This window comes from Microtus pennsylvanicus, chromosome 8 (genome assembly GCF_037038515.1).
Source record: "Microtus pennsylvanicus isolate mMicPen1 chromosome 8, mMicPen1.hap1, whole genome shotgun sequence".
In the NCBI taxonomy this organism is placed as follows: Eukaryota; Metazoa; Chordata; class Mammalia; order Rodentia; family Cricetidae; genus Microtus; species Microtus pennsylvanicus.
In genome coordinates this window covers 104,910,330-104,972,798 of record NC_134586.1, presented here as the reverse complement: position 1 = coordinate 104,972,798, position 62,469 = coordinate 104,910,330, and the positions used below count along the sequence as shown (strand labels likewise).

Here is a 62,469-nt window from a genome sequence, read left to right as displayed (position 1 = left end):
CTTGACCACAGGTGAGAACAGAACTAGTTCAGAATGCCGCAGGTCCAGGGCAGAGGGCTGGCAGGGACTGTTTTAGTCTCTCAGATGGTCTCTGTGAGATGGAGATGTTCCAGATCCACTGAAACTTATTGTCAATAGTATCACACAGTTCAACAACTTGTACCAGCATTCCAGCCTTCAATATCCCTTAGCTCCTTCAGCCTTTGTGGAAACACGAGCTAAATTACTTGGACCTCTGCCTCATCTTCTCTTGTGCTTCAGCCTGCACATACGTTTCTTCCTCCACTTTGTTCTCATGGCTCAGGAGTATAAAGGAAGGTGGAAATAAGGCAGAGAGTCATTGGGAATGGGCATGTCTTTTGAAACTCAAAGCCTACCTTCAGTGCCACACCTCTTAATTCTTCCTAAGCAGTTCCCACGAGCTGGAGACCAAGTAGTCAAATGGGTATTCTTATTCAAACCACCATAATCTTTAGGGGAGGGGTGTAACAAAAACATCCCACGTAGAACTGAGGGGTCCAAGGCTCTTATTTTTTGCACACTCTCTAGTTATGGGTATCTATGTTAATTACCATCTTCTCCTATGAGAGTTGAGCTATGGGTATAGCTGATTTATGGGTATAGCAATATGTCTTATGCTATGTTCATTTATCAGAATAATGGTAGTAGGTTTTCACCTACAGCCTATGACCTATCTAGTATCAGGTTCTTGGCCTTATTAACGGTTTTAAGTAAGAGCTCCATCTCATGAAGCATGACTTAAATCCAACCAAAAACTGGTTGGTTACTCCTATAACATTCATGCTACTACTGTACCAGTAGACACATCTTGTTGGCAGGGCACTATTGTGGCTCAAAGGGTCTAGAGCCGGGTGAGACGAAAAATTACTTTCCTCTTTAGTAGCATAAATGCTTCTTCCAGCACTATGAATACTAGCCAGTGGGGTGAAGCTTCTGGGTGAGTAGCAGCTTTATTTCTTCATGTTCCTTGACATAGTATGTGATGTCTTTAGCAATAAGGTCTTATCAGGTTGTGGAGGGTAACCAGTAGCACTAGCAATAGCCTGTACTATTTAGAGATCTGTTTATTGTTCTAAAAACAGTGGAACCTGAGAGAAAGGAGCCTAAAAATGAGTCAAACTAAAGTCCATGCAATAGCCAGCTTTATTCAGATCATCGGACAATTTATACGGTCACGTGAGCAAAGTTCTCATGTTTCTAGCTATGTATAATCACAAGGACAAGCTGCACATGGCAAACACACGTTTTCCATAGAATCATTTAAACAAATAATAACAGCCAATTGTAGTGAATAATCTTAAGTAAACTTCACTCCTTTTTGCTACACCTGGGAGGGACACAAAAACAATTCCAATAACAATTCTGTGTTTTTCAAGAAACTAAGGTCACAAGACTCTTGTTTTTTAGAGTTTTCTCACAAGCACGTAGAATTGGTTTCATCCTTGGACCATGTTCCAACAGGGTCTATGGGTCCTCTTTGGCAAATGGCTCAAAAAGATGTAACTCATTCTTAGTCCTGGGGTTTTATTTGGTAGACTATGATGTCACGTTGGGACATTGTCTTTACGTGATAACTGCATTTAAGTACCTCTTATATATTTATATATTTTAGGAAGCATCTATAATAGTAGTTTCGATTTGGCTTTTCAAAAGATCTTCAGTGTTAGTGTTCCCTTCCCATATTTGATCCGTTTCTCTGCCTCCTCACCTCATCTTAGCTTCTAATTCTAATTTCCTTTTTATCCCTTTATAACATTATTTGAATATCCTCCCCCCCCCCCGTAGCGAGCAGCATAGAGCCATACCTGATGGAGATGTATAATCAACTCCTATGGCTAAAGTCTGACTTATGCCTGATCACGCAATGATCATCAGCTGCTTGCATATGCGTGGGCCTATGGGCAGTGCCCACCTGGCAATCCGGGATTGGCAGCCCATGCCTACTTAAGGGCTGGGAGAGGTTTGCCCCAGGGGGAGAGAGGGGAAGAGAGAGAGAGAAAGTGAATAAGGTCCTGGAATAAACTGCAGTGAGAAGAGCTCCTGTGGTCGCGTCATCCTTGCTGGACGAGGTGGGGCGTGACAGTCTCCCCCCCTCAGAAATCCCTTCCTAGCTATAGATTATAAATTAAAGGAACTGCTTTCAAACACAGAACAGGAGACCAGTAACAGTCCTGGTTGTCCTAGAACTCACTTTGTAGACCAGGTTGACCTCAAATTTACTGAGATCCTCCTGCCTCTACCTCCTAAATGCTGGGTTTAAAGGCGTGCACCACCACCGCCCATTCTTTTTTTTTAAATGAATCTCTTTTTTATTATTTATTGTTTTTCATGCATGTATGTCTGTGTGAGAATGCCAGATCCCTGGAACTAGAGTTACAGACAGGTGTAAGCTACCTGTCTGTGAAGGTGCTGGGGATTGACCCCGAGTCCTCTGGAAGAACAGCCAGTGCTCTAACCACTGAACCACCCCTCCAGCCCTAGGAGACCATAATTCTATGACTCAGACAAACTTCCTATCCCTTAATTCGGCATTTCTCCTTAAATTTTTATTTTATTAAAAAAACAAACAAATCGAAAAGGTTATTATTTTGTGTGACTGCGTATGATACATGTGTGCATGCATGTTATAGCATGTGTGTGGAGGTCAGATCCTGGCTCTCTCCTTCCACCTCCATGTGTGTGTCAGGGATGAAACTCAAGTCATCAGGCTTCAAGCCAAGATTTTTTTTTAAATAAAATTTACTTAGAAAGCCCAGAGCTAGAATTTTTTTCTAATTTTTATTTTATGTGCATTGGTGTTTCGTCTGTGTTTGACCCCTTGGAACTGTAGTTACAGGCAGCTGTGAGCTTTGGAAGAGCAGCCAGTGATCTTAACTGCTGAGCCACCTCTCCAGCCCCATTTGTTTGTTTGTTTGTTTAAGACAGGTTTCTAGCCCTGGCTGTCCTGGAACTCCCTCTATAGACCAGGCTGGTCTTGATCTCAGAGATTCAGCTGCCTCTGCCTCCTGAGAGCTGTGTTTAAAGACCTGGGCCACTAAACCCAGTGTCAGTTGGGTTGTTTGTTTTCATTTCTGTTTCTGGTCTTCTTTTCAATGACTGGACTCACAAAGGAAAACCTTCTGGGTAGATGGACAAACAATCAATTGTAGGATATATGCCACGATATTATGACATAATATATGGAGACATATCTGCACAGAGAAACATTAGGTCCTTCCAGACCATTACAGAAAAAAAAAGAAAAGAAAGAAAGAAAAACTTATATAGCAAACTCCCTCCAGACAGTGTAGAGCATCTTCAGGCACCCCAATCTCTCCTGGTTTCTCTGATTCCTGAAGCATCAGTAAAGCTCGCCAAACTCTCCAAGGTGTTGAAGGCTTCCATTGCATCCATGAGCCTGAAACAATAAAACAAAACAAAATAAATCTACAGTGCTCAACTGCACAGAGTTGTTAGAACAGAAAGAAATGGCGTCTCTGTCTCCATTTTCTGGCAGCAGGGATGGATCACACCCCACAGTCTCTGCCTCAGTAAACAGAAAAAGATGGAATTAAAATCTACGATGCCAGCGGCTTGGGTAGAAGGGTATTTTGCATCTTCTGCTTCTCCTTGCTGAGAACCGAAGCTACAAACAGGCATTTCTCTTCATCTCTCTTATCCTGGAATGTGTTTACGAAAACTTTTACTCCCCATTCCTCGCTCCATCATGCCCCGCAGCTGCACACGCTGGACAATCAAATGTGTAGCTCGACTCAGGCTGTGGATGCTTTCTCCTGGTTTCCTGCGTCTGCCTCTGTGTGGGGCCCCTGTCATAGCCTTTTGGACCAGCCTGCTTGGGTGACCAGTGCTCTTCACGCCTGCCACCTGCAGGCGCCTGAGGCCCTGTCCCAACTCCAGGCCAGACAGAGGCCTCAGTATCATTGAGCAGGACCGGAAGTGGCTTAGGGCAGCAGCTTGTGGTTAGCATTTGCAGGAGGTACCTCCCGCGTCGAGTGATTTCTAGACTCTTTGTGGTTAGAGCCTGAGCCATTAGTTCTGGATAGGCCAATTAAGGAGACAAGTAATAGTGAAAAGCAGAAAAAAGAGATTTTTTTTTTCTCCCCAGCATGACTTTGGCCAGAGAATAAGGATTGGAGACTGAAACATCAATATTATTACAAAAAAGAATCCGGTTGGGAGAGAAAAGAGTGAAATCCTTTCCTCCACCTAGGCAACATACAAAACAATGGAGCATGTACAGGCCAGCGTGCAGAGAAAGACTGTGTCCTAATTAACATTATCAGCTCATCACAGACTAGGGTTATCTGAGATGACAGCCCCAACTGATCATCCAGGTCAGATTTGCCAGTAGATAGATAGACTTGGGGTCTTGATTATTAATTTATAGAGGAGGGACCAGTCCATATGTCATAGGCTGTATAAAGTCAAGCAGTGGCGGTTCATGCCTTTAATCTCGACACTCAGGAGGACCTCTGTGTGTGTGTGGGGGGCAGATCTCCAGACAGTAAAACAGTGAACAAAAGCATTGCAGACAAATGCTCAGAGAAAGAGGAAGGGAAAATTCTGCCCATGAGAAGACATGAATCCTTTACAGGAAGTGGGCAAAGTTACCTGGCTTTGCCTCATGGACCACATACATGGTCCATGATATGTCCATATACTTGACTAGAGCAAAAGAAAGGGGTCTACTCTATGGAGGACCAAAAATGTGGGCCCATTTTCACCTTGTCTGATGGTCAGAGAGTGAGAAGTTGCTCAAATAATCAACAGGCATAGTTTCACATCCCAACTCAGGATGTGAATGTTTGGTTCTTTGAACACTAAAATAGCTCATTTGAGAAGGTCCATGCCATCCTGACAGGTGGTCAGTGTAGTGGGAGCTGCAGGCCTGCTTTTCTTCCCACCTGGCTCCCGCATGGCTAGCTTTACCCGAAATAACAACACACAAATTGTATTCTTTTAAACACTGCTTGGCCCATTAGCTCTAGCTCTTACTGGCTAATTCTGATATCCCGATCAACCCATCTCTAATAAACTGTGTAGCACCGGTCTTACCAGGAAAGATTCAGCATGTCTGACCTGGCGGCTTGCTTCATCACGTGCGTCTGCCTCAGAGAGCAGAGCTCTCGCGTCTGCCCGGGAGAGGGGAGCATGGCGTCTCTGAGCTCACTTCCTCTTCCTCCCAGCATTCTGTTCTATTTACTCCACCCACCTATGTTCTAACCAATAAAATGGGCCAAGGCAGTTTCTTTATTTTTTAACCAATGACCTTCCTCCATCAGGTCAGGATATGCAAATGTACTTCTGCTCCTTCTTTTTGTAACTGTGAGGTCATCTAGGGAAGGGCAGCCTTCAGGATACATGATCTAGAGCAGCTTCACTACCTAGACAACAGAATGCTAATGATTTGATGTCTCAGAGTGATAAAGAGATTTATTGTTTAAGTTATCTTTTGAATCATGTTAATAAAGTCTTTTGTTATTGTCTCCCCTCTCCCCCCATCTACATTTGGCATAAAAGCTGTGAAAAATAAATGCAGCAATTTCAGTAATCACTGGAATGTCCTCCCAGTATTATTCTATAATTTCTGTCTTATTATTTTTCATGCATCTTCATATTCTTTACTAATATTTCAGGATTCCCATGCCCCTACCATGGTAAGAGGTATTTTTGTCAAGGCTGGTCCATGACACTACTCTCCTGGGGGAGTAAATTTACAATGACACTTGTCCACCCTGAGTATTTGAACTAAGGTAAAAGCCTTAGGAGTTAGGCACTAATTACTTATTTAAGATATAGTTGGGCCATGGAGGCTCACACCTTTAATTCCAGCACTTCAGAGCAAAGACAAGCAGATCTCTGTGAGTTGAAGCCAGCCTGGTCTGCAGAACAAGTTCTGGGACAGCCAGGGCTACACAGAGAAATTCTGTCTTGAAACAAGCAAATAAAACCCAAGTTATCACAACCCACTGGACCAGCTTCTGAGTCCTTAGGGCTTGTCTGCTATTAGGGGGGAAATTTTGCTTCTTGGTTTGGCCTTTTTTATGTTGACCTTTTTGTCCCTACACACATGTCTGTGTGTAGAACAGGAGTGGGAAGCAGGGACACAGGAAACTGGTGCAGATGTGACTGAAGGGGTGGCTACTGGGGAGGTGGCATTTTCTGGGTGATGTTTTGATTTGAAATGCACAGTTTCTGTGAAGGCCCTGCTTAGGGAAAGCCTTCAACAGTGTGAGTCTTGTGGAGAAAAGGTTTGTGTAGTCCCAAGGTTAGGGCAGAATGTTCAAAGAAAACCCTTACCCCAAACCAGGGCTACTTGACAGGCCCAAGTTCTCAAAAAATGTACTGCCCATGTAGTTCCTGGAAATCAGCTAGCCCCTAAGATGTTCCTGGAGCCTGGCTGCTGTGGGAGGTCCTTCTGTCTATGTGTTGCTTTTATTAGTTAATGAATAAAGAACTGCTTTGAGCCTATGGCAAGAGCAGAACAGAACTAGGTGGGAAATGCTAGGCTGTATGCTGGGAGAAAAAGGGCGGAGTCAGAGAGAAGCCATGGAATTGATGGAGACAAACACTGGGAAGCTGGGAATTTTACCCGGCAAGCCATGTGGCCATATACAGATTAATAGAAATGGGTTAAATTAATATAAGAGTTAGCCAATAAGAAGCTAGAGCTAATGAGCCAAGCAGTGATTTAATCAATACAGTTTCTGTGTGATTATTTTGTGTCTAGGCTAGCTAGGTGGCCGGGAGCCAACAAGCGGCCCTTCTCCAACACCTGGCAATTCAAAAACCCCCCGAAATCTGGTTTATCTCTCACTTTGCAGTTTAAAAAAATAAGAAGTAGTTTCTGTGTCAGGTGAAGCCAGGCCCTCCCCCTCTCTACTCTCCATATACACTGACTCTCAAGGTCAACTAGCTCACTCTCCTGTACCCCAGGACACTAAGCTCCAGGGTTTGGAGGGGGCATTTGTAACAGGGCCCCAGACTTTAGTAGGCCTCCAGATCTTAGCACAACTGACTCCATGATGGAAGTGCCATCCACCTGTAAAACTCAGCACATAAACAGCACCACTAGCCAAAAGAAAAACAAAGACCTAATTCATGGAAACCCACAGTTCTGGGAAAACCTTTACAGGAGTCAGAGAAACTGGGGGAAAGCCAGGCCCACTTCAGTCCTTGGGGTGTAGTTTAGGTTGGCACATGGGTATGTCAGCCAGAAAGACTCTAACAGCTACTGAGAGATGCTGAGAAAACCTATCAATGACTGCTTTAGTACATGAACAGGCACCTCAGTTAGCCTTTTGTTCTGGGTTTGATACCTAATAAGGATTCTTGTTTTTATTTGAGGCCAGTTTTTTACTATAAATTCCACTTTTTCCCTGACTTGAATAATTGTCATCACTTGCTTGTGTGTTTTTGAGTTATTGATTGAATATGGGATTGAGAAAGCCCTGGGCACCTTACTCATTTTAAATTCTGAGGTGAGAAAATACCAGTGTAATAATAATCAGCAAATGAAAATGAATAATAAGCTAGAAACAGCAAGAGCAGACTGCCCCTCACCCCCACCCCAAGACAGGCTTTCTCTGTGTAGCCCTGGCTGTCCTGGATCTCAGTCTGTAAAACAGGTTGGCCTGGAATAGAGAATGTCCTGCCTCCAGAGTGCTGCCACTGCCCAGGTGAGAGTAGACTTTTATTAGCCTGAGAAACTGAGACCTCCAAACCTGAACACACTGTGCAGGGGCTGAGAATTAATTTTTGCAATAGAGGTGTGGGGGAGGGGCGTCCTGGCTTCAAGAGGCTCAGAAACTGGTTTTCTGGGCAAGCTGATTTTTTTTTTCTTTCTTTCTTTCTCTCTCTCTCTCTCTCTCTCTCTCTCTCTCTCTCTCTCTCTCTCTCTCTCTCTCTCTTTCTTTCTTTCTTTCTTTCTTTCTTTCTTTCTTTCTTGTTTCTCCCTGTTAATCGCAGGGTGAAAGGTAAACCAGATTGCCGGTTTTTGTAAATTCCATGGATGGAAGGCTTGCTGCAGTCTTGGGCAGGTTGGTGGTGGGGTTGTGAGGTGATGGGGGCAGGGCATTTCCTTTAATGAGGCCCGCCCTCCTTCTGCAGCAGGACCAGCCTATTCAAGGCGGCCCTTTGACTTGTCTCCATGGTCACCGAGTCTGGAATTCTTTAAACTCTTGCTGTCACAGCACTCTGAGGGGGAAGAAGTAGGAATTGTTCTGAGCAAGTGGAGGCCAGGACAAATTATGCTTAAATAATAGGAATTATTTCCCCCAGACAGGGATAAAAAGCTAGGGCCTAGAAAAAGCTTGTGTCTCCTGTCACTAGAGTTCCAGGACCTGAAGCAAGAACTCATTGGCCTGTCAGAAAATTATTGGAGTGCATGAACTGGCCAATGAGGAGTGTGTTTCTTAGGTGCGGGAAGCTGCCTGACCAAGGTCCGTTAGTTTCCTCGCCCATCCCCCAGCCCCCTCACCTCACATTAGGCACTTGTGTATTCTTTGTAAGCAAATCCTAGATCCCAGGCCTATATATCAAAGTCGTCTTCACTGACAGGAGCGGGAGGAGACACCAGAACACTCTGTGACTGGAAATGGTAAGTTTGGCCTGCATCTTGGATGTAGGGAAGATGGATACTGCATACAGAAACCTCAAGGAGACCCGGCCTTCCAAAGCAGCTGAGTCTGCAACTTTGGACTCCGCTGGGCCGCGCTGCCCGGGTCCCTCTGGGTGGAGCTGGGTGATCAGGTAGAGTTGCGGTCCTGTCCCTTGTTGAGCACTCAGTGCTGCTGCGTCTCGGGTAAACTGGGCACCCACAAGGCAAAGAGTCCTGGGGAACCGTGGGATTTGGACTGGGGCTCATGTGTAGGGTGTGTGTGTGTGTGTGTGTGTGTGTGTGTGTGTGTGTGTGTGTGTGTGTGTGTAGGGGGTGGAGGACCTGCGTGGATGGTGAAGATTAGGACACTGGATCTGCTGCGCTCTTCGAAAAACCTCGCCACACTCCTTGCAGTGAGTCTCAGGGCGCAGATACCCAGAGCGCCTGTGACTCTCGGTGTGAAAAAAATGAGGCAGACACGATCTCCATGGACTGGGACCGATTTATTGGAAAAGCGAGAAACCTTTCTAGTAGGAAGCTTGAGTGCCCGAGGGTCTGAGGGACGTGTATACACATAGGTAGCCACCAGGAAGTTACACCTATTTTTGTGATTTGTCTGTGTGTTTGGGGGAGGGTGTTTTTGATACGCGGACAATATTGTTTCTACACGTGAAGCACACGCACTCTTCAGGGGCTTATTTATTCTCAAGCAATTTAACTGATACGTTAGAGACTTAAGCCCCGTTTTGCTTTTTAAAAGAAAGAAAAGAAAAGAAATGGAAAGGAAAGAAAAGAACAAACCAGGCACTTAGGAATTTTGCTGATGGAATTCTCTTTGACAGTAGCTCACTGATTCTCAACCTTCCCAATGCTGTGACCCTTTAATACAGTTCCTCGTGCTGTGGTGACCTCCCAAGCATAAAATTATTTTCGATGCTACTTCAGAACTATAATTTTGCTACTGTTATGAACGTAATGTAAATATCTGATATTCAGGATATCTGCTATTCAACCCCCGTGAAAGGGCCGTTCAATCCCCAAAAGATTAAGATCACAGGTTGAGAAACACTGGAGTAGTTCACGCATCCCAGACACGGAACATTTCAAGACTATGCACATTTCAGAATGGTTCTGAGGAGGGTAATAGTTCCCGTTTTTCTTTCTGAATCTGCTAAACAAGCTTTCTTTAATGCTTCGGGCTTCCTTCCTATTATTTTGGCTTCCCCATTCTTTCTCTAAAGCCTCCATGTCAGCTATGTAACTGACTGCCCACCATGTGGGGGACCTCCTTGGCAGTTTAGAATGGTGGTATGGCCTTCTTCCTTCTCTCCTCCATTCTATTCCTCTGTGCTGTACTGATGGTTTACAGCTTGCTTGCCCTGCAGGTTTTCATTTAAACATTAATAAAAATTGTCCTTGAGCTTTAAAAGCAAGCAAACAAAACCCTTTTTCTTTTGACTTGGAAGGCGACAAAAGCACATAGCATTTAGTGTCTCTGTCATGTTCATGTTGTGGTTTCTTCCTTCTGGGAAGTTGAAAGCACAGAGTCCATGTGCTAAATCTCTCACTGCCTTGAAATGTAGGGGTGGTGGAGCCTCACAGAACCACCCAGACAGAATTTTTCTGGGGATACTCAATCCAGTGCACATCTACTCACCTTAGTAAGGAGCCCAGAATAGTCCCAAATATTACTGAACCAGAGTCCAGTTGGTGAGCCAATGTGTGTTTATTTTGGGGCTACTAACAGAATTATGGAGGGGCCTTGCAAACAGCAGAGACAACTCAAAAGCAGGTGCTTCAGCAGAAAGCCCGTCCCAGCCTGGGGGAAGACACCCCTCCCCCTCCCCCCACACACCCTTAATCTCTTCAGTTCCTCTCAGCTTCCAGGGGGCCACAGGTCCAACATCTCTTGCAGCAGTTTGGCTGGACAGAGGTTCCACCCCAGGGTTTTTTAGTTTCTTTTATACAGCTGATTGGGATGCTCCACAGCCTTCCAAGTTTCTGTTCTTTCTGGATTTGTGACCTTTTGTTTACCTGCTTGGGGATAACATTTCAGTTTGAAGGAACACACCACACAAGAGCTAGTTTGTTGTTTGCTTATTTATTTTAATATTATTATTATTTTTTAATTTATTTGGTTTTTTTGAGACAGGGTTTCTCTGTAGCTTTGGAGCCTGTCCTGGAGCTAGCTCTTGTAGACCAGGCTGACCTCGAACTCACAGAGATCTGCTTGCCTCTTCTTCCTAAGTGCTGGGATTTGGAGTCCAGACCAATACAACTCCCAGGCCTCGGGGCTGGGGGGCTACACTCCTAACTTAACAGAAACCATATCAGTTCCTAACATCCCAAGATATTTCATTTTTGTATCTCCCAAGATGGTCACATTTGTTATGGTTTAGATAAAATGCTGCAGTTCCGGTTCCCTGAGGGGTGCAGCGGCAGGCCACGAGGGCCAGAAGGTCCCTGGCAGGGAGCCACATAGCAGGGGAGAGACAGAGACAGATAGGCACGCCATGCAGAGTGAGGTTGGATATTTATTTAGTGGGTTATGGACAGGAAAGGGAAAGGGGGAAGGGGAGAAGAAGAGGGAGGAGAGAGAGAGAGAGAAGCAAGAGAGAAAGGGGAGAGTGGCGGGGAGAGGAGAGGAGACATTACCTCTTTAGGAGAGGAATGAAAAAGAAGGGGCTCAAAGGAAGACCACTTGCCTCTGTGGAGGAGGGGGAGAGGGAGTGGGTGGGGCTTGTCTCTTAAAGGGACAGGACCATTACAACACTGAGTTTAAAAATTCATGTTTTCTAAGCCTGGAGAGATAATGAGCATTTTGGAGCTCATACTGCTCTTTCAGAGGTCCCAGGTTCTTTTTGCAGCACACATATCTAGTAACTCAAAATTGCTGAAACTCTGGGCCCAGGGAGATTGGACACTCTTTCCTGGCCTCTGAGAACATGTGAGGGCCTGACTTTGCAATCTTGATTTTAAAGAAAGGGCTTCATCTTAAGCCATATAATGAACGGGAGCTGATCCCAGCTCCAGAAATGTGCTGTGATAGCGAAATTTGAACAGATATCCTGAAAATAGCCAATTAAGGAGTTAGGGAGCAGGGTTATAAAATTTAAAGAGGTCCAGATGTTCCTAGAAGGCATCTTGTACTCGAAGATACCTTGTCAGTTATTAATGTCCCTTTATTAGGGTTTTCTTGCCAAAAATACCCAATGGTTTCAGAAACTACCTTACCCTATGCCCTCCTTACCCAATTCCAAGACGAAAAGACATGAACGCCCCTGGTTATGGTGTTTCTCCTTTAAAGTTCCCCCCTTCCCCAGGCTTGCCATTGCACTTTTCTCAACCATGCATTGGTGCGCACTTCATTAGTGTGCACTGCCTTAGTGTGCACTGCATTGGTGTGTACTGCATTGGTGTGCACTGCCTTGGTGTGCACTGCATTGGTGTGTACTGCATTGGTGTGTACTGCCTTGGTGTGCTCTGCATTGGTGTGCTCTGCATTGGTGTGTACTGCATTGGTGTGCACTGCCTTGGTGTGCTCTGCATTGGTGTGTACTGCATTGGTGTGTACTGCCTTGGTGTGCTCTGCATTGGTGTGCACTGCATTGGTGTGTACTGCATTGGTGTGCACTGCCTTGGTGTGCTCTGCATTGGTGTGCACTGCATAGGTGTGCTTTACATCAGAATCTGGTTCTGTGGAGTTTCTTTGTGGGGATCAGTAACTTGGGCATAACAAACACTGCACTCTCACGCATACACACACACACACACACACGAAATAAAACTAAAGTCTTGTAAAAAAGAAAAAGAAAATAACACTATATGCACCTTGTCAATGCTGTTTCTTCAATTAGCCTATCATAATGACTTTACATTGCAAAGTAGAAGGATTTTGGGCTAATTTCAGAGTTGTAATTTATGCGAGGACTCACTAGTCTTTGTCTAGCTATTTTGAATTACAATTATTATTTTTTAAATATGTAAGCAATGTTAGAGATCTTGGGGTTCCTGGAGGTAATGAGTTAGAGGCCACACAATGTAGGTGTTGAGATTCGAACTGAGGTCCTCTGCAAAGGCAGGAAATGCTATTGAACCATCTCTTCAGCTGAGACTCACTCATCTTACAAATGGATTTGGTACTGTGTTTACAATATAAAGATATGAACACAAGTGGACAATATTTATGTACTTTGAGATAACTCTCAAAGTTTTTATGGCTTTTACTTGGAGTATGATTTATCAGTTTTTATGCTAGCCTGTTAACTGATTATTATTTATTGTCTTAATGAGTCTTAATCTGAGTTGAGTCCAGTTAAGGGCATGAATTTAAATAGGAACAATGCAGAAAACTAAGATGCAAGGACATGGATACTACCCTGACCCCTAAAAGCTTGGAGCAACAATTTGGTTTTGGCTTTATTTATTTTGTTATTCTTTTGTTTTTGTTCTTTGAGAACTGTAACTGTTCTGACTGTCCTGAAACTTGCTTTGTAGACCAGGCTGGCCTCAAACTTACAGAGATCCATCTGCCTCTGGTCCCCGAGGGCTGGGATTAATGTGCCACCACCACCTGGCTTTTTTATTTTTAAAGGTACTATTTTTTATTTATTCTTTTAGAATTGTATACATGTAGACAATGCATTTGAACATATTCACACAAACCTCACTCTTTCTCCTAACTTCTCCATCCCACCATACTCCACTAAACATTTTATCTTTTTATTTATTTATTTTTAATCTACTGCTAAAATCTATTGTTCGGTTTCTGTTGGTCTTTTATGCATGCTTGCAAGGCCATGCACTAGAGCATAGTTGATTTACAGAGGGCCATACCTTTAAAGCAAACTGACTCTCCCCTGCTAGCAGCCTTTAATTGACGATAGCTCCTCAAATAATGCTGGAATGTTGACTTGCTTGATCTTGTGCAGACAAACCCAGGTGCTGTTATTTTAAAGTGTAGTCCAGTCATGCCCAGTAGGCACAGTTTTACAGTCATTCTGCCCCTTCCTCTTCAATGTTCCCTGAGCCTGAGGGACCGGGATGGGGATAGAGGTGTGTTGCAGATACCTGTTCTTGCCTGAGCACGCCACACACACACACACACACACACACACACACACAGTCATTCAGTTCACATTGACCAGTTGTGGGTTCCTGCGGTAAGCCATGTCCACTGCACACAGAAACATCTCTCATGAGACTAAGATAGTTATTTTGGAAGTGTTAGCACAGAGTAAAATAGTAGATTTACTTCTCAGGTCTATGACCTCTTCAGTTCTTGGTCAGATTTACAGGTCCAGATTTGGTTTTCCTCTTGCGGAGTGGGGCTTATATCCATGCAGAATGTGATCTGTTACCCGTTAGTTGATGACCTGTGGCTTCCAGGAGTGAGCATAGTGCCCTGTGGAGGGAACTGGTTTTAGACATTTATTACAGGCATTCAGTGCAGTTAATGGCTTTGGTAAACATTTTACTTTGAGTGTGTTTTAGAAATTTTAGAGGTGAGATGTTGGTGAACTAGACCTTTGTCTAAGAATATATGCCATATTTTGATGGTTTCATTATCCAGCGACTTTCTCAAGACAACAACAAAACACAAAGTAACAGAGTGATGGGCTAGTAAGACTGAACACTTGAGAAGAGGAATCTCAGCTGCGGAATTGGCTCCACCAATTTGACCTGTGCACACGTCTTCAGGGCCTTTCCTTGGTTGTTAATTGATGTAGGAGGGCCTGCTCCAATGTGGGTGTTGCCATCCCAGATCAATGGGGCCTGACTTGTACAGGGAGGAATGCCCAGCAAGCCAGTGAGCAGTGTTCATCTTTGCTTTCTGTCTCAGTTCTTGCCTGCATGCTGCTTACTTGAGCCTTCTGCCTTGGCTGATGGTGAACTGTAATGCATATAATCACTTTCCTGCCCAAGTTGCATTTGGTCATGGTAATACAGCAACAGCAAGTAAAATAGGACACTAATAAAAGGAATTAGTTGTCAGGGGGCCTATTTGGTGTTTGACTAAGGAAAAACCAAGGAACCCAGATACATACTTTGTAATACTGGCCTTTAGTGCAACCACAGAACAAGTATTCAGGTTTCTAACCAGTTGTAAGAAGAAGTTTAACCACCTAAGCAGGGAAAGGCACTTGCTATGCAACCCTGGTGGGCAGAAGTCAATCTCTAGAACCCTTGCTAAGCTAGGAAGAGAAAACCAAGTCCCACAAGTTGTTGTTGATCTTCACTAGAGCACTGTGGCATGCTCACACTCGCTCGCTGTGCTCATGCTCTCCACACACAATACACCAGATCAAGGTTTTAGAAAGATGTACACATACTGTCTTCTGGGTCTAGAGAGATAGCTTAGGGGTTAAGAGTTCTGACTGCCTTTCCAGAAGTCCTGGGTTCAATTCCTGGCAACCACATGGTGGCTCACAACCATATGTAATGAGATCTGGTGCCCTCTTCTTACCTGCAGGCATACATGTATGCAGAATGCTCTCTACATGATAAATTTTAAAAAATCTTATAAACAAAAAACAAATACTGTCTACCAAACGAGGTAATGCAGAGTCATAATCTAAAGACTATACTGGGTTCTAACCAGATTGCAATCCTCTGATTACCATGCGAAATTATTGCTAAGATTCCTAGGGAGAACAGGTATTGATATTTTTAACTTGGGGTATAGTTGTCATTAACTATATGAGAAATCTATCTTACTCTTTGCAGGTATGGGGTGAAGGAATCACTCTAGATCTCCTTTCTGAGATACCAGAAGAACTGCTGTGTTCAGCATTTTTCTAAGCACTTTTTTTTTTTTTTAAGGACAGCTGGTGAGTAGTAGACAATCAGATTTTGTGGTGAGAGTAGTTAGGAAGATGAGATGCCGAAAGAGAAACTAACAAAATTATCTGCACAGAGCTCGTGCTGTCCTGATGTTTCTTTCCCAGAAAGCTCCCGTTTACTTGTAGCTTTGTGTTTGGGGAATCTCAGTCTGTGTGAGCAGTGCAGTGTGATGATCGAGACAACATGAACACTTGTGGAACACAGTGTCATGTCAACTTCTTATTAATCCTGTGTGCATCTCCAGGACCATGGGGCTGACTGTCCTGGAAATATATGTGTGTGCTTTTAGGAGCCTGTGACCTTTGAGGATGTGACCGTGAAGTTCACCCGGGAGGAGTGGGCTCTGCTGGATCCATCCCAGAAGAAGCTGTACAAAGATGTGATGCGGGAAACCTTGAGGAACCTGGCTTCTATAGGTACCTGAGCATTGCCTTTTCTAGTCCACCACAGGACGAGTGTTTCTAGTTTATCCGTGCTGATGTATGAATTGGATTATGGAAGGGGGATGGAGGGTACTATGTCACCTAAATCATGACTGTAGCTGGCATCCAATATTTTATCTATAATTAATAGTTGGTAATTTTCTCTGGGTCTGCATTTTAGGAAAGAAGTTGGGAAAACAGAAGGTTGTAAAAGAGTATGAAACTCTCTGGAGAAAACTAAGGTAATTTGTTTCCAAAGAGATAGCCATATTTCAGAGTGCTGGTACAATAGAACAATTTACTAAGACGTAAAAGATGTATATGGTATCCAGCATCAGATCAATTTCATCTCAAAAGAATTTCTCTCAAAATTTGTGTCTTAAACATCAGCACTAGAAGTTGTCAAATATTGCAATATTGAAAATGGTACAATGTTGATTTTTTTCTCATAGTTCATATATACAAACTTTATGCCATACCGAGTGTCTTTGTTTGGCTTTGTATTGCTGTGCTGAAGACCATGAGCCAAAGCAACATGGGGAGGAAAGGGTTAACTACACCTTGTAGTCCACAGTCCATGATCAAGAGAAGTCAGGGCATGACCTCAAGCAGGAACCTCTAGGTGTGAACTGAAGTCAGGGATTTTATTTACTGTCTTGTTCTTCTTGACTTGCTCAGTTTGGTGTCTTGTATATCATGTGGCCATTAACCCCAGACTGATTCTCTAGGCTGGTGGCTTCCACATCAGTCATCCATTATGAAGAGCTGCACAGACTTCCTTACATGCCAAATCTGGAGGGGGCACTTTTCTCAATTGAAGCTCACTCAGATTTCTCTACATTTCAGCAAGCTCGCAAAATATTGACCAGTACAATTGACCCCTTGTCAGCTTGACACACAAGTGAAGCCCTGTTTTGAAACACACACACACACAAAATCATGATTTTGATTGACACTACTGCACATCCAAACATCCAAAATGTGCATAAGATTTGGACTGAAATTTGTGTTGAAATGTTACATAAATATTTGATGTTTTCAAAGAGACATACCCCATCAAACATGAATAGCATTGTTTCTATTGTAGCTGCCCTTGATAGTCTTGGAAATCATGCAGTGCAAACATGTTACAGACTTTTCCCAGCACGAAACCAACATTTCCTTTGTTCAGTCATTAGTGAACCAAGTCTTAGTCCTGTGCTCTCCACCTGTTTTGCAGCAGCCAACTGGAAGAGAAATATTTTAAGTATAAAGAAACTCGCCAGTCTGAAAAGATCCTCAGCTGTATTCCAGAACCTTCTGTGAACCTGAAATCTTGTCCAGGACTTGCCACACGTAAAAAGCATGTGTGTGAAGAAGAAAGTATTGGCCGTTCATCTCTAGGTGTGCCCCTGAACCATCAGGAAGGACAGAAACCTCGTGAAGACCAGAACTATGGACAGAAGTTGTATAAACATAAGGGGTTTGAAGGCAGCTCCAGTTCTCCTCTGTCCCTTCAGACACATAAAAGTGCTCACACTGGAGGGAAGCCTTTAAAAAATAAGAACCACAAAGGTCTTCCTTGTCCACTATCTGGCCAAAGGAATGAAGAATATGACCATGCGAAAAACTCTCATGTTTGCAAGCAATGTGGGAAAGGCTTCTCCCATCCCCGTACTTTACAAAGGCATGAGAAGATTCACAGTGTTAAGAAGCCCTACATGTGTGAACAGTGTGGGAAAGGCTTTGCTCGGTTAGGTAACCTTCTAAGACATAAGATGAATCCGAATTGTGAGAAGGCTTTGCTGTGTAATCATTGTGGGAAAACTTTTTCTCGTTCTGCTTGCCTTCGAAGACATGCAAGAATTCACAGTGGTGAGAAACCCTATGAGTGTGAGCAGTGTGGGAAAACTTTTCTTCATTCTGTTTACTTTCAAATTCATAGACGTATTCACACTGGAGAGAAACCCTATGTATGTAAGCAATGTGGGAAAGCCTTCACTGCTTCTCGTTACCTTAATATACATGAACAAAATCACACTGGGGAAAAGCGTTATATATGTAAAGAGTGTGGGAATGCCTTCTCATTTTGGAATCAATTTCAAAAACATAAAGTAACTCACAGTGGTGTGAATCCCTATGTCTGTAAGCAATGTGGCAAAAACTTCACTTGTTCCGGTTCTTTAAAAACACATGAGAGAATCCACACTGGTGAGAAGCCCTATGTGTGTAAGCACTGTGGAAAAACTTTTGCTCATTTTGGTAACCATAAAAGGCATGAAAAAATCCACACTTGATAGAGATCCTACACATGGAAGCCATGTGCGAAGATTTTAAATGAGTACAGTTCCTTTGAATTCCATAATAAAATGCATACAGGAGAGAAAACCTGCAAGTGTAAGTCATCTGAGAAGGCTTTTGCTTCTTTCTTCATTTTGAAGCCATGGAAGGAATCACTATGGGAAGAAACCCTGTGTGTGTTTGAAACATGCGAAAGCTTTCAGTTCTGAGAGTTCTCAATAACTCTTAGTGCAGCAAAATCCTATGAACGTAAGCAGCGTGGGAAAGCCTACAGTTGTTTATTTGAGGCTCCAGAATGTGAGCGAAACCACAGCAGCCAAAGACTCTACGAATGTAAGACATTCGGGAGAGGTTATTTGAAGACATCTCATTTGGCACTAACTTGTAGTAGAATTAATAAGTAATACGAGAATGCCTTCTCTTTGTTAGCTCTCACAGAAATTAAACCACAAGAGAGTGCTTATGCTAACATATGGGGAAATGTCAAGTCTTAATAGAAGTTGTTCTTTTGAGTCAATATAGCTTTTAGTACTAGAAGATCCCTTCAAATACATGGAAGCAGACACACTGGAGAAAAGTCCTTCAGATACATGGAAGCAGACACTGGAGAAAAGTCCTTCAAATACATGGAAGCAGACACTGGAGAAAAGCCCCTTAAACACATGAAAGCAGACACACTGGAGAAAAGCCCTTTGGAGAAAAGCTACAAGTAACATGATAAAGTCTGTGTTCTTTTCATTTTGGAGAAGATGGGAAATAGCTCACACTGGAGAGAAACCTTATGCGTGCAGTGTGGAAAGCCTTTAGATCTTAGGGGGCTCTCAAAAGACATTGTAGTAGTCATTTTGAAGATAAGGCCTTAATTTATAAGGAATTTTAGAAATCTTTGTTATACCAAGGTTTTTATAGACATGAACGAACTCATCAAAGGAAGCCTAAAGCACAAAATTTGTAAAGTCTTCATTTTCACACTGGTAGCACTGAATGTATTGAAAGAATTCCTGACATTGGAAAGTGTGTGGGAACATTTCTTAACTTAACTCAAAAATTAAGAGATATCAAGGTTTGTGAAACAAGTTTCATTAAAAGAGATATTGGGGGGGGGGCTGGAGAGATGGCTCAGTGGTTAAGAGCATTGCCTGCTCTTCCAAAGGTCCTGAGTTCAATTCCCAGCAACCACATGGTGGCTCACAACCGTCTGTAAAGAGGTCTGGTGCCCTTTTCTGGCCAACAGACATAAACACAGACAGAATATTGTATACATAATAAATAAATATTAAAAAAGAGATATTTGGCTGGGTGGTGGTGGTGCATGCCTTTAATTCCAGCACTTGGGAGGCAGAGACAGGCAGATCTCTGTGAGTTCGAGATCTCAGCCTGGTCTACAGATGGAGCTCAAGGACAGGCTCCAAAGCTATAGAGAAACTCTGTCTTCAAAAAACAAAAAACAAAAACAGAGAGTGGGGGTTTGATTTAATCAGACAATGTCACCCACTGAGTCCGTGTGCCCTTTCTCCTTTCTTTCTGGGGGTGTTCAGATTGATGCCTGCTGAGACCAGAAGAGGAGTTACAGATCTCTGGAGTTACAGATGGTTTTGAGCCTTCATGTTGGGGTGCCAGGAATTAAGCCCAGGTTCTCTAAACTGCAGCCTTTGTTCCTAACTTCAAGCAATCTCTCCAGCATCTCCTTCTGTTTCTTCGAAGCATTCTCTGGCTAGGAAACCATTGCTAGCTACCTTGATACTTATCATGTAGCCCAGGGTGGGCTTAAGCTCACTACAACCCTCCTGTCTTCTTCTATCATGACATGTTTAAGTAGTATTTTAACAGGAAATATATAGTACTTGTTAAAAGGAATATACAGAAAAAAATGTGTTGTTCTTCACTTGCACATTTCTTCATTTTAAACAAATACTTTTTCTCTTTATCCTTGTCTAGTCTACTCAGGAAAACATGTAAATGCAATCACTTGTTGCTCCACTCTAATATTATATTTAGAATTTTTTAATTTTTGATGTTTTTTTGATAATAAATTTTTTCATACATTATATTCTGATCATGTTTTCCTCTCCTCTTCTCTTCCTAGATCATCTCTTTATCCAGCATCTCACCTTCCCTCTCTCTCTGTTTAGAAAACAAGCAACTGAAAAAAACAGAATATAACAAAACAAACAAAAAAGTAAAGAAATGCATACAAGTAGACACACACAGACCCAAACAATATGCATCAAAACCTACAATTTGAAGACATACAATAAAAGCAAAAGACCAGTAAAATAAAAATTATCCTAAATGCCAAGTGGTGGTGGTGCATGCCTTTAATCCCAGCGCTCGGGAGGCAGAGGCAGGTGGGATCTCTGTGAGTTCGAGGCCAGCCTGGTCTACAGAGCGAGTTCCAGGACAGGCTCCAGAGCTACAGGTGAAACACTGTGTGTGGGGGGATAAGTGGGGCTCATGTACTGTGAGGACCTGACGTTGCAAACTCCATTTTAAAGAAGGGGCTTCATCTTAAGCCATATAATGAGCTGGGGGGTGGGCGATCTCAACTCCAGAAGTGTGCTGCCATAGCAGAAATTTGAGCAGATACCCTAAAAATGGCCAATAAAGAAGATAGGGAGCAGGGCCATAAAAGTTAACAAGGTCCAGATGTTCTTGGGAGGCATCCTGTCCTTGAAGATAACTTGTCAGTTATTAACAGTTCTTTGTTAGGTTATTGTGCTCAAAAACTGACCAGTGGTTTCAGAAACCACCTTACCCTATGCCCTTCTTACCCAATCCCAAGACCACGGGATATGGACTCACCTGATTACAGCCACTGGCTGGCCTGCACCTATGTAGGTAGAGGAGGCTGGCATTGAACTCACAGGGCTGCCTGCCTGGCTCTTCCTCCCAAGTGCTGGGGTGAAGGATGTGCACAGCCACACCTGCCCTTTTATCCCAGTTTGAATCACTAACACTAACCAGCAGATCACACATTGGCATTTCACACAGTGACAGACAGCTCAGGTCACAGAAAGGCTAGGAAATGGATAAGAGGCTGCAGGGACCAGAGTCTGTGCTGAAGTCCCAGGTGGGGAGCTGAGGGAGGCCTAAGGGGAAGTCTGGAGGGACCAGAATTCTCAGTAGTGCAGGTGTGGAGGTGTCAATTGCCTGCTGTGGGATGGGGAGTTGGAAGTGGGCTGAGTGTTTGGCCATGAAGAAACTGCTGGAGCAAGGTTGGGGTGGGGGACATGTTTAGCAAGGAGTTGAGAAGTTTCCTGGCCTTTGACAGCTGACCCTGTTCTGACTCACACCTGCCACACTTTGGTGTTTTACAGTCTCAGGTTAGGGGGTTCCATCTGTTGTGGCTCAAAAGGGGCCGTGTCTGCAGTTCTGGTATGATTTGGTATATTTTCCGGTGTTGTTACTTACTGGTATAGTTAATGTCTCTTGGCGTGCTGGCAGATGGTGGTGTTTGCTTAGGTAAACAAGAGTTCTTCTGTAAGGTCCCTCTTTCTGGGCCCTGATACTCTGTGTGTCACAAATCAGGTCAAGATTGCAGGCTCTGTCACTAAGGTGTTGTTCAGCATAGCAGTAACCAAGAGCAGTCCCCGCCCATTTCCCTCCTTGTCTCTAGGAGAGTCTCAGATTCAAGGGCTGTTTCCTCTAATTCTGTGATCTGTGCCCTTGGGCCCAGAATTCTCAGGACTGGGACTAAATCTCTAACTTTCCTAGTGTTTCTGACATTGCCAGACTCACTGAAAAGGGATGGGTGAGTGGACTTGGCCTCTGTCATAATTGTCATTGTCCTTGGAGTCTTTCAAACTCTTGTTTTAAAAAGCAAGTTTGTGATGGAGCTAGGCCATGGCAGCACGTGGAAGAAGAGCTGCAGTAAGGAGTAGGCCCCAGTGGTAGGTCCGCAAGCTTCTCTACAGTTTGGCTGAAGAGGGCTGTTCTCTCTTAGGGAGGAGAAAACAGAGCTAAATATGGGTAAACAGAAGGAAAGAGAAGGTGGGAACCTGGGAAAATGAGGTGGAAAGTTAAAAGCATAGAGTCCATGTGTTAAATCTATCACTGTCTTAGAATATAGGGGATCCACGGCCTCGCAGAACCACCCCAGATTGGGCTTAGAGTCATTGTGTATGACAGAGTTTTTCTGTGAATCACAACAAAACACACATCTACTCACCCCAGAAAGTAGCTCAGAATAGTTCAAAATATTATTGAACCAGAGTCCATTGGTGAACTAATGTGTGTTTATTTGGGGGGTACTTACAGAATTACGAAGGGTGCTTATAAATAGCAGAAACAACGCAAAAGCAGTTACATCAGCAGAAAGCCTGTCCCAGCATGGGCGAAGACTCCTGGCCCCTTGATCTCTTCTCCTCAACTTCTATGCAGCCACACTGCCAACATCTCTTCCAGCACTTTGGTTGGACAGAGGCGACATCCCTAGAAGCTGTTTACTCCCTTTTACTCTGTTGGTAGGAGTGCTCAATAGTCTTCCAAATTTCTGTACTTTTTAAAATTCTCGTGTCTTTTTTCTTTTAAGATTCATTTATTTTATTTTCTGTGGTTGAGTTTTGCTTGCATATCTATGTGTACCACATGTATTCCTGGTGTCCAGGAATGTCAGAAGATGGTATTGGATACCCTAGAAGTGGCATTATAGATGGTTGTAAATCACCATGTCCGTACTGGGAATTGAACCGGGGTTCTCCACAAAAGCAGGAAGTGCTCTTAACCTCTGGGTGATCTCTCCACTCAGCCACCCCCAAAATTTCCATTCTTTCTGTATATGTGACCTTTTGTTTACTTTCTTGGAGCAAACATTTCAATTTGGAAGAATGTGCCACCAGGAGATATTTTTTTTAAATAATAAAGATGTTTTGACTATCATAGCATCAACACTATGACAAGAACCAATGTAATAATAATCAAAAGATGCTACTATAGCCAGCCGACAGTGGCACAAGCCTTTAACGAGGGCATTTGGGAAGCAGAGGCAGGTGGGTCTCTGAGTTCAGGCTAACCAGGTCTACAGAGTGAATTCCAGGACAATCAGAGTTCTGTTACACAAAGAAACCCTGTTATGAAAAAACCAACAAACAAACAAACAAACAAAAAGATGCCACTGCCTTCTGTTTCAGTTTTATTTTCATTTCTGTTGTTTGTTTTTTGAGACAGCATTTGTTTTAGTCCTGGCTTACCTGGAACTTGTCAATAGACCAGGCTGGCCTCGAACTCAGAGACTGTCTTGCTTCTGTCTCATGAGTGCTAGGATTAAAGGTGAGTGCTATGTCTGGCCAGCTGTGTTGAATTTCATAATGTGAAGACCACATCAATCTCCAACATGAACCCAAGGACATGAGACCCTTTTTTGTTTCTCTGGAGGTGGCAACATTATGATTTTGAAGTTTTATTTCCTAGCTTTGGAGAGATAACTAAGCATTTCTGAATTCATACTGCTCTTACAGAGGACCAAGGCTCTTTTCCCCATTTCCACATCAGGTGACTCACAGATGCTTGTAAATCCAGGTCACTCTTCTGGCCTCTGAGTACACTACACTCGTGGGTACACACATTAGAAATAAAACGAAACTCTTTAAAACAGAAAAGAAGTATGCCTCTTGTCAATGCTGTTTCTCCAATTAGCCTAGCATAACAGCTGGTGGCCAAGCTTAGCCACAATCAGAAAGTTTCGTCTTAAAATTTTAATTATATTGTAAAGTACAAGGCCTTTGAACTGATTTCAGAGTTGTAATTTTTGTGAGGACTCACTATTCTTTGTCTAGCTATTTTGATCTATAATTTTTAGTCTTTAAAAATGTATGTAAAGCCAGAGGTGTTGGAGTTCCTGGAGGTACTGAGTTACAGGCAGTAGATCGCCATGCAATGTAGGTGCTGAGATTCGAACTGAGGTCCTTTGCAAGGGCAGCGAATGCTATTGAACCATCTCTGAAGCTGAGGCCCACTCATCTTACGAGAGGATTTGGCACTGTGCTTACAATCTAAAGATATGAGCACAGGTAGACAATATTTATGTACACATGTCTCATAAAGATAACTCTCAAAGCTTTTATGAGTAAGTAAAATTTTAAAGTATTTTAAGTAAAGTGCTTTTACTTAGAGTATAACTTGTCAGTATTAATGCTAGCCTGTTAATTGATTGTTTTTATAGACTTAATAAATTTTAATCTGAAGTGTGTATGGTTGAGTTTAATTTTTTTAATTGTTTTTATTGAGCTATATATTTTCCTCTGTCCCCTCTCTCACTTTCCCCTCCCCTTCTACCCTCTCCCACGGATCCCCATGATCCCCATGCTCCCAATTTACTCAGGAGCTCTTGTCTTTTTCTACTTCCCATGTAGATTAGATCCATGTATGTCTCTGTTAGGGTCCTCTTTGTTGTCTATTTTTCTGGGATTGTGAATTGTAGGCTGGTTTTTCTTTGCTTTATGTATAAAAGCCACTTATGAGTAAGTACATATTATACTTGTCTTTCTGGGTCTGGATTACCTCACTCTATGTGGTATTTTCTAGATTCATTCATTTGTCCACAAATTTCAAGATGTCATTATTTTTTTTTCTGCTGTGTAGTACTCCATTGTGTAAATGTACCACATTTTCCTTACCCATTCTTCAGTTGAGGAGCATTTAGGTTGTTTCCAGGTTCTGGCTATGACAAACAATGCTGCTATGAACATAGTTGAGTACATGTCCTTGTGGCACGATTGAATATCCTTTGGGTATATACTCAAAAGTAGTATTACTGGGTCTTGAGGTAGGTTGTTTCCTAATTTTATAAGAAATTGTCATACTGATATCCAAAGCAGCTGTACCAGCTTGCACTCCCACCAGCAATGGAGGAGTGTTCCCTTTACCCCACATCCTCTCCAGCATAACTTGTCATAGTGTCTTTGTTCTTGGCCATTCTTAAAGGTGTAAGATGAAATTTCAAAGTTGTTTTGATTTGCATTTCTCTGATGGCTAAGGATGTTGAGCATTTCCTTAAGTGTCTTTCAGACATTTTAGATTTCTCTGTTGAGAGTTCTCTGCTTAGGTGTGTACCCCATTTTTTATTGGATTATTTGTTCTTTTGATGACCAATTTCTTGAGTTCTTTATATATTTTGGAGATCAGCCTTCTGTCTAATGTGGGGTTGCTGAAGATCTTTTCCCATTCTGTAGACTGATGTTTTGTCTTGTTGACCATGTCCTTAGTTTTACAGAAGCTTCTCAGTTTCAGGAGGTCCCATTTATTAATGATTTCACTCAACGACTGTGTTACTGGGGTTATAGTTAGGAAGTGATCTCCTGTGCCAATGCGTTCAATTGTACTTCCTACTTTCTCTTCTATGAGGTTCAGTGTGGTTGGTTTAATGCTGAGGTCTTTGATCCTTTTGGACTTGAGTTCTGTGCTTGATGATAGACATGGATCTGTTTTCATTATTCTACATGTTGATATCCAGTTATGACAGCAACATTTGTTGAATATGCTTTCTTTTTTTATATTTTTTGCTTCTTTGTCAAAAATCAGATGATTATTGGTGTGTGGATTGATATCTGGGTTTTTGATTTGGTTCTATTTGTCCTCCTGTCTGTTTTTATGTCAATACTAGGCTGTTTTCAGTACTGTAGCTCTGTAATGGACTTTGAAGTCAGAAATTGTGATTCCTCCAGAAGTTCCTTTATTGTAACAGGATTTTTTGGCTATCCTGAGTTTTCTGCTTTTCTGTATTAAGTTGAGTATTGTTCTTTTGAGGTCTGTGAAGAATTTTGCTGGGATTTTGATGGGCATTGCATTGACTGTAGATTGCTTTTGGTTAAGATTGCCATTTTTACTATGTTAATTCTACCTACCCAAGAGCATGGGAGATCTTTCCATTTTCTGGTGTCTTCTTCAGTTTCTTTCTTCAAAAATTTAAAATTCTTGTCATACTGGCTTTCTACTTGTTTGGTTAGAGTTATTCCAATATATTTTATGTTATTTTTGGCTATTGTGAAGGGTGATGGTTCTCTGATTTCTTTCCCAGCCCATTTATCATCTGTGTAAAGAGGAGGGCTACTATTTTTTTTTCAAGTTAATCTTATATCCTACTACATTACTGAAGGTGTTTATGAGTTGTAGAAATTCTTTGGGGTCACTTATGAAAACTATCATATCATCAGCAAATAGTGAGAGTTTGACTTCTTTTCTGATTTGTACCCCCTTGATTCTTTCTTTCTTTCGTTCTTTTTTTCTTTCTTTCTTTCTTTCTTTCTTTCTTTCTTTTTTTTTTTTTTGGTGTCTTATTGCTCTAGCTAGGACCTTAAGAACTATATTGAGTAGATATGGAGAGAGTGAACAACCTAACTTGTTCCTGATTTCAGTGGGATTGCTGGGAGTTTCTCTCCATTTAGTTTGATGTTGGCTGTTTGCTTGCTGTATATTGCCTTTATTATGTTTAGGTATATTTCTTTTATCCCTGCTCTCTCCAAGACCTTTATCATGAAGGGATGTTGTATTTTGGATTTTTCAGCATCTAATGAGATATTCATGTGGGTTTTTTTTTCGGTTTGTTTATATGGTGGATTACATTGACAGAACTTCATATGTTGAACCATCCCTGCATCTGTGGGATGAAGCTGACTTGATCATGGTGGATGATTTGCCAATATGTTATTGAGTATTTTTGCATCAGTGTTCATAAGTGAGATTGGTCTGTAATTTTCTTTCTTAGTAATGTCTTTGTATGGTTTGGGTATCAGGGTAATTGTAGCTTCATAAAGAGTTTGGTAATGTTCCTTTTGTTTCTATTGTGTGGAATGATTTGGGGAGTATTGGTCATAATTCTTCTTTGAAAATCTTGTAGAATTCTGTGCTGAACCCATCTAGTCCAGGGCTATTTTTGGTTGGGAGATATTTGATGCCTGCTTCTATTTCTTTAGCAGTTATACATCTATTTAATTTGCTTCTCTGGTCTTGATTTAATTTTGGTAATGATATTTATCCAGAAAATTTCTTTTAAGTTTTCTAATTTTGTGGAATACAAGTTTTTGAAATATGACCTGATGATTCTCTGTATTTCCTCCGTGTCTCTTGTTATGTCCCCCTTTACATTTTTGACTTTGTTAATTTGGATGTTCTCTCTCTGCCTTTTGGTTAAAAGTTTGGATAAAAGTTTGTCTATTTTGTTAATTTTCTCAAAGAACCAACTCTTTGTCTCATTGATTCTTTGTATTGTTTTCTTTGTTTCGATTTTGTTGTTTTCAGCTCTCAGTTTGATTGTTTCCTGCCATCTTGTCCTCCTGGGTGAGTTTGCTTGTTTTTGTTCTAAAGTTTTCAAATGTTCTGTTAACTCACTAGTGTGAGATTTTTCCATCTTCTTTATATAGGTATCTAGTGCTATGAACTTTCCTCTTAACACTGCTTTCATCGTGTCCCATAAATTTGGGTATGTTGTGTGGTCATTTTCATTGGCACTTAAGAAGGGCATTCTGTGAGGTTGTCTATACAATGACAAAGCATAAAATACTGTGAATTATGGAAAGGAAAGATCCTTTCTTTACGAATGTGGCTACAGAGTACTTCTCATGAATTAAAGTTTCCTTTAATTTCAGACTCTCAGATAACAACCTTTTTTTTTAAAGATTTATTTATTTATTATGTATACAACATTCTGTCTAGATGTATGCCCGCATGCCAGAGGAGGGCGCCAGATGGTTGTGAGCCACCATGTGGTTGCTGGGAATTGAACTCAGGACCTCTGAAAGAGCAGCCAGTGCTCTTAACCTCTGAGCCATCTCTCCAGCCCCAGATAACAACCTTTATATATGATTTCCAAATAAGGAATTCAGTTCCAGGGTTACACAGAGAAATCTTGTTTCTCAAAACCAAAATAAATAAATAAATAAAAATAATTCATCACTCAGGAGGCAGAGGCAGGTAGATCTCTGAGTTCAAGGCAGGCTTAGTCTACAGGTGAGGTCTAGGACAGCCAGTGATACACAGAGAAACCCTATCTTGACACACTAAATAAATAAAAAGAATTCAATCATCCAACATGGAAAAACACATATATATTGGTCAGCCTACATAAATCTCTCTAAAGTATCCTTAATCCTGTCAGAAATGATGAAGACTGCTCTTCCTGAAAGGAAGTACTCAGTACGTATGCACAGATTTAATGCTACAATATGTTACACATACAATGCTCAATCATGGATGTTAGCAGGAGAAAACTAATGCCTGCCTATCTCTGGATATAATGAATCAAGGAAAAATTGCAAAGTAAAATATGTAACACTATATGTATGAAAAGCAAAGCAAAAACCCAAACCGACCAAGTGAGTGGGGGGGAGTATGGGGAATGCCTTCTGATTTGGTTTGGTTTTCAAGACAGGGTTTCTCTTCTAGTTCTGGCTGTTCTTGAACTCTCTGTAGATCAGGCTGGCCTTGAACTCAGGGATCTACCTGTCTCTGCCTCTTGAGTGCTGGGATTAAAGTAGTTCACACCATGTCTGACTCAATTGGGAAGGTTTCTCTCTCTCTCTCTCTCTCTCTCTCTCTCTCTCTCTCTCTCTCTCTCTCTCTCTCTTTCCTTTTCTCCTTTCTTTCTTCCTTTTTAATTTCTGTTTTTTCGAGATAAGGTTTCTTTATGTAGCCTTGGCTGCCCTGTAGACTGGGCTGGCCTCAGACTCACATAGATCCACCTGGCTCTCCCTGCCAAGTTCTAGGATCAAGTGCGTGCACCACTGCACCCAGCTCCACTGGGAATTTCTCAAGGGAGGGAGGCATAGAGCATGGTAGGAAGGCTGGGGGGAGGGGTTGAAGTGTGAACTAAAGCAAAGTAAGTCTGCAAAAGTCACATAGAAATCCACTACATTGTGAGTCGATTAAAAAGTAGAAGTTTAAAAAAAATCAGAGGGAAGCTAACCATGATGCATGTCTACTTGTTACAAATTAATGTCATCTGAATAGGAAACCTCACCTAAAGAATGGTCCTGGTTGTTTATGTGGGAAGACTCTTCCCATCTGGGCATGGCACCTTTCGGTAGCAGTCCAGTTTTAAAGAGGGCATGGTAGAAGGAAGATTTGGCTTCCTTGTCATTCCCTCGTACTGAGCAGCTGATTTACGTGATTGTTCTTCTTGATTCTTTACTATGTCAGAACCAGAATTCCCAAGCTTCCATTGTGGACCAAAGATGAGCAGCTCTCTAAGGAATCTTCCAGGCTCCTGGTACCACACAGGTACTACTGAAGCATCAAGCCCCGTGAGAGACTCTGGTGCCTGTAGGACCACTCTGACTGCTAAGGCATCCAGCCTAGAGGACCAAGCAGCTACCAGCTTCTCAGCCTATCAAGTGGGATTAAGGTGTTACTATTTTAGCATAAGCTAATTTCGTTCACATATACAAACACACACATGCATGCACGCAAACAGACATACATGCATAAATAAATAAAATCTAAACAAATTCAATTCCTGGCTTCAGACAAACAAAAAAATGAAGCATATAATAATGGCTGTGACCCAAAAAACAAAACTAGGGAAATTTGTAAATGTGATCAGATCTACTGTTAGAATATGGCACTTATAACTGTCCTATGAGCAAGGGAAGGCTAACATATGCTCAGGTACAAGTAGTTTGAACAGAAGTCAAATTCTAAGAGGATATACAGAAAAATAATGTTACAAGAAAAACTAACATACAATGGATAATTTAATATCAACATATAAATGATTTTAGGGCTCAGGAGAAGGCTCAATGAGTAAGAGTTCTTGTTACGTAAGTGTGAGGCCCTGAGTTCAAGTACCCAGCACCCACACACAAAGCTGCAGGAGGTCCATGTGAGCCTGTTGTTACCCCAGTGACTTGCCATGGGATGGGAAGAGGAGAGGAGAGGGCTGATAACTGCACCTGGCTGCCAATCTAGCTGCAAGTTCAGTGAGAAACCTGCTACAAGGGGGGAAAAGTAGAGAGATGAGAGCAGAAGTCCACACGTCTTCTTCTGACCTCTGCAAAGGTAAGTCATGTACATCTCACACAGATATACACGTGGGTGCACACACACAGAGACAGAGAGAGAGAGACAGAGAGAGAGAGAGAGAGAGACAGAGAGAGAGAGAGACAGAGAGAGCATCCAAAAGTATTTTCTTTTTTATTCACAAAAAAAGAATTAGTGTTTTCATACAATGGTGAAACCTACCACTGAGACCAGTAAGAAAATCCAAGATGGACAAAAAGCCATTTTCGCCCTTCCGACTTGAAAACATCATTTGGTAGGTGGGTATATTATAAACATCAATGACTCAGATTTAAAATAAAGGGAGAAGTATTCACTCATACATGGCTTTTAGACATAAAGCAAAGAAAAACCAGCCTACACACCATAACCCCAGAGAACCTAGACAACAATGAGGACCCTAAGAGAGACATACGTGGATCCACATAGGTAGGAAAAAAAGACAAGATTTCCTGAGTAAACACGTAGCATGGGGGTCATGGGAGAGCGTAGAGAGGGAGAGGAGTGGGAAAAATGTATAACTCAAAAAAGAAAAAAACCAATAAAATCAGATAAAAGGAGAAATTACTACCTGATTTGACATAAAAAAAAGACATCACCAAGTACATGTAACTATTGATGTTTCTCCCTTGGAGAGACTTTCACTGTCAGAAGTTCTTCCTCACTTTTCTTCAGCATTTGTTCTAATTTAAAACCAACACAAGGTGCTGGAGAGATGGTCTCAGCGGCTAACAACCATCTGTAATTCTAGTTCCGGGGGACCTGGCACCTCTTCGCAACTCGGAAGGCTCCTGCATGCATGTGGCACACACACATACACTCAGGCATGCACTAACATGCATACATGAGCAATGAATATGGCTTCAACAAACCTTTCAGAATTAAGTTAGCGCGCTTTCTTTGTACTTTTGGAGTTGTTTCTTCAATCTCACTGGTCTCTAGCTCCTGAGATCAAGGAGACTTTGGACCTTAGACAGTTGCAGTGGGATGGGAAGATGAGCGGAGGAGGCTGATAGCTGTGCCTGGTTTACTTTTCAGCTTAATGCTTATTTTCTAGAGAAATTAGAAGTGAGGAGTCCAGAGTTTTAATTTAAAATCTTTCGACTGTTATGATTTTGACCTGTGTTTAGCTTGCATTATGTCTGGGGCTCCCGGAGAGCAGAAGAGGGCGTTGGATTCCCGGAGACTGGAGTTCCAGGTGGTTGTGAGCCACCATGCAGATGCTGGGTATTGAACCTGGGTCCTCTGAAGGAGCAGCCAGTGCTCTTATCTGCTGAGCCATTGTTCCAACTTCCAAAATGTACTTTTAAGAATGAGATACCAAAATTCACATCTTTTATCCCAGTACAGAGGAGGCAGAGGCAGGAAGATCACTGTGAGTTTGAAGCCAACCTGGTCTCAGTACTTCCAGGAAAGCCAGAGCCATATAGAGGGACCCTATCTCAAAAAGGTAGATAGATAGATAGATAGATAGATAGATAGATAGATAGATAGATAGATAGATAGATGGATAGATAGATGATAGATAGATAGACAGATGAATAGACAGATAGAGAGACAGATAGTAGATAGATAGATAGATAGATAGATAGATAGATAGATAGATGATAGACAGATAGATAGATAGACAGACAGACAGACAGACAGACAGACAGACACAGAAAAGTGAACATATCAGAGAAGCTAAGAAACACATAAACATACCACAACAACAAATCCATTTGTGCTGGTTATGATTTTATCAACTTGACATAAACTAGAGTCACCTGAGAAAAGAGAACTCAACTGAGAAGATTCTGGTATCAGATTGTCCTATAAGGACAAGTGTGTGGCATTTAAAATACTATGTGGGAGCCCCAGTCCAAGGCGGATAGTGCTACCCCTGGGAAAATGGCCCAGGGTTGTATAATAAAGAAGGTTGAGGGAGCTATGAGGAACAAGCCAGCAAGCGGCATTTCTCCACGGCCTGTGCTTCAGTTCTTGTCTCTAGGTGCCTACACTGATTCCCACTTTGATGAAATAAACCTTTTCGTCCTCCATGTTCCTTTCTCCTTCCTTGGGCCCTGATGTTTATGCCAGCAACCTAAAGCAAGCTAGTTTACCATTAATTTACATAAAATAATGCTTGCTAATGGTTTAAAAACTTTTTCAAAAAGAGACAGGTCATCAAAGGAGATCTGTCTTGCCAGGCACTGTGGCACATGATTGTTAATTCCAGCATTCAGGAGGCAGAGGCAGGCAAATTTCTGTGGTCCGAGACTAGTTTTGTCTATATAGCAAGTTCCAGGCCATTAGGGGTTATACAGTGAGACCATGTGTCAAAAAATAAAACGCAAAAATGTCCTTCCACATCACAGGTTAAGGTAAATAATCTGAAAACGGTTAGAGATGTAACCGTCATAGAATTAAGTGTAAAATGCATTTTTCAACATATTTTCACCTTACCAAGAGACTATGATCATGTATCTTATTGAAAAACCATGGAAAAATTGTATTTCTAAAGAACAGTATCCAATATATCATGGAAAATATTTTAGTGTTCATAAGGCACTAGCGCCCTGGTCTTCATCTCACACAGCAGGGGCAAAGCTGCTGGAACTCCATGTGCCTTACCACTGCTCTTTACAGACCACAGCAGAAGACATGGGGCTTCCTGGTAGGTTATTTGTAAAATCTGCTAAGCATAACACACGTTGAGTCATGGCAGTAAACACAGTCCCCTCTCCTTACCAATCTGCCTATTATTTCTAAGATACTAAATTTCTCTTCACTTCATTACTGAGGCCTTTGAAAAAATTCACAGGTATGATTTCACAAATATAGAATTACATTCAACTCCTGCTAGTCCTCTGCCAGAAAACTAATGCTTCTGGGAAGACACAGCTCACTCACCGCATATGAACACATTTAGTGGAAATTACCAAGTCTATGGTGCACACGATCTTTACCAAGTGGACACAAATATCAACTTATATTTTAGAATGATTGAAGAAATGACAATAAAAAGGATAAAAATCATTGAAAACACAAATTTACAAAAGAAAAACTCTGTAATTAGATGTATATAACACAGGTAGCTAGCCACATAAAAGAAAAGAAAAAAACAGCAAACTTGTAAACATGATCTGACTTATGATTTAGCTTGGTGGTGCCCACCTTTAATCTCAGCATTTGGGAGGAACAGACAGGTAGATTTCTGTGAGTTTGAGTCCAGCCTGGTCTACACAGCAAGTTCCAGGAGAGTCACAGCTACATAAAAAAAAAGATCGTGTTGCAAAATTCAAAAGGAACCAATCCCTCCAAATGTGTGTATATATGTATATATGTGTGTGTATGTATGTATGTGTGTATATGTATAATGTATTTAACCCTACCATCTGATTAGATAGGGAGGTTAACATTTGTTATTCTAAAAGTGAATGTAAAATCAATCAAAACTGAAGACAGGTAGGCAAATAAAAAAATCAGAGTCATCAAAGAGAAAAATAAGCATACACATAAAAGAATGGATATAAATCAATACGGAAATGAAAGTTGCTATGGCTCAGGAGATGACTCAAGTGGGTTAGGAGAATTTGCTGTGCAGGTATAAGTAACTGAGCCTGAATCCCTAGTACATGCATAGAAGGCGGGTTTTCCTCACAAGCCTGCTTTTATCCTCAGAGCTATATTGGTACAGATAGGTAATAAATCACATCTTCCTGACTGCCAGTTCAGCTCTGACCTCCTTTCAAGAGAGAAAGCAGTGTAATAGAACAAGAAAACATGTTCATAACTCACTAACACACACACCATGTATAATCTTTAAATGGCTTTTTAATTCATGGAAGATAATGACTTAGACATTCATGAGGCATACATAGTTGGATCTCTGGGAGCTCAAGGCTAGCCTCCTCTACGTTATGAATTTTAGGTTATCCTGTGCTAGACAATACGAGCCTGTCTCAAAAACAAAACAAAAAAACCAAATACCAACAAAAGCAAAATGAATGAGGCTATAGCCAAGAATGTCAGACTTTCCCCCATGAAACCAGAAGAATAATCTCAATATTCATTAAAAAAAATCAATGGCCTACTAACTAAACTGATGGAACAAAATACTTTTTTTGTTGTTTGTTTTTATTTTGTTAATTTTTTTTCGAGACAAGGTTTCTCTATGTAGCTCTGGCTGTCCAGGAACTTGCTTTGTAGAGCAGGCTGGCCTTGAACTTACAGAGATCTTCCTACCTCTGCCTCCCAAGTGCTGGCATTAAAGGCACACACCATCACTGCCTGGCATAATAAAATAGTATTAATAAATACTTCCATATTAAAATATCAATGGGCTGCTAAACAAAACAAAACCAGATGAAAGATAAAACTAACTCATGTATAAAAACACATCATCCATTAAACTTACACACTAGCTCTTCAGAAAACGACAAGATCATTTCATTATACTTTGCTTTATTCTCATGATTTTCTTTTCAGATGAAGGTCTCCCCTGCTGGGTGAAAGTGATCATTCCACTTCACCTACATGGATGGATTAGTGCTAACTTTCAACAATAAAAATTAGAAATCTGGACCCCAGACATGGATCTTTAAAAATGAACTATACTGCTGGATGTGGAGGCTGACACCTTGCCTGGGAACATCAGGAAAGCTAACGCCAGAAGATGGCCAATTCAGGGTCACCTTAGAATAGCAAAATATGACGTTTCATTCACAGTATGTATTTTCTGGATAAAGCAAAGAAACACCCCCCCCCCAAAAAAGTGTTCAGTCCTTTGTATTGCTGGCATTTGTCAGAATGAGCCTGAGGGATTTTCAAGGGACTTCTCCAGTATTTGCTATTACACCTGATATGGCACAGATTTTTGTCATTCTTATAGAAGAAAATTAGAGCTGAAGTGAGTGCACATGTGTGTCAATTGAAGAATCCAAGAGTAAGAATATAAAAAATGTAGATTCCAGAAATAGGAATGTAGAAATAAAGAAATACAAAGTTGTAAGCCCAGGAGAATGAGAACAGGCTGTCAGCAGCTTTCTCAGCAGCTTGAGGATTAACTATTAACAGTGGGTTACTTTGCTTTATAACCCATAGCTCTACTTACAAAGCCAAACCATCTCTCTGCAAACTGAGAGCTGGCCTACGGATATGAGCTGAGTCAACTTTTAAGAAATAGATATTTGACCTCTGGGTTATGCATTATCCCTGCTATGTGAAACTGGCAGCATCAAAGGGGAGAGCACAGGGCGTCAGTAAACACCATCTGGAAGTACCAAAGAAGACAATAAAGTACAAACACTAGTTTAATTGAAAAACTCTGTTAATGAAGATTGTAAAGTAAGGCAATCTGTATCTGAGTTTTACCTTGAGATTGTAAAAATTCCTTTGTTCAGACCTAATGCCTGGTGCCCCTAGTAGAAAAAGAAAAAGGTGGGTTTAGAAAACAGCCTTTGCCACAGCCTTACAAATCCATCTCTGGCTATGGTCTCAGCTAGCTGATAAGCTTTTTGTGCTCCATGGAGATTTTTTATTTTATTTTTTATTTTTTCTTGGATTTTGGTTTCTGGGATAAAGTTTGCTTCTGATTTATTAGACTTCAGTGATCTGCCCCCATCTTTGCACAACCCCCTGGACCCAATTCTCATTTTTCAGGCATATCTCCTGGCTGTCCTGGAGATATGCCTGCCTCTGCTTACTGAGTGCTGGAATTAAAAATGAGCATCACCACTGCCGGACCCCAATTGTCTCTTTTAACCAACCTTGTTATTTCTTAATTTTTGAGTTGATCCAAGAATTTTCTCACATATTTTGCAACAATGAGTTCTCAAGATACATTCTTTTAAATGTTGTAAAACTGGTAATGAATATTTTACAAATCCTTTATTAACCTACAGTGAGTATAATCATGTCTGTAAAAGAACCTGGGATAATTGAAAAATTTGGAAGATTTCCCATGTATGAACAATTTCTCTCCGAAATATTAACTTGAATATTTTTTGAGGGCCCCGAGAGAACTAAAAGCCTTCTACATTGTGTGCACAAGGTTTCTCTGCAGTGTGGGCTATTTTACTTCTTTTGACACAATCAAAAGAATAAAGACGGCTTTCTCTCATTACGTGTAGCGTTTCTAATACTAAAAGCCATATCGAATTAAAAAAATATATAGCTTCTCAAGCCCTACTGTGGTGGCATGCGCATTTAATCCCAGCACCTGGGAAGCAGAAGCAAGTGGATCTCTCTGAGTTCAAGCCCAACCTGGTCTACAGAATAAGTTCCAGGACAATCAGGGCTATACAACAAAACCCTGTTTTCAAAAACCAAAAACCAAACCAAACAAACAAACAAAAAAAAATCCAACAACAGAACCCCACTTCTTTCTCTCCACTATGACATTTTCCCACATTTTAAACATAAACTTTCACTCTCTTGTAGTTTGATTTCTGTGAGAGCAGATTAAGTGGAGGCCGTTTTGGGCTGGAGAGATGGCTCAGAGGTTAAGAGCACTGGCTGCTCTCCCAGAGGTTCAATTCCCAGCAACCACATGATGGCTCACAACCATCTGGTGAGATCTGGTGTCCTCTTCTGGCGGGCAGGGATACATGCAGACAGGACACTAGTATACATCACTAGTAAATAAATCTTTTTAAAAAGTACATTTAAAAAAGAGAAGACTGTCTCATGTTACAAATATCTTTTCTATGAATTAGTGCATGTCTTCCCAAACGATATCTTAAGAAGCCCTTCTCACACTTCTTACATACATAAGGTCTCTCTCTCCAGTGTGAGTTCTTCCATGTATTTCCAGCTGATTAGAAGATATAAATCCTTTCGCACACTTCTTACACTCATAGGGTCTCTTGTTGCCGTGGATTTGTTCATGTCTTTGAATATAAAAAGAATAACGAAAGGTTTTCCCACATTGATTGCATACATATGGTCTCTCTCCTGTATGAATTCTTTCATGTGTTTTAAGGGTACTAGAATAAGCAAAGGTTTTCCCACAGTGATCACACACATAGGGCTTCTCACCAGTGTGAATTCTTTCATGTGTTTTTAGGGAGCCGGAACAAGTAAAGCTTTTCCCACATTACTTGAAAAGAAAGGGATTCACGGAACTGTGAATTACTTCATGCTTTTGCAACTGAATCAAAAGCCTGAAGGCATCCCCACAATCCTTACATACATACGGTTTTTCCCCCAGTGTGAGTTCATTCATGTACTTGAAGGTTACTAGAAGTAATGAAGGCTTTCACACATTGCTTACATACATACGGTTTCTCTCCAGTGTGAATTCTTGTGTGTCTTCAAAGGGAAGCTGAACGAGAAAAAGTTTTCCTACGCTGATTACACACATAGGACTTTGCATCATGATTACATACAGAAGACATCTCAACAGTGTGAATTATTATTTTATGTCTTATAAGGTAACCTAACCTAACGAAGCCTTTCCCACACAGTTCACATACATGGGTATTTTTACCACAACAAATCTTTTCATGTGTTTTTAAGAAATCGAGATATGAAAAGCATTTCCCACACTGTTCACATATGTGAGACTTCTTTGCATGGGCACGACCGTCATTCCTTTGACCAGATCGGAGACAAAGAAGGTCTTCTTTGCACTCCTTATTTTTAGAAGGTTTCCCTCCAGTGTGAGCACTTTTATGTGTCTGAAGGGACAGAGGAGAACTGGAGCTGCCTTCAAACCCCTTATGTTTATACAACTTCTGTCCATAGTCCTGGTCTTCGTGAGGTTTCTGTCCTTCCTGATGGTTCAGGGGCACACCTAGAGATGAACGGCCAATACTTTCTTCTCCACACACATGCTTTTTACGTGTGGCAAGTTCTGAACAAGATTTCAGGTTCACAGAGGGCTCTGGAATACAGCTGAGGATTTCTGGACACTGAAGACTTACTTTACAGTCACGGAATTTCTCTACCACTTGACTGCTGCAAAACAGGTTAAGAGCGCATGACTAAGACCTTGTTTACTAATGACTGAAGGAAAGAAATGTTGGTTTCATGCTGAGAAATCGCCTGTAACATGTTTGGACTGCAATGCTTTCCAAGACCCCTTGAGGAGTGCTACAAATGAAACAATGGTATTCATGTATGATGGAGTATGTCTCCTTGAGAGCATTACATATTCCCATAACTGTTCAACAAAAATTTGAATCCACAATATTATGCACATTCTAAATGAGCTTCAAATAGAGTAGACCCACCAGCATACTGGAGATGCCAGCAGAATAGAATGACCACTGGGGACAGTAGCAGATGTGGTGTTATTCCAGCTTGAGTTTAGGAAAATCTATGTGTGCTATCAACAGCAGACCTGGAAAAGTGGGGCTAAGACCTTGGGAGCCCAGAAATGATGCATCTACACTAGAGATGGGACACTAGATTGTTTGCACTGTTAGAAGCTGAGTTTGCCTTGATGTCGTTATCACTATGCCCTGGTTCTTTCCTCTCTCTTCCTGTATTCCTGCAGGCCAGAAGAGGGCACCAGACCCTATTACAGATGGTTGTGAGCCACCACGTGGTTGCTGGGAATTGAACTCAGGACCTTTGGAAGAGCAGGCAATGCTCTTAACCACTGAGCCATCTCTCCAGGCCCCTGGCATGTCCTTCTTGAGTCTCCTGTCTTGACTTCCCTCAGTGATTGACTGTAACCTGCAGTCCATATAAACACTTTCCTGCCCAAGCAACATTTGATCATGTTTTAGCACAGCAACAGACAGCAAATAAGGGTACAAATGAAACGAATTATTCATCATGAGTCCTGTGTTGTTGTTTGCTGAAGAATAGGACAAAGAACCCAGCTGTGTACTTTCTCATACTGGCCTCTAGTGCAACAACAGGAGATGTGCTCAGTTTCCTAACAAGTTTTAAGGAGTATTAACTAGAGGCCTGCTGAGATGGCTCAGCGGTTAAAGGCACTTGCTATGCAAGCTGCTGGTATGTTAAGCTAGAAAGAGAAAACCTGCTCCCTGCTCCCACAAGTTGTCACTGACCTTCACAAGAGCACTGTGGCATGCTTGTTCACCCCCATGCATACACAACGAAAATTAAGGCATAAAAACATTGTAAGTAATGTCTACCAAACTAGATTCATCAGCTAGAGAAAATATTCAGGATTAACCAGATAACATTTATCTGAAGCCTGTGAAATTATTGCAAAGCTTCTAAGGGAGAAGAGGTGTTGTTCTTGTGCTTTTGTTGTTGTTCCTAGGGTTTTAAACTTTGGATATAGTTGTCATCAACTGTCTGAGAACTCTCCCACATTCTTCACAGCTATGAGGGGAAGGACTCACTGTAGATCTCAGTCCCCAGATACCAGGTGACTGTTTTGTCCAACATTTCTAAAAGCACACACATTCTAAGGACAGTTGCTGTTGAGTCCCTGGTGGGTAGTAGACAATCAGATTTTGTGGTGAGAGTAGTTAGGAAGATGAGATGCCGAAAGAGAAACTAACAAAATTATCTGCACAGAGCTCGTGCTGTCCTGATGTTTCTTTCCCAGAAAGCTCCCGTTTACTTGTAGCTTTGTGTTTGGGGAATCTCAGTCTGTGTGAGCAGTGCAGTGTGATGATCGAGACAACATGAACACTTGTGGAACACAGTGTCATGTCAACTTCTTATTAATCCTGTGTGCATCTCCAGGACCATGGGGCTGACTGTCCTGGAAATATATGTGTGTGCTTTTAGGAGCCTGTGACCTTTGAGGATGTGACCGTGAAGTTCACCCGGGAGGAGTGGGCTCTGCTGGATCCATCCCAGAAGAAGCTGTACAAAGATGTGATGCGGGAAACCTTGAGGAACCTGGCTTCTATAGGTACCTGAGCATTGCCTTTTCTAGTCCACCACAGGACGAGTGTTTCTAGTTTATCCGTGCTGATGTATGAATTGGATTGTGGGAAGGGGGTGGGGTGAATATGTCAGATGGGATCACTTATACCTTCAATTTAGCTGTTGTCTAATTTTTTCTGTTATTAATTCTTTTTTGTCTTCTTGTTTCTTTTTCATTTTTTTTATTTAATTTATTTTTTATTAAAGATTTCTGCCTTCTCCCCACCACCGCCTCCCATTTCCCTCCCCCTCCCCCGATTAAGTCCCCCTCCCTCATCAGCTCGAAGAGCAATCAAAGTTCCTGCCCTGTGGGAAGTCCAAGGACCACCCACCTCCATCCAGGTCTAGTAAGGTGAGCATCCAAACTGCCGAGGCTCCCACGAAGCCAGTACATGCAGTAGGATCGAAAACCCATTGCCTTTGTTCTTGAGTTCTCAGTAGTCCTCATTGTCCGCTATGTTCAGCAAGTCCGGTTTTATCCCATGCTTTTTCAGACCCAGGCCAGCTGGCCTTAGTGGGTTCCCGATAGAACATCCCCATTGTCTCAGTGTGTGGGTGCACCCCTCGCGGTCCTGAGTTCCTGGCTCGTGCTCTCTCTCCTTCTGCTCCTGATTTGGACCTTGAGATTTCAGTCCGGTGCTCCAATGTGGGTCTCTGTCTCTGTCTCCTTTCATTGCCTGATGAAAGCAGTGTGCAGTGTGGTGGTTTCTCAGGAAATTCGGGATCAACCTACCCCTGGACCCAGCAATACCACTCTTGGGAATATACCCAAGAGAGGCCCTATCATACAACAAAAGTATATGTTCAACTATGTTCATAGCAGCATTGTTTGTAATAGCCAGAACCTGGAAACAACCTAGATGCCCTTCAATGGAAGAATGGATGAAGAAAGTATGGAATATATACATATTAGAGTACTACTCAGCAGTAAAAAACAAGGACTTCTTGAATTTTGCATACAAATGGATGGAAATAGAAAACACTATCCTGAGTGAGGGAAGCCAGACCCAAAAAGAGGAACATGGGATGTACTCACTCATATTTGGTTTCTAGCCATAAATAAAGGCCATTGAACCTAAAATTCGCGATCCTAGAGAAGCTAAATAAGAAGGTGAATCCAAAGACAAACATATAGGCATCCTTCTGTTATTAATTCTTAACAATTTCTCTCGTTCTACATTTTAGGAAACAAGTTGGAAAACCAGAATATTGTAAATGAGTATAAAAATCTCTGCAGGAAATTAAGGTAATTTGTTTCCCAAGCCACATTTTATAGTTCTGTTGTGCTAGGACAATTTACGAAGAAGTAAAAGATGTATTTGATATCCAGCCTCAAACTCTTTCGTCTCAGGAATTTTTTTCCTAAAATTAAAATGTGCTAAGTCTCAGCAATAGTCCATTGCAAACATTCTAATTTTGAGAACTAGAATATGATGATGTCACGTGTGATGTGCTGTCATAGCTCATATATACAAACCTTATGCCATACCCAGTGTCTTAGTTTGATTTTGTATTACTGGGATGAAGGCTGAGCCAAAGCAATTTAAAGTGAAAAGGGTTAACTTTACCTTGCAGTTTGAAGTCCATGATCAAGGGAAGTCAGGGCATGAACTCAAGCAGAAACCTCAAGGCATGAACTGAAGCAGAGGCCATGGAGGAATACTACTTACTGCCTTGCTCCTCATGGCTTGCTCAGTTTGTTTTCTTATAAACTTTATGACAAGCTGCGTGGGAATGGTACCGCTCACAGAGAGCTAAACACTTCCACATTGATTATCAAACAAGAAAAGCTCCGTAGGCTTGCTTATAGGTCAATATGATGGGGACATTTTCTCAACTGAAGTCCTCTATGATGACTCTCGGTTTTGTCAAGTTCAAAAATACCAGGATTGGAATAAAGGCACTTGGATTGCCACTGCCCAGGTAGAAAGAAAAGTCTAGCTTATTTGGTAAATTACCACCACCACCTCCGCCGCCGCCGCCGCCGCCGCCGCCGCCGCCACCACCACCACCACCACCACCACCACCACCACCAATGCTGGTGAATATGAGTGGTCAATAAATTCTGACTGCAACCTGCCTGGCAGAACTGAGGATATTCTAAAGACTCTGAACAATGGACACCCCCCCCCACCCCCTATGGAGTTTTCTTAGGAATCTCACGTTGAAAGAAGGACAAGGTGCCAATCAGAGGGAGGAGCTTGTCTCTCAGAAAGGGATTTCACACCTTTCTAACACTTGTCAGACCCCCTGCCAGGAAGAGACTGAAGGGCCGCACTGGTGGGTGAGCAGAGGGCGGGACCTCACCTTGAGCTGCACTGCAGGACCTGCATTGCTTATTCATGACCTTGGTCCTCTTTAAACTTTCCCACTTCAGGGCCCTGAAGACAGACTTAGGGGCCTCCCTAGACCTCTCTGTCCCTCTTCTAACGTGCATTTACGAAATTAATCTTTTTCCTCTTTTCACTAATAACTTGGCTCTTTTTCTTGGCTTACTGAGAACAGGTGAGCGGGCCTGACTTGGAGCCTAGGTTGGGAACGCCAAGTTCAAGAACACAAACATGTCTGTTTGTTGTTCATATACCAGCCTCAAGACTCCTGGGGTTACTGTTACATAAATAATGGTACAGGATAAGCAGAAAGGGAGCCGAGGAGCGATTCTTTGGGAGAGTTATACATCAAGTCACAGGCAACCAGGCTGAAGTCCTGAAGGGAGAAACAACCTTCAGCTCTGGTGGACAAACCAACAAAACAAAACCAAACAGCAACCAAAGACTAAAGCCGGAAGGGAGGACAAAACTAGGAGTCCACGAAGGCTGGTTTCCCCACTTTAAAAAGTGCTGCTCCTTGAATGGATAAAAGTCTCAGGCCGTGAGGAACTGAGTCAGGCTGTGTCCTAGACATAAAGAACTGTGTAGCCCGATCCCATTCATTCCGCTTCGCCTACAGAAGCAGTACGCCTGCGTATACTCTGCTCCCCGTCAAACCACAAAAAAATGAGCTTAACTTCCCGGTGGCTACCTACGTATAAATACGTGTTCCCCAGACCCTCTAAAGTGCACTCAATCTTCCTGGAAAAGTTAAGGTGTCTCGCTGTTCCGCTAAAGTGGTCTCAGTCCGTTGTAATCACGTTTGGCTGCTTCTCTGCTTCATTTATTTTTACATTCGGACTTACAGGTCCTCTGGATAGCTGCGCCCTGAGACACTGTATGGGGTGCGGGGAAGTTTTAGGGAGAGAGACCAGTGACCTAACAGATACCACCCACGCACATTGCACTCCCTCACCTCGGCTCATGAGCTCCGGTTCGACTCCTAAGGCTGACCACTCATGACCCTCTATGGTGTCCGTAGGCTGCGGCCGCTAAGCTAACTGAGCTCTCAGGAAAGGACAGGACCGCTGCTTTGCCTGCTGGTCCAGCTCCACCATGCGGGATCTGGGCAGCGTGGCACAGCAGAGCCAGATGAGACTCATTTGCGTGCAAGAGGTCATGTACCTGAGACAGCAGCTGCCTCCTCCGCATACCTGGGACGCGTTAGCACGCACCATTTCCAGCCTTGAGTGTTCTGGTGTCCTTCTGAGGCTCTGGAAGTCAGTGAGGGCGACCTGGATACCCATGTCTGGGATCTAGGATCTATTTCCAAAGAACACAAACGTGCCTAATGTCGGGGGGCAGGAAGGGGATTCAGGAAGGAAAGTAACCAACCTGATAGCCACGGATAGCCTCACCTATGGAGCAAACTCCTCGTTGGGTAGTCCACGCATTCAAATAAGACCGTGATAGGCCAGCAAACCCTAGGCCTGCCTCCTGGAGCTCGAGGGACAAGAGAAACAACTTTTACTAAGCAAGATAGAGATCATATTACAGACTCTAGGCCTCTCCAGATCCCTGAATTCTGCTGTCACCCATGTCTGAGCCCCATGGAGGGCTAGTACAGGGTGCTGAAGAAAGCTTGAGGGCGTGAAGGCAACTGTAGACCTTGGGGTTGGGTGGAAAACTCCTTTCAGAACTAGAATCAGCCGCTGCATCTGCCTTTTTGCTCCGTGGCTCTTGTGGTCTCCCTCAAAGGCCAAGCACCTTCCAGGAGGACCACAGGGCTAAATAGGCATCTTAGAGACTTTGCTGAGCATGCGTTGAAGGCCTGGGCCCTGCCCACGACCCCACCACACCTGCATTAAAAATAAGACAAGAAAAAAAACTAAAAACGAAATACTTTAGACAAATATTTATTTTTAATTACGTCTACACGCACGTGTCTGTGTGGGTATGAGCAAGGGAGAGCAGTGTCCCCAGAGGGTATTGGATGAAATCGTGTTTGCCATCCAGATTGCTTTAAAAAGCCTATACCTTTCCAAAACAGGCAAGGAGATAACCAAGTCAAACTGCAGCAGTGTCTGATGGTCGAGTGCCCACTGGTGGCTAAATAAACCTGAAGCTGCACTTGGGCATTTCTACTACCAAAAACTAATAAAATATGTGTAATAGAGTGGAACAAAAGGTTACTATATTCATATATCTTCTTAAGTAGACTAGACAATAATATAGGGGGGAAAGTGTTTGCTTAAAATGAAGTAATGGGAAAATATTTTTTGCTGTGTATTTTTTAATGAGGACATATACTTCCTGTCAAAATACTACTTCAAAATGTGATTATAGAATAAGACAGGAGCATTGTAAGCGAATGTGAAGTTATTCTGGGCTACAATAAAAATTAAGCTAGCAGCTATTACCTAGCTATTGCCTACTTCAAAGAAGCCAAGAGGGGATAGGAAGACGATGGCTCAATGGTTAGGAGCATAGGCTGCTCTTTAGAGGATCTAGGTTTAATTCCCAGCACCCCAACAGGGAGGCTCAAAACTATCTATAAGTCCAGTTCCAGGGGGCCCAGTGCCTCATCAGGCATCAGGTACACATATGCAGGACAGACACGGATGCAGGCAAAAACACTACTCATGATTTTTTAAAAGTTAGAAAGGGAAGAAGGATGATGAGACAAATAGACAAGACAGACAGACACACACACACATACACACACACACACACACACAGAGGTGGGGGGAGGGAGACAAAGAGTTTGGGGAAACATAATACAACTACCTATAGCTTGCCTGGTAAGTTGCTACCCACTCCAAGTTTAAAATATAGTCCCGGAGATTTCTTTTGGGTTGAATGGTTAAATTCTATGATTAACAAGATACAATTTCCAAAAGGGGAACCCAGTTTTCCTGGGAATACCAGAAACTCAAAATATAGTCCAGACAGTTCTGGAAGCTTGGGATCCTTCTTACTAGCTTCCCAAGTAGGACTACATGCTTGTCCCACCACACCTAATAGTGACATTCATAGTGGATTTCAGCCCACCCTGCATGGCCACCTGAGACAGCACTCAGACTCAGTGGGTGAGATTGTCACATTAAAATCAAGTATCTCCTTTAATGGAACTTATTTCCCAAACCTTGCTATTTCTTAAATTTTGAGTTGAACCAAGAAATATTCCCACAAGCTTTCCAATGCCAGGAGTTCTCTCAATACATTCTTTCAAACACTACCAAAATGATAAAGGAGACCTCACAAATTCTGTACTTTAGGCTACCCTCAGTGAGTTCTTTCATTTCTACAAAAGGATACTGAAAGACTTGTAAGATTCCCTATGTCTTAGTCACTCTTCTATTGCTGTGAAGAGACATCATGACAAAGGCAACTCTTATAAGACAAACCATTTAATTGGGGGCTTGCTTACAGTTTCAGAGACTTAGTCCATTATTATCATGTCTGGGACATGGTACTTGAGCAGTAGCTGAAGCTACATCCTGACCCATAGGTGCAGAGGAAGAGTGAGTGGATCTGGCACTGGCTTTTGAAAGCTCAGAGTCCACCTACAGTGTCACACTTCCTCTAGAAAGTTCACATCTGCTCCAACAAGGCTACATCTAATTCTTGCCCACAGTGCCAATCCCTGGGACTTGAGCATTCAAATATATAAACATGTCTGGAACATTCTTATTCAAGCTACCACATTATACATGAAGGGTTTCTCTCCAAAATGACTACTACAATGTCTTTTGAGGGCCCCTTAAGAACTAAAGGCTGTCTACATTGTGTGCATAAGGTTTTTTTTTCCAGTGTGAGCTATTTTGGATGTTTTCCATAATGAAAAGAACAAAAAAGACGTTATCACGTTCCTTGCAGCTTTTCTCCAGTATTTGAAGGGAACTTCTAGAACTAAAGCCACATCGATTCAAAAGAATAGCTTCTCTAGAAACTGCTGGGCATTTTCCCACACTGATAGCATGAGCTGTTTCCCGTCGTTTGATTTCTGTGAGAGCTAAGCAAGAGACGAATTCCTCGGGTTATTTACAAGAATCTTTATTGGTTCTGCCATGAATTGGTGCGTGTCTTCGCAGATGAGTTGCACTGGAAAAGCCCCTACCACACGTCTCACACTGATAGGGTCTCTCGCTGCTGTGGACTCGTTCATGAACTCGAACCTCAAAGAAGCGCCGGAAAGCTTTCCCACACTGCTTGCACACATAGGGCTTTTCCTCACTGTGCATTATTTTGTGTTTTCGAAGAGAACTGTCAGAACTGAAACCTTTCCCACACTGCAAACACACGAAGGGCTTCTCTCCAGAGTGATTCCTTTCATGGCTCTGAAGGGAAGACGAAGACGCTAAATCCTTCCCACACTGCTTACACTTGTAGGGGTTATCCCCAGCGTGCATTCTTTTATGGAACTGAAAGGAACTGTGATTATTGAAAGATTTCCCACATTGCTTGCATACATAGAGTCTCTCTCCAGTGTGAGTACTTCCATGTCTTTTAAGGTTACCAGAACTACCAAAGGTTTTCCCACAATGTTCACACACGTAGGGCTTCTGGCCAGTGTGAATTCTTTCATGTGTTTTTAGGGAACTGGAATAGGTAAAGCCCTTCCCACATTGTTTACAAACATAGGGATTCACACCACTGTGAGTTACTTTATGCTTCTGGAATTGATACCAAAATGTAAAGGAATTTCCACACTGCTTACACACATGAGATTTTTCCCGAGTGTGAGTTAGTTCATGTGATTTAAGGTAACGAGAAGCAGTGAAGGCTTTCCCACACTGCTGACAGACATACGGTTTTACACCAGTGTGAATCCTTCTATGTACTCGAAAGTAAGTAGAATCAAGGAAAGTTTTCCCACACTGATCACACACATAGGGTTTGTCACCACTGCGAATTCCCATACGTCTTCGAAGGCAAGCAGAACGAGGAAAAGTTCTCCCATAATGATTAGGCAGAAGAGGATTCTCACCCGTGCCGGTTGTCTGATGTCTTAAAAGGTTACCTAACCGAGCAAAGCCTTTCCCACACTGTTCACACATGTAGGGCTTCTTAACACTGTGAACCTTCTCATGACTTTGTAAAGGGTTGGGATGGGTGAGGCCTTTCCCACATTGCTTGTGAGCGTAAGATATTTTTGCATGGGCACGACCGTCATTCCTTTGACCAGATCGGAGACAAAGAAGGTCTTCTTTGCACTCCTTATTTTTAGAAGGTTTCCCTCCAGTGTGAGCACTTTTATGTGTCTGAAGGGACAGAGGAGAACTGGAGCTGCCTTCAAACCCCTTATGTTTATACAACTTCTGTCCATAGTCCTGGTCTTCGTGAGGTTTCTGTCCTTCCTGATGGTTCAGGGGCACACCTAGAGATGAACGGCCAATACTTTCTTCTCCACACACATGCTTTTTACGTGTGGCAAGTTCTGAACAAGATTTCAGGTTCACAGAGGGCTCTGGAATACAGCTGAGGATTTCTGGACACTGAAGACTTACTTTACAATCACGGAATTTCTCTACCACTTGACTGCTGCAAAACAGGTTAAGAGCGCATGACTAAGATCTTGTTTACTAATGACTGAAGGAAAGAAATGTTGGTTTCAACATGTTTGGGCTGCAATGCTTTCAAAGAGCACTTGAGGACAGCTATAACAAAAACAATGCTATTCATGAATGGTGGGGTATGTCTTCCTGAGAACATTAAATACTTACACAGCATTTCCATACAAATTTCAATCCAAATCTTATGCACGTTTTAGATGTGCAATGGTATCAGTCAAAATCATCTTTTTTTTTCTTTTTAAATACTTGCATGTGCATGAAATAAACTGACAATTAGCCATTCCCCATTTGGCTCCATGACTGGGGGATAAATCAATACAACATTAAGTTTGAACAATGTGTCCATTTATTGTGTTTGTGGATATGCATGTGTGCTACAGTACAAAAGAGAAGCTTGCAATATCTTTCAGGAGTACTGTTTCCTTCCATGTCGCTGAAGGAGGGTCTCTCTTAGAAGTATAGGGATTACAGATATGTGCCACTTTATATGTGTTCTGGCAATTGAACTCAGGCCATTGTGATTGCATGGACAGCCTTAATACTGGCTAGGCAAATCTTTTGGTCCCTCTGTATCCCATTTGAAATGCTGAAGTGTTCCCTGCTTAGTTTTCTGTCAACTTATCACAGTGTAGAATCTCAGCTGAGGAAATGTCTCCATTAGATGTCTTTAGGCAAATTTGTGGGGGCATTTTCGTGATCCATCAACATTGTGGGAGAGACTAGCCACTGCGGGTGGTATTGGCCCCGGGCACCAGGTGGTCCTGATTATATAAGAAACCAGGAAAAAAAAAAAGGAAAGGAAACAGTCCAGGAGTACAAGTGAGGAAGGAGTTTCCTCCATGGTCTCTGGGCCCCTGGCCTGCCCTGAGCTCCTGCTTTTACATCCCTTAATGACGGACTATGATCGGGACACATAAGCCAAATAAAGCCTTTGCTCTGTCTACATAGGAAAAGGTGGGGCCTCAGGTACAGTGGACACCTTAGCATACTGGTGATAGCAGAAGGATGGACAACCATTCAGGACTGCACGTGGTCTGACAGATGATCTATTTGTGCTGCCAGTAACGGAGGTGGGGAACTGGAGCTGGTGTTTCAGCTCCGGATGTGGCACACTGATTGTTATACTGCTGGAAATCGGTTTTGATTTGCCTTGATTTTGACTATGCCCTGGTTCTTGTTCTTTCCTCCTAGAGTAAAAAAGTATGTAGCTGATTAAAATTTTTGGATATTGTAGGGGCCCACAGTTTGGTAGCCTTCAACTTTTGTAAGAAACACTGAATTTTTAAGGAGAACTTGGACTTAAACTGTTGACATTTATTAAGACTGTTTTTTATGTTTTAAATTGTGATGTCAATATTACCATGACATCTTGTGGACAAACAGAAAGGACAGGTTAGGATTTAATACTGAGGTCTCTGTGTGTAATGAAGACAAGGAGTCAATTTTGCTGATGTGGGATTCCTCCTTATGCTATGAATGTGTTTTATTACCATTGGCTAATAAAGAAGCTGTTTTGGCCTATAGCAGGGCAGAATATAGCCAGGGTGGAAGAGATATAGAGAGCAAGCAGAGTATGAGAGGCTCCATGTGGCTGTTGAAGGAGACAGATGCCGGACCTTTACCAGTAAACCACAGCCTCGTGCTGATACACGGATTAATAGAAATGGTTAATTTAAGATGTAAGAGTTCGTTAATAAGAAGCCTGAGCTAATAGGCCAAACAGCATTTTAACTAATATAGTTTCTCTGTGATTATTTGGGTCTGGGCAGCCAGGAAATGAACACACAGTCTCCAGCTACATTTTGCTGGTTAGTATTTTGTCAACTTGACAAAACCTAGGGAACTTTAGTTGAGAAAATGCCCCCATCGAACTGGCCTGTAAGCAAGCCGTGGAGCATTTTCTGGATTGATGATCAATGTGAAGGTATGTAGTTCACTGTGGGCAATGCCACTCCTGGAAAGGGGGTCAGGAAGTGTATGAGAAAACAAACTGAGCAAGCCACAGGGTGCAAGACAGTGAGCAGCATTCCCCCACAGCCTCTGACTTCAGGCTATGCCCTGCTTGACTTTATGCCCTGATATCCCTAGATCATGGACTTCAAACTGCAAGGTAAAACTCACCATTTCCACTCCAAGTTGCTTTGGTTCATAGTCTTTATCCCAGCAATACAAAACCAAACTGAGATACTGTGGATGGCATCAAGTATATGAACTATGACAGCACATTACACGTGACGTCATCATATTCTAGTTTGCGATGGACTATTGCTGATACTTAACACATTTTAATTTTTGGAAAAAATTTCCTGAGACAAAATTAGTTTGATGCTGGATATCAAATACATCTTTTACTTCTTCATAAAATGTCCTAGCACAACAGAACTATAAAATGTGGCTTGGGAAACAAATTACCTTAATTTTCTGCAGAGATTTTCATACTCGTTTACAACCTTCTGGTTTACCAACTTGTTTCCTAAAATGCAGAACGAGAGAAATCGTTAAGAAATATTAATAACAGAAAGAATTAGACAACAGCTAAATTGAAGGTATAAGTGATCCCATCTGACATATTCACCCCACCCCCTTCCCACAATCCAATTCATACATCAGCACGGATAAACTAGAAACGCTCGTCCTGTGGTGGACTAGAAAAGGCAATGCTCAGGTACCTATAGAAGCCAGGTTCCTCAAGGTTTCCCGCATCACATCTTTGTAGAGCTTCTTCTGGGATGGATCCAGCAGAGCCCACTCCTCCCGGGTGAACTTCACGGTCACATCCTCAAAGGTCACAGGCTCCTAAAAGCACACACATATATTTCCAGGACAGTCAGCCCCATGGTCCTGGAGATGCACACAGGATTAATAAGAAGTTGACATGACACTGTGTTCCACAAGTGTTCATGTTGTCTCGATCATCACACTGCACTGCTCACACAGACTGAGATTCCCCAAACACAAAGCTACAAGCAAACGGGAGCTTTCTGGGAAAGAAACATCAGGACAGCACGAGCTCTGTGCAGATAATTTTGTTAGTTTCTCTTTCGGCATCTCATCTTCCTAACTACTCTCACCACAAAATCTGATTGTCTACTACCCACCAGGGACTCAACAGCAACTGTCCTTGGAATGTGTGTGCTTGTTAGGCTGTGGTGGCACACACCTTTAATACCAGCACTTGGGAAGCAGGGGCAGGTGGATCTCTGAGTTTGATGCCAGCCTGATCCACAGAGGGAGTTCCAGGACATCCAGGGCTATACAGAGAAACCCTGCCACTAAATAAAGAAATAAATAAATAAAATATTAATAAATGATGGATTTAAAAAAAAGTGTGTGCTTTGAAATGCTGGACAAAACAATTCTCCCAGTGAATGGGAAGTGAGATCTAGAATGATCCCTTCCTCCATAGCTGTGAAGAATTAGGGAGATTTCTCAAATAGTAGATGGCAACTGTACCCCAAGTTAAAAACGACACCATCTTCTCCCTAAGAGTCTAGCAACTCTTTCACGGGATTTTTCACGGGATTATCAGAGGGATACAATTTGTTTAAAACCCAGCATCCTCTCTAGATGAAAAGGAAATATCACTTGATTTGGTGGACAGTATCTGTGCATCTTTCTAAATCCTTGACTTAGTGTGCTGTGCTTGGAGAGCGTGAGAGGGGCTAGCGTGAGCACGGTGAGCGTGAGCACGGTGAGCACGGTGAGCGTGAGCACGGTGAGCACGGTGAGCACGGTGAGCACAGTGAGCGTGAGCACGGTGAGCACGGTGGGCACGGTGAGCGTGAGCACAGTGAACACGGTGAGCGTGAGCACGGTGGGCACGGCGAGCGTGAGCACGGTGAGCACGGTGAGCGTGAGCACGGTGAGCATGAGCACGGTGAGCACGGTGAGCGCGAGCACGGTGAGCACGGTGAGCACGGTGAGCACGGTGAGCGCGAGCACGGTGAGCACGGTGAGCGCGAGCACGGTGAGCACGGTGAGCGCGAGCACGGTGGGCTCGGTGAGCGTGAGCACGGTGAGCACGGTGGGCACGGTGAGCGTGAGCACGGGGAGCACGGTGAGCACGGTGAGCGTGAGCACGGTGAGCACGGCGAACGTGAGCATGGTGAGCACGGTGAGCACGGTGAGCACGGTGAGCACGGTGGGCACGGTGAACACGGCAAGCGTGAGCACGGTGAGCACGGCGAGCGCGAGCACGGGGAGCACGGTGAGCACGGTGAGCACGGTGGGCACGGTGAACACGGCAAGCGTGAGCACGGTGAGCACGGCGAGCGCGAGCACGGTGAGCACGGTGAGCGTGAGCACGGTGGGCACGGTGAGCACGGTGAGCACGGTGAGCACGGTGAGCACGGCACGGTGAGCGTGAGCACGGTGGGCACGGTGAGCGTGAGCACGGGGAGCACGGTGAGCACGGTGAGCACGGTGAGCACGGTGAGCACGGTGGGCACGGTGAGCACGGTGAGCACGGCGAGCACGGCGAGCGTGAGCACGGTGAGCACGGTGAGCACGGTGAGCGCGAGCACGGGGAGCACGGTGAGCACGGTGAGCACGGCGAGCACGGTGGGCACGGTGAGCACGGCGAGCGCGAGCACGGTGAGCACGGCGAGCGCGAGCACGGTGAGCACGGCGAGCGCGAGCACGGTGAGCACGGCGAGCGCGAGCACGGTGAGCACGGTGAGCGTGAGCACGGGGAGCACGGCGAGCACGGTGAGCACGGTGGGCACGGCGAGCGCGAGCACGGTGGGCACGGTGAGCGCGAGCACGGTGAGCACGGTGAGCACGGTGAACACGGCGAGCGTGAGCACGGTGAGCGCGAGCACGGTGAGCACGGTGAGCACGGCGAGCATGGCGAGCACGGTGAGCGTGAGCACGGGGAGCACGGTGAGCACGGCAAGCGCGAGCACGGTGAGCACGGCGAGCGTGAGCATGGTGAGCACGGTGAGCGCGAGCACACCACAGTGCTCTAGTGAAGATCAGCAACAACTTGTGGGACTTGGTTCTCTCTTCCTATCTCAGCAAGGGTTCTAGAGATTGACTTCTGCCCATCAGGGTTGCATAGCAAGTGCCTTTCCCTGCTGAGCCGTCTCAGCAGGCCTCTAGTTAATACTTCTTCTTACAACTTGTTAGGAACCTAAAATCATGGTCTGTCTTTGCACTAAACTAAAAGCCAGGATTACAAAGTATATAGCTGGGTTCTTTGGTTCATCCTTAGTTAAACACCCAATAGCCCCCTGACAAGTAATTCATTTATTAGTGTCTTATTTTACTGTTTGTTACTGTATCACCATGACCAAATGCAACTTGTGCAGGAAAGCGATTATATGGATTACAGTTCACAATCGATCATTGAGAAAAGCCAAGGCAGAAGGCTCAAGGAAGGAACGTGAAGACAAGAACTGTGGCAGAGAGCAGAGATGAACATTGCTCACTGGCTTGCTGTGCTATCCTCTCTGTCCAAATCAGGCCCCCATGACCTGGGATGGCAACACCCACATTGGAGTGGGCCCTCCTATATCAATTAACAACCAAGGAAATGCCCTGACGACATGTGCACAGGCCAAATTGATGGAACTAATTCCTCAACTGAGATTCCTATTTTCTCGGGTGTACCAGTTTGCCAACCAATTGGGCCATCTCACTAGCCCATGACTCCATTTTTATTTGAGAATCTGATGGATAACAAAACAAGGAAACATGGCACATCTTCTTAGAGTTCTAATTCATCAACATGGCAACACATCATCTCTAAAATTTCTGGAACACATATTAAAGCAAAATACTCAGCCAAGCAGTGGTGGTTCACGCCTTTAATCCCAGCCCTTGGCAGGCAGGGGCATTTGGATCTCTGTGAGTTTGAGGCCAGCCTGGTCTACAAGGTGAATTCCAGGACAGCCAAGGCTGTTAACACTGAGAATCCCCATCTTGAAAAACAAACAAAGAAGGGAATAAAATACATATGATTAAGTTTACTATAATTATATATATATATGTTTATTATATATGTCATCTCCTAATTACCCAGAGTCCATATTACTAAATGCTTATGATATCAGTCAATGTGCTGATTAAGAAAAAGCTACAACAGGAGGAGCTGAATATAACCACTATTATGTTTTTAAAAAACATAACAATCGTTGCAATGCAAAAAAGTGGCAAGGGGCTGGTGAGAGGCTCCGTGGTTAAGAGCACAGGCTACCCTTCCAGTGGATCTGCATCCTTTCCCAGCACTCACAGCACCTAACGCCATTTCCAATGCCCTCTCCTGGCTCCAAGACGGTTGGAAAAACCATGTGCCGCAAACACATTTATACAGGTAAAGCACCCACAGAGAAAACAAAATATTTTAAAGCGTTTTTAAAATTTCTGTTTTTCAGGTACAAAAGAGGACAAATAGGAGCTGGAGGGAGAACCCAATGGATAAGAAGCCATGCTGCTCTACCAAAGGACCCGTGATCAATTCCTACACCCGTATTAGGTAACTCACCACTGCCTAAAACTCCAGCTCTAGAGGAATAAAATGCCTGTTCCTCTCTGGGACACCACACTCATCTGCACATGCTCACACAAAGATACAAATATATATGTCATTAAAAATTAAAATAAATTGCTGGGTGTAGTAGCAAATACCTTTAAACCCAGCAATAGGGAGACAGTGGCAGGCAGAGCTTTGTGAGTTCAAGGCAAGACTAGTCTACAAAGTGAGTTACAGGATAGCCAAGGCCATTACAGAGAAACCCTGTCTTGAAAAACCACACACACACACGCATACACACTAACAAACAAACAAACAGACAAAAATAAATCTTGAAAAAAACAACAATAATACTTCAGCGATGGGAAACATGGCTTACTGGGTGAAAGAGCTTGGTGCTTTTCTAACAGACAAGATTGGTTTCCCAGCACCAACTCTAATGATAGGCATCCAACAAGACCTTCTTCTGGCCTCCTTGGGTTCCCATACACATGCGCAGACAGACATGTAGACAGGCACACACACACACACGACAAACATATACACAAATAAAAATAAATCTTAATTTTTCATACAAAATATTTTGACCATATTCTTTTTCCCTCCCCACTCCCTCTACCATCTCCACTTTCCTATCCCTCCAGTTTTAAATCTGTCTCTCTCTCTTTTAAATAAAAGGAGAAAAACTATCAAGACAAAACAAAACAATAAAAATCACATGGAGAACATGGACTCAAATGCCTCCTTCTCAAGGCTCAGAGATCTATGCAGAAGAGGAGGCAGAAAAATACTTTTTCTAAGAGCCAAGGGTAGTGAGTGACTCCAAGGGACCGACATCCTCCAAACACAACAGGGCTGAGCACGTAAGAACTCAGAGAGACTGACAGCATGCGACCAAGTCAGGAGAGATCACGGCGTGGGGAAGAAGTGGGCGCGATGCTCCAGTCCTAACCAGGCAGCTAGCAGAGGGAAAGCTGCCTATTTCCAACGGAGCGACTCTGGGTCGAAGAACAACAGGGCATCCCCCATGTTCAGGAATAGTGGACAGCCGTACAGTGAGTGAGAGACTCGGCCTTAAATTGAAGAACATTGTTACAAGAAGGAAAAAAAAAGAAGGATATTCCAACAGGATCACAGGAAGTGATTATAGACAAGGAATGAAGGTATCTCTAAAGTTGGATAATAAGTTACTCCCCTGAATGTGTCTGCTAACTCAGAGACCAGCAGGGAAAGAGAAACACAGGGGTTGTGCTTGCTTTCCTCTCAATGTTGTTGGGGAAAACAAAGGGCTTTGCGCCCTCAACAAAAGAGAAATCACTGTTCTAAGAGAGAGGTCTTTGGGCTGAAGATGGCTCAGTGATGAAGAGGGCTTGGTGCTCTTCTGCAGGACCCAGGTTCAAACACCAGAACCCCTACAGGTGCAATTCCATGTGTTATGATTTGCCTCACTGTGCCTTTAACGTGGGACAACAAACATTGCAAACACCCTAGTAATTTTGTTTTCACTCCCAACAGGGCTTGGAAATCCAAACTTTTAGCTTCAATAATAAACACTAAACTCAACAGAAGACAGACAATACTTAAGAAGATTTCTTTTTGTCCTCTTCATGCCAGTGACCGCTGACCAGCACCCACTCTGATCAAAGAGTTGCCCATTCCTCACTGTAACCCCAAAGACAGGATGACCTCAGAGAAAACTGCTGTCTGATCTAGCTGCTGACTGTGACACCCTCCCTTTCTCCTTCCTTCTGTTATTTAGCTCTGTTTTCTCCTCCCTAAGAGAGAACAGCCCTCTTCAGCCAAACTGTAGAGAAGCTTGCGGACCTACCACTGGGGCCTACTCCTTACTGCAGCTCTTCTTCCACGTGCTGCCATGGCCTAGCTCCATCACAAACTTGCTTTTTAAAACAAGACTTTGAAAGACTCCAAGGACAATGACAATTATGACAGAGGCCAAGTCCACTCACCCATCCCTTTTCAGTGAGTCTGGCAATGTCAGAAACACTAGGAAAGTTAGAGATTTAGTCCCAGTCCTGAGAATTCTGGGCCCAAGGGCACAGATCACAGAATTAGAGGAAACAGCCCTTGAATCTGAGACTCTCCTAGAGACAAGGAGGAAGTGGGCGGGGACTGCTCTTGGTTACTGCTATGCTGAACAACACCTTAGTGACAGAGCCTGCAATCTTGACCTGATTTGTGACACACAGAGTATCAGGGCCCAGAAAGAGGGACCTTACAGAAGAACTCTTGTTTACCTAAGCAAACACCACCATCTGCCAGCACGCCAAGAGACATTAACTATACCAGTAAGTAACAACACCGGAAAATATACCAAATCATACCAGAACTGCAGACACGGCCCCTTTTGAGCCACAACAGATGGAACCCCCTAACCTGAGACTGTAAAACACCAAAGTGTGGCAGGTGTGAGTCAGAACAGGGTCAGCTGTCAAAGGCCAGGAAACTTCTCAACTCCTTGCTAAACATGTTCCCCACCCCAACCTTGCTCCAGCAGTTTCTTCATGGCCAAACACTCAGCCCACTTCCAACTCCCCATCCCACAGCCTGCTGCCCACCCCCACCCCCCAACAGGCAATTGACACCTCCACACCTGCACTACTGAGAATTCTGGTCCCTCCAGACTTCCCCTTAGGCCTCCCTCAGCTCCCCACCTGGGACTTCAGCACAGACTCTGGTCCCTGCAGCCTCTTATCCATTTCCTAGCCTTTCTGTGACCTGAGCTGTCTGTCACTGTGTGAAATGCCAATGTGTGATCTGCTGGTTAGTGTTAGTGATTCAAACTGGGATAAAAGGGCAGGTGTGGCTGTGCACATCTTTCACCCCAGCACTTGGGAGGAAGAGCCAGGCAGGCAGCCCTGTGAGTTCAATGCCAGCCTCCTCTACCTACATAGGTGCAGGCCAGCCAGGGACACATAGTGAGCTGATGCTGTCTTAAAACAAAGAAACAGACAAACAACAACAACATATTTAGGACAAAAGGCCAAGCGTGGTGGCACATACCTTTTATGCCACTACTCTGGAGGCCAGGCTGGCGGATCTTTAAGTTCAAGTCAGTCTGGTTTCTATAGTGAGTTTCAGACCAGGCAAGACTACACTGTGAGACTCAGTCTCAAAACACAAACAAGTTAAAAGATTGGAATAAAAGAACTTGGATTGCCACTGCCTAGGTAGAAAGCAACGGCTAGCTTATTTGGTAAATTACCACCACCACCACCACCACCACCACCACCACCAATGCTGGTGAACATGAGTGGTCAATAAATTCTGACTGCAACCTGCCTGGCAGAACTGAGGATATTCTAAAGACCGTGAACAATGGACACCACCCCCAGCCCCCCCCCCCCCCCCCCCCCCCCCGCAACCCAAGGGAGTTTTCTCAGGAATCTCAAGTTGAAAGAAGGACAAGGTGCCAATCAGAGTGAGGAGCTTGTCTCTCAGAAAGGGATTTCACACCTTTCTAACACTTGTCAGACCCCCTGCCAGGAAGAGACTGAAGCCCAGCAATGATAGGTGAGCAGAGGGCGGGACCTCACCTTAACCTGCAGTGCAGGACTTGCTTTGCATGTGCAAGTCCTTGGTCCTCTTTAAACTTTCTTACTTCAGGGCCCTGAAGACAGACTTAAGGGCCTCCCTAGACCTCTCTGCTCCTCTCCTAATGTCCATATTGACTAGTCCTATGAAATTTGCTTTCCCAAAGCTTGTCATTTTGACAAAAGCCAACATTCCCTCGGGAACTTGAGAAAATAGTTCTCACCTGCTTAAACATGAAATCCTCATTATGGCTGGCAACAGGGACCTATGGCTTTTCCATTCACATATGCCTTTGGTGCCTCTTAGCATACCAACGTCTATGCTAGCCTCTAGGCTCCTTCTATTCTTACACACAGATACCAGTTATACCTTTAACAGCAGCCTATCCCAGGTCAGGGGCTCCCCTCCCTCCAGACACATCTTCCCTTACAACCCTGGAAATTTCCCCCCTTAGGTTCTCTATGTTTTCCTGCCTGGGCAATTTGTAATAAACATTTCCCTCCTTCCCCCACAGAGCAGCTATTCTGGTTTCTTTACTGCAACCGTTTTATTCACAAACACTGAACTTGTCTTTTTCTGCTTTTCGCTAATAACCTGGTTCTTTTTATTGGCTGGACCTGACTTGGGGCACAGGTTGGGGATGCCAAGTTCAAGAACACAAAGGAGCAGTTACAGGTTTGGCAGAAAGGGAGCCGAGGAGAGATTTTTTTGGGAATCTGCCACAGGCAGCCATGTTGAAGTCCTGATGGAAGAAACAACCGTTAGCTCTGGAGGAGTGAGAGAATTTACCTGCTCAAAAAGGTTTAGGGTGGGTGCAGCAATATTCAGTGTCCCCAGACCTAACAGAAGAACTGGCAGTGTGAAAGAGCAGTGCGGTTGACGAAGACTGGAGCCCAGGAGCAGGGTGTGGCGGTGCACCCCTTTACATCCAGCTTTGGGAAGCAGAGGCAGGTGGATGTCTGAGACCTAGGCCAGCCTAGACTACAGCACAGGTTCCAGGACAGCCAGGGCTACACATTGAAACTCTGTTTGGAGAAACCAACCAACCAACCAACCAATAACAAAGATTAGAGCTATAACTCTAAGCCATCCTGCATCTAGTCATTACAGACGGGAAGGCAAAATTCAAGAGTCTACAAAGGTTTGGTTTTCCCATTTTAAATGCAGCTGCTCTTTGGCCATGAGTAACTGAGTCAGGCTGCACTGGCCAATAGCCCCTAGCCATAAAGAATTGCTCAACCCTGGCTTGACCATTCCTCTTGTCCTGCAGATACAATATATCTTTGTTGAAAACAACTCCCTCTGCTCCCAGTCAAACCAGAAAGAAAAATATCTCTAACTCCCTGGTGGCTACCTTTGTGTATATACATGTCCCCCACATCCTCTCGGCAGCCTTTCTCAACCCTAGTCAGGACCCCCTAGGGGTCCAATGGTGCAGGGTTCCCCCTATCAGATATCCTGCATATCAGACATTTACCTTAGGAGTCATAACAGTAGCAAAATTACAGTAATGAAGTAGCAACGAAAATAGTTGTATGGTGTGTGTGTGGGAGGGGCGGTCACCACAACATGAGGAACGCTATTAAAGGGTTGCAGCCTTAGGAAGGTTGAAAACCACTGCTCTAAGGGCATTCAATCTTTGTTCCAGAAAGATTGGTCCCACTTGATGCTCAAAAAAAATCGGTCTCCGTCAGTTGAGATAAGAGTCTGCCTCCTTTTCCTTTTTCCTTTTCTTTTCTTTTTTCTTTACTTCGAGAGTCATTGATGCTCTGGGACACTGCATGTAGCGTGGCGAGATTTTAGGGGAAGGAGAAGGCAGCTACAAAACCAGTGTCCTAACCTTCATCATCTAAGCAACTCCACCCCCACCTACCCGCACCCGAGCCCCGGTCCAACTCCCAGGCTGGTTCCGCACAGCCTTCTGGCGACACTGCCCAGACTGCTGGAAAGGCTGCGGGCGTCCCACTGACCCGACACGCCGCAGCACGGAGCGCTCAGCAACGGACAGGACCACGGTTCTGCCTGTGGACCCAGCACCACCCAATCGGACCCGGAGCCAGAGGAGACTCAGCTGCAGACTCGGCTGCCTTGGAAGGCCGGTTCCCAAAGCAGCTTCCATATTCAGCATCCCTCGGCCCCATATCCAAGATTCGGGCCGAACGTACCATTTCCAGCCAAGGAGTGTCCTTGTATCCTCCTGCCGCTCCTGTTGTCAGTGAAGGCGACTCTGATTTCTAGCCCCAGGATCTAGGACATACTTGCTAAGAACACAAACATGCCTAATGTTCGGGGTTAAGGAAACAGACCTAGGTTAGGCAAATTCCCTCACCTAAGAAGCATACTCCTCATTGGACACTTCTGGCACTAAAGTAATAACCTTTATTCTGATAGGCCAGCAAGCTCAGACCCTGGAGCTCTAGTGACAGGAGACACAAGTTTTCCTAGGCGAAATAATGAGCAAATCACACACTCTAGGCCCTAGCTTTCTGTCCCTGTCGGGGGAAATAATTACTATTACTTAAGCATAATTTGTTCTGGTCTCCACTTGCTCGGAACAATTCCTACTTCTTCCCCCTCAGAGTGCTGTGACAGCAAGAGTTTAAAGAATTCCAGACTCCGTGACCATGGAGACAAGTCAAAGGGCCGCCTTGAATAGGCTGGTCCTGCTGCAGAAGGAGGGCGGGCCTCATTAAAGGAAATGCCCTGCCCCCATCACCTCACAACCCCACCACCAACCTGCCCAAGACTGCAGCAAGCCTTCCATCCATGGAATTTACAAAAACCGGCAATCTGGTTTACCTTTCACCCTGCGATTAACAGGGGAAAAGAAAGAGAACGGGGGGAGGGGGATCAGTTTCTGATTCTCTTGAAGCCCGACCTCCCCCTCCCTGCTCTACTGCAAAAATTGATTCTCAGCCCCTGCACGGTGTGTTCAGGTTTGGAGGTCTCAGTTTCTCAGACCAATAAATGTCTGCTCTCACTGAATGATAGTCAGGGTTCTTTAGTGTAACAGAACACACACATATGTATATGTTGTTGTTGGATTTTCTTTTACTCTAGTCCCACGTTGGAATGCCAACATGTTTGTTTTTTCAATCTTTTGAGGGCCCATCACCCAGCTCCCAAAAAAATTACACAGGGAGTCTTATTCTTTCTTATGAATGCCCAGCCTTATCTTGGCTCGTTTCTTGCCAGCTTTTCTTACATTACCCTATCCACCTTTTTTGCCTCTGGACTTTTTCCTTTTCTTACTTCTGAAATCTTACTTTCACTCTGGCTCTGGTTGGGTGGCAGGCCCCTTCTTTCCTTGCCCCTTGTTCTCTCTTGTTTGTTTTCCCAGATTTCTTCTTCTATTTATCCTCTCTGCCTGCCAGCCCCACCTGTCCTTTCTCCTGACTCACGATTGACTGTTCAGCTCTTTATTAGAACATCAGGAGTTTTAGACGGGCAAAGTAACACAGCGTCACAGAGTTAAACAAATGCAACATAAAGGAATGTAACACATTGTTTTAGAGTTAAACAAATAGTCCACAGCAATGTGTGTGTGCATATGTATATTAGGGGATTTATTAGAATCATTTATTGGCTGTGGTCTAGCTAATCCAATCCAACAGTGGCTAGCTATGAACAGAAAGTTCAAGAATCCGGTAGTTGCTTAGTACACAGGCTGAAAGTCTCAGCTGGTCTTCAGTAGATACTAGAATCCCAAGAGGCAGGCTCCAATGCCAGTGAAGGAATGGACTTGCTAGCAAGGCAAGAGAAAGCAGGCAAAGAAAGCAAAAGCTTCCTTCTCCCACGTCCTTATATGGGTTTCTAGCAGAAGCTCAACCTAGTTTAGATCTGGATTAAAGATCTGGACTAAAAGTGTGCCTTTTCTCAACTCAAAAAAAAAACAGATTATAGATGTGTTTTCCCACCCAAAAGATTAGATGTAGTCAAATGCTGTATAGATGTAGCCATCATATGCTGTGTCAAGGTCTAACTAAATCTATTTTTTTGTTTGTTTTCCTTTACTGACTTATTTCTTATTACACTTGTCTTTTTCCACCTCAGAATTTGGAATGAGGGAGATTCCCAAGGTTTTCTCAATCCCATATTCAACCAATAACATAAAAACACACAAGCAATGACAATTATTCGAGTCGGAGAGAAAGTAGAGTTTATAGTGAAAAACTGGCTCAAAATAACAGCATAAAATCCCCATACATTTAAAATTAGATATTAGATGTGGTGGCACAGGCCATGGATTTGGACTTGTGAACACTTAGGATAGTCCTGAGCTCTGAGTTCAAGGCCAACCTGGTCTATCTGTGCCAGCCAGAGCTACCTAGTTAGACCTTGTCTCAAAAAAATAACAATAAAAAAACTAGATCCTGACTGCTCAGCTTGACTGCACGATTCATGATGATGGAGCAGGTCTCCAGACTTTGGTTGGTCCCCAGACCTGCCCACAACTGAGTTCGTGATGGAAATACCATTCGCGCTGTAAAACTCAGCATGGACACAGTACCACCAAAGTCCATAGTTCTGGGAAAGTCTCTAAATGCACTATCCTTGCTTTTAGGCT

General features: G+C 43.3%; 3 protein-coding genes across 4 annotated transcripts; 2 read left to right on the top strand and 1 right to left on the bottom strand.

Moving 5' to 3' along the window:
* The first annotated feature begins 8,571 nt into the window (after nucleotides 1–8,571).
* Nucleotides 8,572–16,131, top strand: LOC142856584 (zinc finger protein 124-like). Its single transcript, XM_075984209.1, has 3 exons — nucleotides 8,572–8,620; nucleotides 15,753–15,879; nucleotides 16,067–16,131. The coding sequence occupies exons 1-3, from the start codon at nucleotides 8,618–8,620 to the stop codon at nucleotides 16,129–16,131; spliced, it is 195 nt and encodes a 64-aa protein (XP_075840324.1). The 5' UTR covers nucleotides 8,572–8,617.
* Nucleotides 16,132–16,996: 865 nt separating this feature from the next.
* LOC142855382 (uncharacterized) lies at nucleotides 16,997–18,161 on the top strand. The gene is made up of 4 exons (XM_075981885.1): nucleotides 16,997–17,001; nucleotides 17,105–17,347; nucleotides 17,468–17,612; nucleotides 17,691–18,161. The coding sequence occupies exons 1-4, from the start codon at nucleotides 16,997–16,999 to the stop codon at nucleotides 18,159–18,161; spliced, it is 864 nt and encodes a 287-aa protein (XP_075838000.1).
* A 26,044-nt stretch (nucleotides 18,162–44,205) lies between these two features.
* LOC142856583 (uncharacterized) lies at nucleotides 44,206–60,249 on the bottom strand. 2 transcript variants are annotated; one of them, XM_075984207.1, is made up of 4 exons: nucleotides 60,068–60,249; nucleotides 50,548–50,674; nucleotides 50,291–50,351; nucleotides 44,206–47,846 (listed from the first exon to the last, which is right to left on the bottom strand). In XM_075984207.1, exons 1-4 carry the CDS (start codon nucleotides 60,068–60,070, stop codon nucleotides 46,343–46,345), a joined length of 1,695 nt encoding a protein of 564 aa, XP_075840322.1. In that variant the 5' UTR covers nucleotides 60,071–60,249; the 3' UTR covers nucleotides 44,206–46,342. The 2 variants fall into 2 exon arrangements, with proteins under 2 accessions (XP_075840322.1, XP_075840323.1); XM_075984208.1 differs by having other exon boundaries at nucleotides 50,548–50,719; nucleotides 60,068–60,217.
* Nucleotides 60,250–62,469: the final 2,220 nt, after the last annotated feature.

Coding starts and splice junctions, on each gene's coding strand:
- LOC142856584 (XM_075984209.1), top strand. Junction 15,880..16,066: donor GAGGAACCTGGCTTCTATAG/GTACCTGAGCAT, acceptor TCTGCATTTTAG/GAAAGAAGTTGGGAAAACAG.
- LOC142855382 (XM_075981885.1), top strand. Junction 17,348..17,467: donor AAGTTGTATAAACATAAGGG/GTTTGAAGGCAG, acceptor ATCTGGCCAAAG/GAATGAAGAATATGACCATG. Junction 17,613..17,690: donor AACAGTGTGGGAAAGGCTTT/GCTCGGTTAGGT, acceptor CATTGTGGGAAA/ACTTTTTCTCGTTCTGCTTG.
- LOC142856583 (XM_075984207.1), bottom strand. Junction 50,352..50,547: donor GAGGAACCTGGCTTCTATAG/GTACCTGAGCAT, acceptor TCTGCATTTTAG/GAAACAAGTTGGTAAACCAG. Junction 47,847..50,290: donor AATCTCTGCAGAAAATTAAG/GTAATTTGTTTC, acceptor CCTGTTTTGCAG/CAGTCAAGTGGTAGAGAAAT.